Raw genomic sequence first — 70,283 nt, forward strand, 5'->3', positions numbered from 1 at the left:
GAAGGGCCTGAGACCCTCTCAGTGTCGCCCAGGAAGGATGGAACAGCCCACGGTCAGGCTGATTGTCAGGCAGGGTGAAAACTTCTGTGTCCGAAATGTTCTTTTCTCTGGAACTGTTTGGACCATTCGTGAACGAATCAGTTAAATACCAGCAAGTGCCACTCCCACTTATTCTCTGGCTACAGTTTTCCACCCACCAGCAACCACACTCCTAGGAATTATCCCTAACGCAGAATCAGCGCCTTGTGCCTTTAGGAAAACCTCTTTCTCCCCAGCTTTGTCCTCCTTCCACAAAAGGTGCCTCTGACTGCCTCACTCGCCGTACCAGGATTTCACTTGGCTACGGAGGAAAATCTGCGTGGGGCTCAGAGGTGGGTGGTCCTTGCATGGGCAGCAGGTCTGTGACATCCTCCGAGGAGCCTGGCCCAGGCCTGCCTCACACGCCAGGACTCTGTCTTCTGGCCCTCGGGCCCCCGAAGCTGCTTTCCTTCCTGGTGTCATGCCCCAGACAAGAAGGCCGGACAAGGGCCCAGGGCTGCTGTGGGTCGGGAAAGCCTCCTGACACCTCCCACTCCAGGACCCCCCATCAGCATCCCAGCATCTGGACCTGTGTCACCAGCCGCTCTGCCGTGCAAGAGAATTGGATTTTCAGCTGGGTGTGCTGCTTCCCTAAACAAAGTAGGGTGTTGTTACTGAGGAAAAAGGAAAAAATTGGCATCTTCTTGGCAACCCCGCGACATCCAGCCACCGGTTCTCACCACCCCAGAGATGTCCATCCAGGGCAGATAGTGTCTTCAACCAAGCGCCACTGACCCAGAAGTGCAGTAATTAGTACACTTTCACCAGAATCACCCACTCCTTCACCTTTACACCCAAGAAAAACATGTTTGCCAGGCAAATTAGATGTCCAGGAGGTGTAAGGAAACCCCAAGCCTGCTTTAAGCCTCAGACTTTTGAGACCGTTGAGGGCTGTGCGCACAAGAGCAAGGCTGCACCCGAAAGCTCTGCTCCTGCCGGACGTCATGGACAGACCACACGGCTCAGCCACATGGACCCTTCCAGGACTTCACGAGAGGGACCTCCGTGGTACATGCAATGATGTGCACTTCGTTCAGCCTCGAACAGACCACGCCCTCGTTACAGGGTCGGTGGTCCACCTCCTGCCATCAGCCCCCCGCCTCACCGAGGGTCTGTGTCTGCATCTGAAATAACTTTGCTGTTTTACCTGGGTACCAAAATGCGGCATCGCGATGTTTAAAGGTCTTTAAATATCAACACTCCGGGTGCAGTCCTTGTCACTTTAATGCGGTCACTCGATGCAGGCCTCACTCACAACTCTGAGGTAGCTCATACCTTCCCTACCTAACCAAGGAAGAAACGAAGGCGTGGAAGGTGCAGCTCCTAAGGAGCAGATTAGGATTCAAACCAGTGAACTTCGTCACATGCTGACCTACCTCTCAGGCTGAGATAACGTTGAAAATTAACCAGGTAGAACAGCGTTCCATAAATTAGCTGGAAATGGTCCTTGTGGATGGGCCTGTGGTTACTCCCTGAAGAACAAGACCATTCGCCCAAAAATCCACCTGTGTCACACTCAAATGTTTACATATACAATTATTTTAAAAATAACCCAATCAAGCATGTTCACAGCCATTTAGAGCCATATAGATTGTCTGCTTCACTGACAATCAACCCAAGACCTCTGTCGGCAAAGGCCACGGTGCCAGGTCCAGAGAAGGCGGGACAGAGACACAAGCAGACACAAGCAGGAACCTCTCCATTCCTGGGAGCCTCGCTCTGATCGGTCCGTGAGGACACGGTACAGACCGCGGGGCACAGGCAGACGGCAGGCCAGGAGAAGGGGCTGCATTGCCGGGAGGCAGTGCTTTGAGCTCTAATGGATGGAACACTGCTAACCAGTGAAGGTGGAGAGAGGGCACCCGTCTGAGAGCATGTAGAGGCAGCAAAGCACAGCCAGCCTCGGGGAACCAGAAGCCACAGGGACATCAGGTTGGGTGCTGCTGTCTGCCGGCCACCAGCTGGGGGACTGTACTGGGCCTGGAGGGACATCCCTGACACTCCCCACCAGATGCCAGGGGCACCCCCAGCCCCAGGTGAGAACCATGGATCCCATGGCGAATGAGGCCAGCCTGTGGGAAGTGGGGCTGGGACAGCTCTGTACAGCTTAATAGGAAAGTTGGGTTCTATTTTGTGGGGTTTTGGTCACGTTGATGGCTAGTCAGGGCTGTCCGTCAGGAAGTGATTTGAGGACAGACTAGAGAAGGGGCTGCCAAGACCAGCGGAGCATTCGCTGTCTGGGTCCAAGGAAAAGGAAATAAAGGCTGGCGATGTGACAGTGGGGGGGAGCACAGAGCAAAGGAACTGGTGGAGACACAGGGGTGGCCCCACACAGGGCTTTGAGCAGCTACCCGGGGGTCGTCCTATTAATTCTCCTCATGGCCCCAAGAGGCGGCTGTGAAGATCCATCTCCTGAGGACAGAACTGCTCCAGAGCCACACAGCGAGGATCCACAGAACCAAGATCCGGGCCAGCTCCAAAGCGGGTGAACTTGTCCCCTCAGCCATGGTCCTAAGACACGGATCAGAGCCCCCTGGACACACAGACACAGGAACTGCAGGAAGGGGAAACGGATGCCCTGGACCAGTGGCGGGACCCAGGGTTTCAGCCCTCCAGGGCCACTGGGACCAGTCACTGCACAGGTGGACACACGATGCTTTAACCCGCGCTGGGGGAAGGAGCCCACACTCTCAGGGTGGAGACCGCAGCTTGATCGGGCCGGCCTCCCTGCTGGGCACAGCCTGAGCTGCCCCAACCTGTACCGAGGTGCCCCAACGTTGGGGTGCTCAGAGCCACTCAGCTGAGATCGTGGTGCTTTCTGTAACCACCCTCGTTTCTTTATGGTATAGATCTGGACTCCATCATTTGCAATGTGTGGGGTTCTAGGAAAAGGCTGGCCAGCCAGGGAAGTGTCCTGGGCTCTGTCCCAGTGATGACGAACTTGGCTGCCCACAAGGGCAGCCTGTTCACCACAGTGACCCCCGGGGACCACGCCTGCACCCACCTTGCTGAAGATAATTCACTTCTCATCCGTGAAAGAATAAAGCTAGACTAACTCAATTTCACACTCACTTCCAACTTTAACAACTTGTGTTAGGAAATCAAAGACAAGGACTCTGACCATGTCACAAACCCAGGAAGCAAAACCCGAGACTAACGGAATGATGCCACCTTCGCAGTTCCGAGCTCTACTAGTTGTTTTTCTTTTCTGGTCTGTTTTTCTCTTTTGGTTTAAATTGTCTCTGTTTCTCCCTCTCTGTGTCTCTCTCCTGGTTGCTCTGTCTCTCTGTGTCTCTTTTTAAGACTCTGTGTGTCTCTGTTTCTCTCTTCCCCTCATCTTTCTCTATCTTTCTATGTCTCTCTGTGTCTCTGCTTCTCTGACTTTTTCTGTCTCTCTCTCTGTCTCTCTCACTCTCCCTCTCTTTCCCTCTCTCTCTCTGTGTGTTTGTGTGTGTGTGTGTGTCTCACTCTCTTGGTTTCTCACTCTCACTCTCCATCTCGCAGCTCTCTTTGGTTTCACTATGCAAGCTGACTCTCCCCACCTTATAATACAGTGGGATTAGCAGGAACCGAGTGGACGCCACAGCCCCCGTGGGCCCGGGAAATCGCAGCTTCGTCATAGCTAAGCCCGCCGCGCTCAGTTTTTCCCACCACCTGGAGGATCTACTCTCCGTTCGTCCTTCCCGACCTCAGACTACAGAGAATACCTGGGGGCGAAGGTCGAGGAAGCCGCGCCCGGACGCTCCCAGCGCAGCCCCAGAAGGAATCCTGCCGGCAACTAGAAGCTGTGCGCGCAGCGGGGCTCTGCGCCAACAACCGCCGGAGCGGCCGGGCCTGCTGCGAACTTCCGCATCCAGGTGGGGTCTCCACGCCCCAATTCCACCCCGCCCCGCCATCGGCGCTCCCCGCAAGTGCAGGGCTTCCCCCCGCCCAGACGTTCGCGCCCACTCAAGGTCTCCCTCACCCGGCCCGGGAGATGCTCCCCGCGTTCTATCCCGCCCCACCCTGGCGCGCCCCCCAAACGATGTGACCCCCGCCCCCCTGTGGTCTCCCCTCCCCCGGACGCTTCCCCTGCCCCCACCTGTGGCACTCCGGGCATCTCTGAAGTCCCCAACCAGAGCCTTCCAGCCCACCCGCGAGTCTCGAGCACCAGAGACGCGGCCCCACCCGCAGGGACCCCGCCTACCTGTGGCGCTATCCCCACGTCTGCGGCCCACCTCACCGCTAGCACGGCCCCCACCTACGACGACCCCGGCGTAGGTGCTCCTGCCCACTCCCGCACCCCGCCCGCACCTGCCCCTTTCCCTGCACCTAGCCACGCCCCCGCTCCCGCAGCCCCTCCCGTGCGCTCGGGCCCCGCCCGTCACCGCCCATTGGCCCTGGGGCGGGGCGGGGCAGCAGTTCCGACTCCCGCGGGCGCGGGCAGGGTCCACATTGCCTACTGCGCACCGGGACTAGCGGCTCCTCTCGACCTCCTCGCCATGGACACTGACGACTCCCAGGCCCCTAAGGGCTCCTTGCGGAAGTTCCTGGAGCACCTCTCCGGGGCCGGCAAGGCAGTCGGCGTGCTGACCAGAGGCGAGGATGCTCAAGGTGCGCACCTCCCTCCCGGCGGCGAGGGAGGGGCGGACGGAGCCGAGGAGAACAAGGCGAAGGGGATTTGGGGGATGGGGCAGAAGAGGGGGGAAGCGACGGGAGGACGCGGGGAAAGGTGGAGGAGCGATGGGAAGAACCAGGGAGAAGAGCGGGGAAGCGATGGGGAGAACTGGGGAGAAGCCCGTGCCCGGCAGCGGCAGGGGTACCTGCGGGGCGGCATGAGCCAGCAAGGCAGCCCCCGGGTCCTTGCCGGGTGGGGCGGAGGAGGAAGGGACATGGCGGTAGGAACCTCCATCCGGAAGATAGTGAGCTTTCCACCCCCTCCGGTTTATGTTTTAAATTGAGCCTGACAGAGGGGGTCGCCTGGAGGACCCTCGGGAGTCGTTCTGCCTCTGAGCTGTAGGACCCGGCCGGGCTTCCCCTCCGAAGCGTGGGTACAGCGCGATCACTTCCTAAGTGGCCCCCCGCCCTTCAACTCCGCCCCACGCCGCCCCCCAGCATGTCGAGGAAGAAACGGCCGGGTCCCCGCGCGCCTCCTGTCGCCTCGTGCCCCGCGCGGCGTGGGCGGGGTCCTGGCTGCTGCAATGCGGGACGCGGAGGGAGTGCTCTGGGTTCCCGCCTGGCGTCTCCGAGGCGGTCCGGCAGCCCCTTGCGTTTCCGCTGGGAGATTTTAAAAATGGGTTTCCTGCGCTCGCATGTGCTGTTGCCTTTCGGCTCGTGAGAAAACCGAAAACTAAAATGGGTCCCAGGCCCTCCCCGCAGACCTCCGCGGACGAGAAGGACCAGGAAGCGGGGACTCCGGGACGTCAGCGGCGCCGCGGCGCGGGCTCTGGGTTTCCCCTGCCCTGCAATGTGGAAGCGGCTCTCCAGGAGGGACCCGAGTCTGGGTCCACGACGCGGGCGCGCCAGGAGGACATTTAACATTGAAGAGCCGGAGGTGGTGGAGACTGCGCGCCCCAGGCCCCGGGTGCACGTGAGGGCGCCGGTGCCCGGACGGTGGAGCGCCCCAGGCCGCGCAGCCCCTGGCGGGTAGATCGGCGCTTCCCAGGCGAACGCCACCTGGGAGCCTTAGTGATAGCGCGGGCTGGAGACGCGACGCGCCCGGGGCTGGGTTTTGATTTTTATTTTCCCGGTTCCTCCTGCCGCAGATGCGTGGAAAGGCGCGGATGGCGGATTTCCTCCCGTTTCGGGACCGCGCACTGCACAAGGATGGAGCGGGAATGGGCCCCCGCCCTCGGTCCCGGTGACCTTCCCTTCGCCCTTGAGCGCTCGGGGCGGCACGGGTGCTGCATGTTGGGGCGCTGTCAGCGCCGCCCCGCCCGCCGCGAGCGCCTACGTGATGCCCGGCCCGTCGTCTCCATGCGCCCTGGCCCTGACATCCGTACGCCGCGCGCTCCCCGAGCCAGCAGCGCAGCCTCCCTAGGCCCAGCGCCCCCCTCCCCGCGGGACACCCCGGTGGCAGCGCCAGGCCCCGCCCGGCAGCCCGCCCCCCAGCGCCCGGGGAAGTGCTCTGGCGTTAGCGTTCTAGTTAAAGGACCCCAGCATCAGCGTTCCTCCTGCAGGGTTGGGTTCTCAGAGAAAGAAAAGGTGATGCAGCAGAGGATGGGATTGGAGAAATTAGGAGAGTGAAGTGGAAATAGCCTGGCCAGCGTGACTTAAACCGGCCGGGAGATGTGCGAGTACGAATGGAGCCGCCTTGGGGTCCTAATAGGACCCAGAGTGGCTTCTCAGTCAAAGGCCTTCAAAAGCAGAGGGAGCACCTGGAGTGACCTTACCTGGGCCGCGAAAGACAAGAAACCTTTGGTACGGGAAGAGGAACTGACCTCTGGAAGCCACCAGGGCAGGTGGAAGGTCAGGGTTTCAAGGTGATTTTGGAATTTAAGTGCTGTGGGTCCTGCACAGTGGCTCATGCTTGTCATGCGAGTGCTTTCGGAGGCTGAGGCAGGAGGGTCGCTTGAGCCCAGGAGTTCCAGAGCAGCCTGGACCACATAATGAGACTCTGTGTCTACAAAAAATAAAAAAGAAAGAAAAACACATTAAGATGCTGTATGTATTGGGAAGTATTTATGGGTCATTCTTTTGAGCTCCATGTCCAAAAGCTTGCTAAAATGCTTGGGAGTTTGTGTACAGGTACGTGAAATTAGGATACATTGGCAGAATCTCCGTGTTCTCTGTTGCCCTGGTTTTGCCACCTGGGAGGAGTTACACATATTGGAGGTTAGTAAGTCCACGCCTCTTCTCTTCTGGGGAAAAAGGTACTTTGGAAACCAGTATTATGTGGGAACGTGGCTTGGTTGGTACAGCCTCGGGTTAATGGGAGACAGCTGCTCTCAGCTCTGCAGATGGCATCAAATACGGTGGCCTTGAGCCCACGTGGGTCACACCTGGGCTGTCCCTGGGAAAGCCCGCCATGGCGGGTCGCCTGGGCTTTCTTTCCCTGGCAGAGCCGAAGTCAAAATTTTTTTGTAAACTCTGTAAAGAGCTTTACCCTTCCGAGGTATGATCTTGAACCTGTTGGAGCATTTGGACCCATTTCTTTTAAGGAAGTTCACCTCCAGATGTGCTTAGAGGGCCTGGTCTTAGCTGCCACAGATTTACAAATCCTTTAAGTAAGTTATTCCTCGAGAATTTATCTGTTGTGCCCCCATTCTTTTTGCCATTTTATTCTGATTCTATATTAGTACTTGATTTTCCCTGACATAGAAGACTATTGCCTGTAGCTGGAGGTCAGAGAACACATTCACATTCAAGTATCAATTTCAGGGGAATTATCTGTCAGATGTGAAATTATGGTACAATTCAATATATTAAAATGACCATAGCTACCATTTGTTGAAAATATTTTGTATACTAGGAGCTTTACAATTCTTATCTCCAAGCCTAGATACATGGTCCCAAGAGAGGCATGCCCTCATTTTGGAAGTGGGGAGAAAGACTCACAAAGAAAAATAACTTAGGTAAGGGAGTGAGGTGCATACGCGATTGTGGTAGGAGCAAAACAGATCCTAATTCCAAATATTGTACTCTCCCTTAGACCACGAAGAGTACTTATGTCTGGCTCTGTCACCCAGGCTGGAGTGTAGTGGTGCCGTTACAGCTCACTGCAGCCTCAAACTCCTGGGCTCAAGTGATCCTCCTGCCTCAGCCTTCTGAGTAGCAGGGAAGACAGGAATGCAGCATCATGACCGGCTAATTGTTATTATTATTTGTAGAGACAGGATCTCACTATGCTGCTGAGACTGGTCTTGAACTCCTGGCCTCCTCTAGTGAGCCTCCTGCCTTGGCCTCCCAAAGAGCTGGAATTACAGACCTGAGCCGTCATGTCAGGCCTCCACCATGCTTTTCAGGGGCCTTTCTTGGTGAAGCTCCTTATTCTAGTTAATGCTCAAAAGTGAGCAAAACCCAACTTGCTCAAAATTACGCAGATATTCTTTGGGTGGTTTTGTAAGGGGAACAGAAAATAACTTTTTATAGCGATAGGAGTCAAGGTGGCAAAAATGATATTAAGGCTTAATACCAACGCGATGGGCTGCTTTTCTCCTCCCAGTAGAGTTCATATTATTTAATTATAATATAAAATTGAAAATATCTTTCCTGTATTCCTGACTCCCCAGGCCTTGAATGAAGAAAGTATTTCTCAGGCTGGGTTTTTTTTTTTTTTTTTTTTTTTTCCCTTCTTCTTTGGGTATCTTCTGTCTCAGGCTCTGGGTTTTTGTTTTTTATTTTTTTTTTTCCCCTGCTTCTTTGGGTATCTTCTGTTGTCCCAAGACATATCTGGAAACTTAAATTGATTTTCACCCAACTTAAAATAAGCTCCACAGCTCTGGATCGCGGACTGACCATGACTAAGTACCCACCGCCACATCACGCTGTGCCACACACCAAGAGTGACTCATTGTCTTCGTCACAGGTTGTGGCTTCTGCAGGGCCTGGTACCTGGTGGAGCTGAGTGTACTGGGAAGTCCAGGGGCATTCTTAGGGTGGGCTGGATGCGAAAGTGGCGTCCTTTTTGCCTGTGGTGACGTGAACATCAATACAGTATTTATAGAAAGTTCACAGAAATGTAGTAAGCTTCAACCTTTCCAATCCTAGTGAGAATAGCTAGCGTTTAGTGACTCTGTTATGTGGCAGGCCCTCAGTGATCCTGGGCACTGACTTATCCCCACTTTACACATGAGCAAGGGATGCCCGAGGTGTACCGGCTTCCCTGAGTTCACAGAGCTCCCTGGTGTGGCCAGGCCCTGTGGCTGCTGCAGGGATGTTCAGGGCTGCGTGTAGCTGTGTCTTCACTGGTGTCCATCCTGCGCCCAGCACCACGCCTGGCGCTTGACAGGAACGCAAGCGTTTGCTGCCTGCCTCCCGCCTGGAATCTCCACTGAGGAGCAGGAAACCAGGGGTTCTAGCTGTCTTCTTCATTCATGAAGTCCTTTAGAGGAATTCAACCTTCTCTAATCAAAAGTTTCCAATATCCTCAGGTCAATGCGTATAAACTGTTAAGACTTCAAGATTACAACCTAAAAACCGAAGTCAGAAGTGTGAGGTTTCAATTGACTGGACATGCATTAGGTCAATGACACACATATTTATTGGACACCAGGCTTGAGCCCCACATGGGCACCTTTGGTATCTGAAGCAATATTCCTTGGGTGGTTTTGTGAGGGGAACAGAAAATGACTTTTTATAGCGATAGGAGTCAAGATGGCAAAAATGATATTAAGGCTTAATACCAATGTGATGGGCTGCTTTTCTTCCCCCAGTAGAGTTCATATTATTTAATTATAAGATAAAATTGAAAATCTCCGAAGCAATGCTTCAGAGCCCAGTAGGATGGAAGAGGAAACTGAGAACAGTGCCATTTCTCCTCACACAGCTCCGGCGCCCCTCACCATCCTGTGCACACACATTCTTTGATGGGATCTTTTCAGTGTAAAGTGCAGTAATTAATTTTGCAAAACTTACTGGGTCTGGGAGGCAGATGATGAGTGATGGTGTCACCCCGTCACACAGTGGGAGATTTATATGATGGCATCATTTTCTATGAATGCAGACCACCTTGTGTGCCATACTCGGATGACCCTTCGAAGCTAGACATTTTGTCATCTTTCAAAAGAAGCATGTTTTCCCCCTTGGTTACAGAAAACTAAAAGCTTTTGATACAGGACTCCAACCTTTTATCAGGGAGAATCAGGGCTCTTTAAATAAGCTCGACCAGTCGGATGGGCCGTCAGAAGCAATTAAAATTAGAAAGATGAAGATGCGGTAACAACCTGGTCAGGGCAAATGTCAGGATACCAGATTGCATGTTCACAGTTGCGTTTCTGTTAAGAACGTGCGGGTGAATATGGAACAGAGGGCCATGTGTCAGTAGTTGGGCTGCATTTTATGTTTCTTTTCTACAAGCCCTTTCTGGTGTTGTGTTCGTGTTTATTAGAGAGTAGCTGCCCAGAGGCTGCCGTTTCCCTCCCCACTCCTCCGTTCTCTGCATCTTCACCCCCAACTCCCAGTACTTTGGAATTACAGTCATTGTGCTTGTCAGGATGGAAGAGGCAGCCAGACACATGGCAGATCAGAGCACTGAGAGGCAGAGACTTAATAAGTCCCGCCGTGGCCCCACTGTCTCGAGTGCTGAGATAGGGCCTCGGTGTTTTTCTCTGCAGAATGGAGGCATCACTCAGTCTCTATCTTCTCTCCCTGTCTCTTTCTTCACTCCCCCCTTCCCTAACACACATCCACAGTGAAAGTCTTCAGGAGGCAAAAGAGAAAAGGCTGGACTGTGCTGGGCCCCCCCAACCCCGGGGCCCATTTGCTGTCTTCCCAGCTTCCGTGTGCCCAGAGCCGCCTGGGGGAGCCTTTGGAGGTGCAGATCCTGACTGTGTGGGTCTCAGTGAGGCTCCGACTCTCACGGGGAGGCGCCGGTGCTGCGGGTCCCCCTGGGGGCAGTGCCGCGGTTTGCAAATCCTGCAGATCAGCTTCTCCACTTCTCCAGGTTTCTCCAACATCAGATGCTCCCAGGAGTCCGGTGGGATTGTTTTCTGACTTTGACCAGGATTTTGACGGAGAAGATTCATTAATATAGGACCCCTTGTCTTAATGTACATATGTAAATGATCTGATCTGAAGTTTTCTGAATGGAAAATGATTGAAGGAGTGGCATCCAGTAGCCTCGGGGAGTCATTCCGTCATATCTTTTCAGCTGTGTCTTACTACGATTAAGATTTTGTTTGTGTGTGTGGCGGGGCGGGTGGGGGACGTTGAGATGGAGTCTCGCTCTGTTGCCCAGCCTGGAGTGCAGTGGCTTGATCTGGGCTCACTGCAACCTCTGCCTCCCGGGTTCAAGTGATTTTCCTGTCCCAGTCTCCCAAGTAGTTGGGATTATAGACATGTGCCGCCATGCCCACCTGATTTTTTTTTTTTTTTTTTTTTTTTTTTGTATCTTTAGTAGAGATGGGGTTTCACCATGTTGGTCAGGTTGGTCTCGAACTCCTGACCTCAAGCGCTCCACCTGCCTCGGCCTCCCAAAGTGCTGGGATAACAGGCTTGAGCCACCACCCCCAGCCTTATTTCTGTGTTTCTGTAATCATTGCGCACATTAACGACCGCCTTCGGTGAGTCAGGGCAGGCTTTAGGCAAAAGAACTAAGCCATCTCCGCCCCTGCGGCTCTCACTCCTGCGGTGAGGTGCGGGTACAATGTACCTGTAGCCGGACCTGAGAAGAAAAGCTCCTGTCTTATGAAAGGGCCCGGGGAGCCTCTGGTTGGGGCCGTTTGACCTGACCGGAGGGTGAGGGAGGAGTCGGTAGAGGTGGGTGGGCCAGTGGAGGACTTTGGATTCGCCTTGGGGGAACTGGGAAGCAGACTGACTGTCTCCGATAATGGTGGCTTTGTGGAGAGGAGAGGACAGGAGGGGAGGTCGTGAGTTTAGGGTCTCACAAGGAGCGGCCACAGATGGAAGGTTATGGGGTGGGGCATGTGGCAGGGCAGCCCTGTGCCCACAGACACACCCCGCCGAGGAGACCCAGGGACTCAGCTATGACAGCTGGAAGGCGGAGCATGTGAGCTGCAGCAGACACAGGCAGGTGGGGTAAAAGGAGAGTCTTCGCAGCAGTGCTTAGAATAGCAAAAAGTGGGAAAACCAGCAAAAAACTATCAATAGGAGATTAATGAATCCATTATGGCACCTGGAATGGAAGGAATTTTTGTCAGCGTTTAATAAGGAGCTTTGTGCTGGTCGAAAGTCAGGAGGTGCCCAGTACACTCAAGGGCAGTATTGAAGAGCTGAGTCCAGAGCAGCTCTGCACAGCAGATCCCCCTGGGGCCAGAGGGGCCGTTTGCAAATCCAAGCAGATCCGCTTCTTGAAGGTTTCTCCAACGGGAGCATCTCCCAGGATTGAGGCTTGCATGGGTGGCCTGTGTTATATATGCAATTTTAAATGATCTAGTTGCCACATTAAAGAAAGGCAGGTCCGGAGGGGGGGACGCTGGGTGCCATGACTCACGCCTGTAATCCCAGCACTTTGGGAGCCCAAGGCAGGTGGATCACTTGAGCCCAGGAGTTTGAGGCCAGCCTGGGCAGCATGGCGAGACCCAGTCTCTACAAAAAATACAAAACAATTAGTTGGATGTGGCAGTGCACACCTACAGTCCCAGCCCCGTGGGACATTGAGGTGGGAGGATTGCCTGAGCCCAGGAGTTGGAGGCTTCAGTGAGCTGTGACTGCACCGGTTCACTCCAGCCTGGGCAACAGAGTGAGACCCTATCTATAAATAAATAAATAAATAAATAAATAAATAAATAAATAAATAAAGTGAGACCCTATCTATAAATAAACAAACTATATTTTCTATTCAGCCCACTATTTTGATAACAATCAGTTATTGTGTTATTAATATTTTACACTGTTTTCCATACTTAAGTCTTTGAAACCCAGTGTGTAAAGAATCTTCAAGTACATCTCCATGTGGACGGGACACACGTGGCCAGCGGCTCCTCTGAGGGACAGTGTGGTCACGGCGATGGGTGGCGTGTGCTGCCTGTACATAGAAGGTCCCCGTGTGAGTGTTTCTGCGAAGGCCCTGAGGGATGGGCAGGGGAGGGCCAACACCGTCCCAGCCACACAGAGGACCCTGGAATGCAGCAGGCTGCCAGCGCGCCCCCACCCCAGCCCCTCTGCTGCCTGAGCTCTTTCCCAGATGTCCACTTAGCTAACCTCCCTCACCTTCTTCCCTTTCCTTCTTTCCCCAAACGTCACTCTCAGGCAGGTCTGCAGGCTCTCCGATTGTCAATGGCAGCCCATCTCCATCCTCCACCCTCTTAACACCACCCACCCCACTTGCTATTTTTCTCCTCAGTGCTTACGGCCATCCACCCCTGGGCATCATGCATTTGTTCACTGTGTTTCTTGCTTTCGGGTCTCTCCTGATTGGAACAAGCTCCGCCAGGACCAGAGGCTTTCCATTTTGTCACCGATGCATCCACATAGCTCCCGGCAGAGATGGCGCTTGGGGCACCTGAGGTGGACAGTGGCTGGTGGTTGAGCCCTACAGATTTATCTCAAGCCCTCCCCTGACCCTACCGGAAGACGCGGTGGTCTGCACAGTCCAGATAGAGAGGCCCCCCGGCTCGATGACTTTGAACCGGCGGGGCTGGGGAGGGGGGAACAGCACCGTCGACAGAATCCCCCCTTGGTATCCCACCTCCCCATGCCTACATAATCCCTGCATTATCAAAGGAGAGACCCCTAGAAGGAGGTTTGGCAGCAGGAGTGAGATCAGCGCAGTGTAAGCTCATTTTCTGACAAACCAGTGGGAGGAGTTGGCAAACTGACTTTCTCAAAAAGAATGTATGCATCGAAATTAGCAAGTGAATGATCAGCAGTGTGGGAAAATTCAGGAAAAGCAGTTCAGTGCTGTGAGAGAGGGCGAGGCAGGGAGCTTTATTACTCCAGACAACGGAGGAGGTAAAAGGATAGACCTAGATTATTTCACTAGAGTTCATCTATTATTTTTTTTTTTTTTTTTTTTTTTTTTTTGGAGAGGGAATCTCGCTCTGTTACCCAGGCTGGAGTGCAGTGGCGCAATCTCGGCTCACTGCAACCTCCGCCTCCCGGGTTCAAGCGATTCTCTTGCCTCAGCCTCCCAAGTAGCTAGGACTACAGGCGCATGCCACCACGGCCGGCTCAGTTTTCTTTGTATTTTCAGCAGAGAGGAGTTTCACCCTGTTAGCCAGGATGGTCTCAATCTCCTGACCTCGTGATCTGCCTGCCTTGGCCTCCTAAAGCGCTGGGATTACAGGCGTGAGCCATCGTGTCCAGCCTATTCCTTTTTTTAAAAAAAAAATACAATTTAGATTTTATCAGAATAGAATCCTAGGAAGCTGAGATTTGTAAACTGGGAAATCCATCTCCTCCAAGTAGCCAGGAAATAAGCCAGGTGACCTAAGTCATTCTTGCTAGGCCCTGGTGTGGGCCGGGGATGACTGACTCAAGGAAGAAGCTGTCTTGTGACTCTCTTACCTGCACTGTCGTTTAGTAAGAAGCTGTTAAAAAGTATATCATATGAAGAAAGTGATTTACTAATTGATCAGAGTAATGACCACATATTTCCTATGTAACCACTCCCTCATTATCTCCAACTTTATCTTTGGTTCTCATGACAAGATTATCACTTCCCAGAAAACTGGGTTTTTTTGCAAATTACCAGGAGGTGTTTTTCCAAATGGTAAGGTTCTTCTTTGGTGGGAAGATGTTTTCTCCTGGAAATCCTTAGGAAAGTTATTTGATTCTTGGGTTGGGCTCCCAAAACCAAAACAAAACAAGATGGATTATCCCCAGGATACCTGAGCTATAAGGACAATCTGTAGCTTGAGCGTGGAGTGAAAGACACTGAAACTGCCCTTTGTCCCAAATGGCTGTGTGCCGGGGCCCTAGAACAGCCCTAAGGAGGTGGTGAAACAGGTGACATTTACCTGTGAGGCTGAAAGCCCTCATTGCCAGGCTGTGAAAGTCCGCACTGCAGGTGTGCACGTCTTTATCCCTGTCCTGTGGGTGACAGAGCCTGCCAGTGAATGCTGGTGCATTTCCTTCTTGCTTTTCATCCACCCGTGTTCTCCTCCCTCCTAACCCCTCACTGAATGTTCCTGGGGCTTCATCAGGTTTCACCCTGCAGGGCCCAGCAGGAGGCAGCTGATTTGCAGTCCTCACCATTCAGAAGTTCAGAGGGAGGGCTTAGAACCAAACAGGCTCCACCCCCAGGCAATTAAATGAGCATCTGGCCTCAGCAGGCATTATTTTCCTTCAAGTTCCCATTGGTGACTCTAAGGCACAGGTATCATAATAGAGGAAATCAGGAAGTCTTGAAAGTTAAAAGGAAATAAAACTAGGGTTTACCCTGTAGCTTCACCACTTCACTAAGGTCGTTACCTTCCAGTAATCAGTTTATCCCCCTCAGAGCCTCAGCTTTCTCATACCTCCAGGGAGGTGTCAGGAGCTCTGCGGGCTTCCTGTGAGAATAATCCGGGCCTGGGCTCTAGCTGTGGGTGTGCAGTCAGCAAGGGACGCCCTACTAGGTCCCACCAAGTGCTGCCAGCCCCTGAGCTCAAGGAGGACACGTGAAGAAAAGCCCTTTGCAATGTAGGGCTCCATCCCACCAACGTGCAAGTGAATAGAAGTCCTTTCAAGACCTAGTATTGTGTATTTTTAAAAGTGTGGTGCCCCATCACCTGGAAATTGCTAGAAATGCACGTTCCCAGGCTCCCTCTGAACCTGTGAAACCCTGGGGGTGGCCCAGCTACCTGGGGTGCCGCGGCCGCTGATGGTGCTCCTGCTGTGGGGCGGTGTCACTGTTCTTTCCAGGTGGGTACAGGTGGACCCAGGGGTGGGGGGTGGGGAGAATCCCACAGGGACTTCAGGGACTGAGTTTAGTGCTGGGGTGTGTTTCTACTCTGCACAGGAGTCTCCTGGGGTCACCTTGTGTATCATGTCCAGCTTTTTTTTTTTTTTTTTTTTTGAGACAGTGTCTCGCTCTATCGCCCAGGCTGGAGTGCGATGGCGCCATCTCCACTCACTGCAAGCTCCTCCTCCCGGGTTCACAGCATTCTCCTGCCTCAGCCTCCTGAGTCGCTGGGACTACAGGCGCCTGCCACCACACCCAGATAATTTTTGTACTTTTAGTAGAGATAGGGTTTCACCACGTTGGTTAGGCTGGTCTTGAACTCCTGACCTCAGGTGATCTCCCCGCCTCGGCCTCCCAAAGTGCTAGAATTACAGGTTTGAGCTACCATGCCCAGTGGGCTAATTTTTAAGTTTTAGAGATGGGTTCTCACGGTTACTCTTGCTGATCTCAAACTCCTGGCCTCAAGCAATTCTCCCATCTTAGCCTCCCAAAGTGCTTGAATTTGCAGGCATGAGCCAACACACCTAGCCAGAAATTGATCTTTCATTTTAAACTTCATCTAGAGATGTGACAAAAACCAAACGAAGCATTTGTTAAAATACTTTATAACCCTAGGTACAGTAATAGAGTAATCCAACTGACAATTTCACAAAAGTCAATTTTTGGCAACAAGTTCAAGGTTATACATGTTAATAAAGATAACACATTTATTCAACCAGAAGAAAAAGGTTACAATGACAGAATTTATCTTTTTCTTTACTATGTTGTCTGAGCTATGGTTAAGGTTTGGGGAACTAGTATCTTAAAGAACCTTCAGAAATTTCTCATTCTAGAATTTAGAAACAAATTTTACACTCTCGGGGTTGAGAGAATCCAGGAGCAATCACCACCCCTAGTGTCCCGATGCTACTCTCCAAAGGCCCTTCCCCACTAGCCACAGAAATCAGAGCTCCCTGGGAAACAGACAGTTGAGCCTCTGGAGGAGGAAGGCCTGGCTGTGCCTGCGTTAGGGAGGTGGGGATGGGGGCATACAAACCAAAGAAGTGAGACCAAAATGGGCCAACAGCTGTGGCAAATGTCGGCATAAAAATAAATAAATTCCATCTGATCACATGGTCTCAAATATATACATATACAGAAATATTTGTGAGGTCACAGTGGTACTAAAAAACAAAACAAAGACGACTGGGGGGAAAAAAAGAAGAAAAGAAAGAACTCTTTTCTCCATGTTGGGTGCAGTGGCTCACACCTGTAATCCCAGCACTTTGGGAGGTCAAGGTGGGCAGACTGTTTGAACTCAGGAGATCGAGACCAGCCTGGGCACCACGGCGAGACTCTGTCTCTACAAAAAACATTAGCACTAGCTGGGCATGGGGGTGCACATCTGTAGTCCCAGCTACTCAGGTGGCTGAGGTGGCCCAGGAGGCTGAGGCTGCAGTAAGCTAAGACCATGCTATTGTAGTCCAGCCTGGGGGACAGAACCAGACCCTGTCTTTAAAAAAAAAAAGACAGCTTCTTCTGTCAACATTAGAGGTAGTTCCTGCACCACCCCTCCTCCTCAAACTGGACTTCCCAGGGAGAGCAGCCGCCCCTGCCTTTTCCACAGAACCATATTTCAAGATAACCCAAGAGCCCCAGCTGATGTGGAGCTCTTCTTTGAAGAAGTCCAGCAAACGAATGAAGAATTACAGAATTTGAAAACTTCACAAACTCTAATAAATGATTCAGGCAATAATCCTCAATGAATATGAAAACCATTAATAGGTTGATGAGGAATTATCACAGGACACCAGAAACTCAAGTGCACCAGATGGTCTGTGGCTGAAGGGAGAAAGCAGATCTTCACAAGACAGTGGCCGACTCTCAGCATGCACCCTGCTGGTGTGAGACCCCCCGGTGGAGGCAAGCAGGCCTCACACGATGGTAGGATGTGGCCATCAATGCAGAACTCCCCACGAGGGACTCTGCTTAAAAAGGCGCAGCCTGACTCAAACTAAGGCTTTGGATCTAAGTTCCAGTTCTCAGGAAACACAGGAACATGGCACCCAACACCACACAGGAGCAGCCAGGACACCTGGAAAGTGAGAGCGCCTGGAGGAAACCCGGCCTGCACACTCCTCTGCCGTCCCCGAGAGGGTGCCCAGGAGAGACCCGGGCTGACCAGGTGTGATCTGTGGGACCCTGTGCAGCAAACACTTTGGGGCCAACTAGAAAATGTGAATATGGAATAAGAAATAGGCAGTTTTATGAAAGTATGTTTTATTCTATTAAAACTGAAAATGGCATTAGCTCATGTAAGAAAAAATCATGTTTTCAGGTCACAAATTCAAATATTTAGTGGTAAATGATGACATTTATAATTTACTTCCAAAAACTTCACAAGGAAAAGGATATCTATTATGTGATAAGTGTTTAGGGGCTCATTATCCTAGTCTACTTTTCTGTATACTTGAAAGTTTTCATAATTGTTTTTATATAAACTAACCTTGCAAATATGTTTTTACATTCGCATTTATATGTAAATTATTAGTGTTTTATAGGATACGTATAACTATATTATTACTATAATGACCTTATACTAGTGACATAAGAAACAAGCGATAGATCAGAAAGTGAGGATGTGATGAAGGTTCTGTGACTGCATCCACTATCGGAAGAGCACTTCTCCATGCCAAGGAGAGGCTCGAAGCTAAGCATTGCTAAATGTGAGAGACACCATGTCATGAAATTGGAAGAACACACACAAGTTAACTTTCCACAATCCACCATCAAACTTTTCCAACAAAATATTACCTAGCATTGCTTGGGTGATAGTGAGTGGTATGAAATTGCTTAAGCTTCTCCCACATAAGCTCCGGGATGCACAGTGGGTCACCCCTGGAGACCATTGAGTACGTGTGGTCGGGAAGAAGTCTATTTTGAAGGTGCTGGGGGAATATCCTCTCATTGTCTGTCTTGAAATGTGAAATAAATAAGAATATATACATTTAAAATAATACACACATACATTACTTACAATATAGCCAATTGATCACATTCTGGTGCATATGCCTGTAATACTTTGCAAATAAAACTGTTCTAATGGTAACAAAAAAAAAAAAAAAAAAACACCCCTGCAGGCATTGTTTAACACCGTACTCAATCACTCATCACCCATGCACAGGACCCAAGGATTGAGAACAATGGACTTTTTGATGTGTGTTGCAAATTGGAGGGATCACCAGGTCTGCCCACCAGCCAGGAGGGAAGTGGGGAGAAGCTCTCACCCTAACTTGAGTTTTAAGAAGGCTCCTTGGAAGAAAAGACCACCAAATTGAGAATGAAAGGTAAGAAATAGTTCACCAGCTGAGGGGGGCTACGGGAGTCAGAGAGCAGGCCACCCACAAGCCCCAGGGACACCAGCACAGGCAGGTTGTCAAAGTCACAAGGGGACATGAAGACACGGGCCCAGGACAGCAGCTCTTAATCCAAAATGGTCTCAAGGCTCCTTTACACTCTGAAAAATTAACCCATTTATGCCTGAGGTTGCAATTTTTTTGGTAAAAATTCAGACCTTGGCAATGACCTTGAGCTGTAGGATATAAATAACTCCCACAAGCTTAGGATTCCAATAATGGAACACGAGGCATAAATGGGTTTTAATGAGGACCCAAGCAGCTTTTGATTATGTGGGCTTTTTTGCCTGTGTAGGTGCCTGTGTGTGTTTATATAATTTTTCTATATTCTAAATTAAAGCTGAGACATTTAAAAACTACTTATGCATTAAGGTAAGCCATCATTACATGATAATATAAATATGTTTGAAAAATATTTCTCATAACAAAGTAAAAAACTGACTACTTAGAGTGATGCTGTGTTGCCTTTTTTGCAAACCTCTGTAGTGTCTGGGTCAGAGGTGAAGCTGGACTCCCCCATCTGCTCTGTATGCAGCTTGGTGCGTGTCACACACCTCGCCACGCAGCCTCTAGAAAGTACACCATGTACTTGGGCAAGAATGAGTGAAAAAGACAATGTGTTGATAGTGGTATGAAAAGAGCTTTTCTCTCGCTGCAGATCATACACGGGGGTCGTCAGACATGGTCTGAGACAGCATCCTGGCCCTGCTAATCCCCTGGCTTCTGCTCACAGCACTGACCTAGCTAATCCAAGAACATGTCACCTATAATGAGAATATTATATAAAAATCAACCACCTTCCAGATGTGTCTGTATCATGGTTCTGTACATGGGTAAGGTAAGCTGAACACAACATTAAAAAGAAAGAAAACTTACAAACCCTCCCTTCATCTCACTAAAGACGACTCCTTTAAAAACCAAGGGTGTCTGGGGTCGCTAGGATTCTCGTGTTCCAGCCGCCATCCTTCCTGCCTGAGGACAAATAATTATAAGCTGACAGTGACTCAAATACTAAAGTCTGCATCAACTAGTTAATCACTCATGACATACCAGAAATCCAGCTCGTGTAAACATGGGAAAAAGGTGGCGTCCAAATACACCGAGAGGAGATTCTGAAGGTCCTTGGGATTTTGTGTGGAAAATGGATACAGAGTATAATCACTAGCTGGGTACAAATGAAAAGTGAAATTGTAAAATATAACAGATTTCTACTAAAATTATTGAGTCTCAAGCCTCATTTCCCCTTTGTCCTAGGACAGTAAGTTGTAGCTATTCTTGAGATGAGGCAGTGGCTCCATACTCTGGCCCCCGACCTTACTTTAGGTAAGCCTCCTGGTAAGTGTCCATACTTTTCGGTATGAAAGAAACTGTCTTCTCTTTCAGTCATGCCAGCCGGCCCTCTCCCTCAATCACATACCACGTCCCTGTGATCACAACACTTGCCACCCACTCCGTCCGGGTGCCATGAGTCACCTGGCCAAGCACACACAGCAAGTCGCTGGCAGAGGTGAGACCTCGGGTCTCCTCAGCCCAATCTAGGGAACCTGCCATCCAACCACCATGCATAAGTGGCCCACTACGACCTGCATCATCTACCGCTGTTAAATTACTCGTTTCCAAGCTTACCGTACTTTGTAACAGATGATCAATGCATTTAAAATCAGCAGATACAGTGAGATGTCTGCTTTCTAACAATATATAGCTTTAATAATAATAGCGCTCATGGTAGCTATTTCTCAAACAAGAAACATGACTTATCATAAGTTTCTATGGCTGGACACAGTGGCTCACACCTTTAATCCCAGCACTTTGGAAAACCAAGGTGATATGGTTTGGCTGCGTCCCCACCCAAATCTCATCTTGAATTGTAGTTCCCATAATCCCCACATGTTGTGGGAGGGACCTGGTAGGAGGTGATTGAATCATGAGAGCGGTTCCCCCCATATTATTCTCGTGACAGTGAGTACGCTCTCACGAGATCTGACAGTTTTATAAGGGGCTTTCCCCTTCACTTGTCATTCTCTTCCCTGCCACCCTGTGAAGAGGTGCCTTCCACCACGATTGTAAGTTTCCTGAGGCCTCCCCAGCCATGCAGAACTGTGAGTCAATTAAACCTCTTTACTCTTTAGGTCATTCTTTATAAATTACCCAGTCTTGGGTATTTCTTCATAGCAGTGTGAGATTAGACTAATACACAAGACAAGAGGATTACTTGAACCCAGGAGTTTGAGACCAGCCTAGACAACAAAGCAAGTTTCCACCTACACACACACACACACACACACACAATGAGCCAGGCGTGGGGGCACCTTGTCCCAGTTACTTGGGAGACTGAGGTGAGAGGATCGCTTGAGCCCAGAAGTTTGAGGCTGCAGTGAGCCCAGATCATCCCACTGCACTCCAGCCTGGGTGACATGGTGAGTACCAGTCTCAAAAATAAGTACATTTCTATAAAATTTGAAAAATAAAGGAGTGAGTTTATAGTACTGGCTACTATTAATAAGGACCTCACCCAGAGTGAGGTGTCTTTGCCCTCACTTTGCAGGATTTCACAAATGCTCTGAGTCTGTTGTCAGGACTCCCATGCCTGGACCTTGCCTGGGACCCCCTAGTCACTGCGCTGGTTCCCTTGCTGGAGCCCTGCCCAGAGGCAGCTGCTTTCTTACACCACCCTCTCCAGGAGCTCTTCCCTTTCCCCCCAGCAGCAGCAGCAGCAGCAGCAGCAGCTCCCACCCTTGTCCTTGGCCCTCCGCATGGCATCCACCATGTGCTTCCAGTCACAGCTGCATCAGTCTTTCTAGATGGTAAGTTGTTTTTTAAATTTGCTACAACATCAAGCATAGCACAGAGCCAACAGCTGGCCAAATATGTGAAGTGTGGTCATTTTTAGTTACTACGCTAAAAAAAAAAAAAAAAAAAAAAAGGAAAAGACTTAAGCAAATAACAAAACAAAAATGAATCCATTTTAATATAAACCCAAGTAAGTATAAGTCCACAATTTCTTCTTTATAATTTTGAAACCCAAAAGGCTCAGAAAACTGAAAGATTCTGCAGAAGTTTAGAGCAAACTATTTGATGGCAAAACCTGACTGAACAGATCAGGGCACTGAGTCTTCGTGCTCACACTCAGCGAATCATCAGGTTTGGCTGCAGAAACCTGAGTGTGTCTGATGACAGACCCAGCTGGAAGTGTTACTCTCTCAAATCTGACAAGAATCAGGCTTCGCGGGATTCCAGGAAGGGACCGGGGGTCATTTCTCTCACAAGCTTTGTTCAGCCGAGTAGCCATCATGCAACAGGAGCTGGGCCAGGGCCTTGGGACACGAGGACAAGGCTAGTCTCCACCCTAAAGGGCCCGTACCTATGCCAGAAACCACACCTGCAATGTATGTGGATTTATGAGGAGGTGCCGAGAAGGACCCATACCTGGTTTATGGTGAATCCGTGGATCTTGTCTCCTAGTTGATAGTGTAGAGCCCTCTCACAAGCCCGGTTACTGTTCCATCGCCACGCTCTGTGGTGTGCATGTCTAGACTAAAGGTCATCTAAGTTAGATGAGCTGCAGGAAAATTATCTGGCTAACATTATTCAGCCACATAGTGAAAATACTCTTACATGATAAAGATCATTAATTAGATAAAAATTAAATACTGCATCTTCCAAAATCTTGCACATTCCAGAAAACTAATTTCTGGTAAGACCCTTCCCATTTTAATGACCTTTTATCTTACCTAAAGCTTCAGTGTTGGAAACCTTTTCTTTATACATGTTCAAAAATAACTATAATACAATTATGGTTTAAATTCCCCTTAAGAAACTCTTAAACAAAAGGGCTTCTTTTCCTCACAGAATCCTCACAAGCCTTCAAAATATTGGAAGAAATTCACACTACAGTTAAATCCCATTACATGCCTACCGAATTGGTGAAAACTTTTTAAAAAGCCTAATATTACCAGGAGCTCTCACACACTGCTAGTCATACTGCTCTCATACTGCTACGTACACTGCTACCTGTCCCACAGGGAGTACAGAGTGGAACAACTTTGGAAAAACACTTGGCATTCTTTAGAAAGCTAAGCAGGCAGGGCATGGTGGTTCACACCTGTAATCCCAGCACTTTGGGAAGCCGAAGAGTTCCAGACCAGCCTGGCCAATATGGTGAAACCCAGTCTCTACTAAAAATACAAAAATTAGCCAGGCGTGGTGGCAGGTGCCTGTAGTCCCAGATACTTGGGAGGCTGAGGCAGGAGAATCGTTGAAACCGGGAAGCAGAGGTTGCAGTGGGCCGAGATCACGCCACTACACTCCAGCCTGGGCGTCAAAAAAAAAAAAAAAAAAAAATCTGAATACTGGAAATCCGTTCACCTCTTGGTCTACATCCTCCACACCTTACACTGCTGCACCAGCACTCACAGACAAGATTGTCAGCACAAACTCTGATAGTCCCAAACTCAACTCACCTGGAGGTGTAACGACAGCGAATGGATAAACTGCAGACTAATCATTCAATTAAAAAAAAAACTAACCAACAAAAGTGCCTACAACTGCATATAACAAAGATGAAGGTCACATAATGTTAAACAAAAGATACACACAATACAGTATTATCCTAAACAGGTATTATTCAAACAGGTAACAAGATACTGTCAGAATGCATAGAGATGGTAAAATATTTTTAAAAAGCAAGGACATTTCTGTATGATAGTGCTAATCTAAGCGGGAGGGAGAGGGTTATGAGCAGTTAGGGGAAATCTTCAGCTTGGTCATGCGGACACTTTTTTTTTTTTTTTTTGAGACAAGAGTCTTGCTCTGTTGCCCAGGCTAGAGTGCAGTGGTGCAATCTCGGCTCACTGCAACCTCCACCTCCTGGGTTCAAGCAATTCTCCTGCCTCAGCCTCCTGAGTGGCTGGGACGACAAGTGCTCACCACCACGCCCAGCTAATTTTTGTATTTTTAGTAGGGACGCGGTTTCACCATGTTGGCCAGGCTGGTCTTAAACTCCTGACTTCAAGTGGTCCGCCCGCCTTGGCCTCTCAACATGCTGCGGTTACCGGCGTGAGCCACCGCGCCCAACCTACTTCTTTTCTAATTATTCTCACCTGGATGAGATGGCTTACGCCTGTAAGCCCAGCAATGTGAGAGGCTGAGGAGGGGGATCACTTGAGCCCAGGAGTTCTAAACCAGCCTGGGCAACAGAGCAAGATCCCGTCTCTTCAAAAAAAAAAAAAAACACTTTATTTTCTCAAATTGTACTATATGTCTTACGGGCTTTTCTACATTAATATATCCCACCAAAATATTTTAAAGATATATACAGGGGAAAAGAAAACACCTATTCAGTCACTGTCAACATTATGAAGATATGCTGTAGTCAACATTTGCTTACTGATTTAGCAAATTTCAGAATTATGGGACAGAGACGCATTTTAAGAAGTTACTTATGAGCAAGGACATGATAGGAAACCCATGAGCGGTAAGGCCAGGGTCTCCCCCGAACTTTCCAGTAACCTGCTGCCAAACTCACGCCACGGACGCCCCGTGTCTCCCCCCGGCCTGGGCCGGCAGCGCTGAACTGTTACATTAAATACTGGCTCGTGGATTACCATGAGCACTAAACCGCTTCGTCAATTTTTTCCCCCATAAACTGAGTCGTTAAAAAACCAAAAAAAGTTAAATTCCGGGAGGCTTCAGTTCTCTGAACACAGCCGGACTTTAAGAGTGGGCTGTGGGCGCCTCGGGTCTCTTAAGGACTCGGCCTCCAACAAAAATGAACTAGGAGCAAAGACACCAGCGAGAACCGCAACTGCCGGCCCCATTTACTACCCCCATTAAAGCCCACTCCAAAGGAGGGCCCTGCCGGGAGCGCCACGGGCAGACCCGGCCCCCAGCCCGGGGCATCGGCCCCGGGGTCCTCCGGCCTCAGAACCCCGGATGTGGGAGCCCAAGGAAGGCCCCGGCAGGGCCTCGGGGTGCGGGGCGCCCACAGTGCGGGGAGCTGCAAGGCTTGGGCGCAGGGACCCCTACGTCTCCGGCCCGCCCTGGACCTTCCTCTCCCGGGAGCCAGCACGCCGAGCACTTCTAGCCGCCGACCGCAGCGCCTCACCCGCCGCTCAGCCGCCTCAGAGAACTCAACCCCCTCCGCGCGCCACAGCGCCACATGGCGTAAGACCAGCTCGGGGCTGGCGAGGGACCCCACTTAACGCGACGTAGGGCGTGGGGCGGGGCTTGCCGTGACGGCCACCACTCCTATTGGTCAGCGCGAACGGCAACGTCCTCTGCGATAGGCTGTAGATGAAAAGGGCGGGCCTCCACTGCTCTGGGACGGGCGGGAGGGCGGTGCAGAGGGCGATGGGCGGGAGGAGCGGGGCCGACATGCCGAAGGAGGCGGCAAGGGGAGAAGCGTGCTCACGGGTAAAAGGGGCGCGGCCGGCTTGACGAAAGGGGCGGGGTGGGGCCAGCAGCAGGATGTGGACAGTAGAAGGAGGGGGAAGTGGGCAAGGGAGAAGTGGGACGTGGCGAGAGGCGTGTCTATGCAGATGAGTGGGGCCTGGTGAAGGTCGGGGCTGCGCGGGTGAAAAGAGGGGCTCCTGGAGGGCGTAGTGCTATGTTGCGCGGGGCTGTGCAAGTGATGGGAGGAGCTTAGTAAGGGGTGGCTCTTTGCAGGTGAGGAGTGAAGCCTCGTAGGCGGGGATGAGCTGGGCCTTGGGGATGGGGCTTGCAGGCGATGGGGTGGAGCCAGTGGGGCGGGGCTGCAGGCAAGCTGAGCCTTGGGGGCGGGACTTGCAGCGAGAGGAGGGGCCTTGTGGGGGCAGGGCTGGCAGAAGAGGGTGGGGCTTGGTGATGGACCGGGCTGTTGGAGTGAGGGTAGTGGCCTGGTCGGGGGCTGCCGGAAGCTGGGCCAGGTGTACAATGGTAATCCTCTCTGGACTTCGTCATGTGGCTCAGGCTGTGCCTAGCAGGGAGGCCAGCCCGATCGAGCTGCCGTCTGCACCCTGAGAGTGAGGGCTCCTTCCCCCAGCGCGGGTTAAAGTAGGGAGGCCGGTCCCCATCGAGGGTGGGGTCTCCACCCTTCCATCCTGACAGCGAGGGCTCCTTTCCCCAGCGCGGGTTAAAGCACCGTGTGTCCACCTGTGCAGTGGCTGGTCCAAATGTGCCCTGGAGGGCAGAAACCCTGGGTCCTGCCGCTGGTCCGGGGCGTCTGCTTCCCCTTCCTGCAGTTCCTGGGAGGGTCTGTGTGTCCAGGGGGCTCTGATCCCTGCCTCAGGACCACGGGTGAGGGGTCAAGATCGCCCACTTTGGAGCTGGCCGGGATCTTGGTTCTTTGGATCCTCGCTGTGTGGCTCTGGAGCAGTTCTGTCCTCAGGAGAGGGATCCTCACAGCCGCCTCTTGGACCCTAAGGAGAATTAATAGGACGACCCCCGGGTAGCTGCTCGTGGCCCTGTGCGGAGCCAGTCCTGTGTCTCCACCAGTTCCTTCCCTCTGTGCTCCCCCACACTGTCACATCGCCAGCCTCTATTTCCTTTTCCTTGGACCCAGGCAGCGAATGCCCAGCTGGCCTTGGCAGCCCCTTCTCTAATCTATCCTCAAATCACTTCCTGATGGACAGCACTGACCAGCCATTGGCGTGACCAAAACCCCACAAAATAGAACCCAACTTTCCTATTAAGCCGTGCAGAGCTGTCCCAGCCCTACTTCCCACAGGCTGTCCTCATTCACCATGGGATCCGTGGTTCTCACCTGCGGCTGGGGGTGCCCCTGGCATCCAGTGGGGAGTGTCAGGGATGTCCCTCCAGGTCCAGTACAGTCTCCCAGCCGGTGGCCAGCAGACAGCAGCACCCAGCCTGATGTCCCTGTGGCTTCCGGTTCCCCGAGGCCAACTGTGCTTTGCTGCCTCTTCGTCCTGTCAGACGGCTGCCCTCTCTCCACTTCGCTGGTTAGCAGTGTTCCATCCATTAGAGCTCAAAGCACTGCCTCCCGGCAATGCATCCCCTTCTCCTGGCCTGCCCTCTGCCTGTGCCCCGCCGTCTGCGCCATGTCTTCGCGGGCCCATCAGAGCGAGGCTCCCAAAGAAACGGAGCGGTTCCTGTTTGTGTCTCTGTCCCACCTTCTCTGGACCTGGCACCGTGCCCTTTGCCGACAGAGGTCTTGGGTTGATTGTCAGCAAAGCAGACAATTTGTATGGCTCTAAATGGCTGTGAACATGCTTGATTGGGGTATTTTAAAAATAATTGTATATGTAAACATTTGAGTGTGACACAGGTGGATTTTTGGGCGAATGGTCTTGTTCTTCAGGGAATAACCAGAGGCCCATCCACAAGGACCATTTCTGGCTGATTTATGGAACGCTGTTCTACCTGGTTAATTTTGAATGTTATCTCAGCCTGGGAGGTAGCTCAGCATGTGACGAAGATCACTGGTTTGAATCCTAATCTGCTCCTTAGGAGCTGCACCTTCCATGCCTTCGTTTCTTCCTTGGTTAGGTAGGAAAGGTATGAGCTACCTCAGAGTTGTGAGTGAGGCCTGCATCGAGTGACCGCATTAAAGTGCCAAGAACTGCACCCGGAGGGTTGATATTTAAAGACCTTTAAACATTCCGATGCTGCATTTTAGTACCCGGGTAAAACAGCAAAGTTATGACAGATGCAGACACAGACCCTCGGTGAGGTGGGCAGCTGATGGCAGGGGGTGGATCACTGACCCTGTAACGAGGGCGTGGTCTGTTCGAGGCTGAACGAAGTGCACATCATTGCATGTACCACGGAGGTCCCTCTCGTGAAGTCCTGGAAGGGTCCATGTGGCTGAGCCGTGTGGTCTGTCCATGACGTCCGGCAGGAGCAGAGCTTTCGGGTGCAGCCTTGCTCTTGTGCGCACAGCCCTCAACGGTCTCAAAAGTCTGAGGCTTAAAGCAGGCTTGGGGTTTCCTTACACCTCCTGGACATCTAATTTGCCTGGCAAACATGTTTTTCTTGGGTGTAAAGGTGAAGGAGTGGGTGATTCTGGTGAAAGTGTACTAATTACTGCACTTCTGGGTCAGTGGCGCTTGGTTGAAGACACTATCTGCCCTGGATGGACATCTCTGGGGTGGTGAGAACCAGTGGCTGGATGTCGTGGGGTTGCCAGGAAGATGCTAGCTTTTTCCTTTTTCCTCAGTAACAACACCCTACTTTGTTTAGGGAAGCAGCACACCCAGCTGAAAATCCAATTCTCTTGCACGGCAGAGCGGCTGGTGACACAGGTCCAGATGCTGGGATGCTGATGGGGGGTCCTGGAGTGGGAGGTGTCAGGAGGCTTTCCCGACCCACAGCAGCCCTGGGCTCTTGTCCGGCCTTCTTGCCCGAGGCATGACCCCTGGAGGGAAAGCAGCTTCGGGGGCCCGAGGGCCAGAAGGCTGAGTCCTGGTGTGTGGGGCAGGCCTGGGCCAGGCTCCTCGGAGGATGTCACAGAGCTGCTGCCCATGAGGGGACCACCCACCTCTGAGCCCCATGCAGATTTTCCTCTGTAGCCGAGCGAAATCCTGGTACGGTGAGTGAGGCAGTCAGAGGCACCTTTTGTGGAAGGAGGACAAAGCTGGAGAGAAAGAGGTTTTCCTAAAGGCACAAGGCGCTGATACTGCATTAGGGATAATTCCTAGAAGTGTGGTTGCTGGTGGGTGGAAAACTGTAGCCAGAGAATAAGTGGGAATGGCCCTTGCTGGTATTTAACTGATTCGTTCACGGATGGTCTGAACAGTTCTAGTGAAAATAATATTTTGGACACAGATGTTTTCATCCTGCCTCACAAGCAGCATGACCGTGGGCTCTTCCATCCTTCCTGGGTGACAGTGAGGGTCTCAGGCCCTTCCGACCCTGTGTTAGCATTTCCCCAGGGTGTGTGTCCTGTCCTGAATAGGCTGGAATGCCTCTGGGTATAGCTGAGCCTCTTGAAAAGGGAAGAGTCATGTGACGTGCTCTGGGTGAACAGGAAAATGAGGGAGGACAGGGAGAGGGGCCCGGAGGTGAGGAGGATGGTGAGCAACACTGGGGACAGGGGACAGAGGGTAGCACCGGGGATGGGGGAACGGAGGGTAACTCTGGGAACAGGGCGGAGGGTAACACCGGGGACAGGGGATGGAGGGATGGAGGGTAACACCACTTCTCCAGGCTCCTTTGGGGGATGCTGCCGCCTCTCACACACCAGAGTGAAGTCAACAGGCTTCTGTCCCCAGGAGCCCCAGAGCCTGGCAGCTGGGATTGGCCCAGTATGAACCACCGTTCACTGGCTCTGCACCTTGGGACAGGCTCCCTGGTGTTTCCACCCTGTTTTCCCATCTGGACAGTGGAACCCTGAGTGTCCCCGTCACAGCTGTACCCAGAGCCCTGGACTCCAGCATGTCATAGGCACTCATTAGCGTTTCTTTTGTCGTGGTCCGCAGACGAAGTGGCTCTTTCTTTGTGTGTTCACAGCCCTCCTGCTCACTTTAGCTTCTGGGAACACTTTTTAACATAGCTTCGTATGTGGGGAGGACTCAAGTGATTAATTGAATGTTTTATCAGGTGCGGTTCTTCTGTTTCCTAGTTTTGACACTGGGAAACAATGTCCCCATTGGTGAATTTTCCAGGGACTCCTGTGGTCAGCCTCACGGTTTCACTCTGTCACTTTCTAATGCAGTACTCTTTGGGAGTCTTTTCAATTAAGCACCGTCATTTAAAAATAAGTTTTATAATATGCAGTTTCAGATTAATTCTTTACCTTTGTGTCTCAGGCAGTGGCTCCTCACCTGTGAGTCGTCAGAAAGTTTCACGCAGTTTTCCAGGGCGGCCTTTGCATTTACTGGAACTATTAAGAGCTCCTTCCTGCTTCCCGTGATTGACACGCAGTGCACGTGAGGCCGTGCGTGGCTTAGCGTCTTCTGAGGGTTTACAGGGCACTTTCTGTTCTTCCCCACGCCGGCTCTGCTGTGCCGAGTATTCGCTGCGGGCAACGGTCACACTGTCTGGCACAGGCCACCGGGCAGACTTCACGTAGTGAAGCCTGCAGAATGGCAGAGCCCGGCCTCCTCGCCGCCCTTCACAGGGAGCAGAAAGCGCAAGCCTGTGATCAGAGCTGTGCTAGCCCAGAAAGCCTCCGAACAGGTTGAATTGAGGAATCGGCTCCTACCAACTGCCCATGTTTAGGATGTGTTTGAGTGTTTGTGATTTTTCCTGCACTGAAGCTACTGGGCTGGCTCTGAGTCACCGTCACGGGACTTCACTTGCCCCCAACGGGAAGCGGCGGGGGTGGAGGGCCGCACAGAGGCTTGCCGCCGTGATAATGAAGGGCTTGTCGCCTCTTGGGACAGCGAGTTCAAGCTCTTCGTAATTGTCAGCGTAAAGAGTGACCCGCTGAGGACACGGCTATAATTCAGGGTGGCATGGTTGATTGTCATCGTTGATATCAGGTGCCTGCCTCTAAAATGACGGTACCCGTAGTGCGGCTCCAGGAGGGCAGCTCCTGCCAAACACACGTGCTCCTGGGCCCCTGCAACCAAGCTCGTGCTGCCAGCCACGCCTGCAGCTGTGGGTGCAGCGGGATCTTCATGGCACTGAGCGCCTCCGTCCTTTGCTTGTGAGGCCCAGCCCTCCGTCCCACCTGGTCCCCAGTGCGGCTCCTCCCTGGGTTCTCCCAGCCCCGTGCAGACCTCCGTCTTCACAGCTTCCCTAGTTTTCTCGTGGGCGCCCCAGGTGGGTGCCTGGGCAAGGTTCTTGTGTTAGTCGAGTTCTCTCCAGCCTTCCCTGGCTTGTGGCAACAGCAGGTCCCTTCAGATGAGTCAGCCAGCTGTGTGCCTGCATGTTCAGGATACCTATTAGGGGCCTTTCTCAGGTCAGAGCAAGACGGACTCTCACCTCCTCCGTGGAACTTTGGAGCCCGCCCTGGAGAGACTCCAGCCACGTCCAGAGGGGCCGCCCAGGTCCCCGCTGTCTGGTGGGAGTGACTTCTGAGCCACTCGAGGCCCCACTTTGTGTTCCTGCACCCCACAAAGCCACTTAAAGCGTCATGTTCTGATGCCGTGTGCCTCTGGAGTGTGGCACACAAGCCTGGACGGGGATCTGAGCGGTCGCTGCCTTCCTCAGGCTGCGCTTGTGTTTTGGGTCCCCTGGAGCACTCGTGGCTGTGATTCTCACCGCTGTCTGGGCTCCCCTAGACAGTCTCACCCGCAGCCTGAGGGCCACATCGGCAGCCACTGAGGAGCCGGCAGGTCCGGCGTTGGTCTCACTCAGTCCTTCTCGACTTTGGTGACAGAGGAGACAGCAAAGCTTCAGCTGGGAGCCCCAGGCCTTCTCTGCTTGGGGCCTTGGAACTGAGATAGCACAGATCCTGCCATCCACATGCTGGGGGCCCCGCTGTGCCGCTCCCTCCTCTGGTCAGGGGCCGCGCCCTTGGGTTGGGCAGCTCCGGGTCCTCGCACTCAGGGGCTCAGGGTGGGTGTTGGATGCAGAGAGGAGAAGGGCGGCGGTTTGAGCCCAACTGTGTTGGTTTCATCTTCTGCCTTTTGTCCCTAAGTACCTTTGCAAAGTTTTCCAAATGAAAACTCAGAAGGTAATTTTAATGACTGGAATCTGTGAATTCCATGGAAGCCAAGTCTGTCCACCTCTTTCAGCCACCTCACTTCTCCCCATTGGGGCTGATTTTGGCAGCATTCATAGGGGCAGGGACGCAAGGGGTGGTGGCCAGCCCTCAACCCTGCATTCCTCCCCTCCTCCCCTCAGCACCACAGCATTTCGGTGTCATCCCCTTCCCTGCACGCGTCCTCATGAAAACCAAGTGTGGCTGGAGGGAGACGCCTGAGCCCGCTCCCGTGACCTTCCCGGCCAGCTCGGCTGCAGCGGCCCCTCGGCAGGCATCTGTCTGGTGCTGCCTCCGTGCTCCTCCCGTCACCTGACGCTCGTGCTCCTGAATCTTCACGCGTGTGCTCCGTGCAGCCACGTCACAGGCTCCCTGGAAATGGAGACAGTGTCTCACGCCGGTCAGAATGCTCTTCTCTGTCCACTGAATAGTCCAACACGGAATCATTCCTCTATTATTATTTATGCTTTGTTATGTAGAACTGGAATGAAGAAAAAGTGAATTTAGACATTACAGCCCTCAGGTTGAAGCTGGGTAATTGCATTAGGGAATTAAATGAGAGCATTTGAGCTTCTTGAGTCCTAATTCTACATCTTCGTATCCCCATTACCCCCTACCCAGTGTCTAACACAGCTCTTGGTCTAGGATTTTCTTGATAAATGCTTATTGAATTGAACTGGACTGAGTTTAACATTCCCACCCAGAGTTAGAAGCCAGTCCCTGAGCAAATTGCATTGAGAACGTGAGTTTGACGTTACTGTGGTAAGGGGTATCCTACACAACATAATTCCTAGTCAATATCAGGTATTTAGTCAAATAGACTTAAGTATAGAGAGGCATTGGCCCATCTGGCAAAAGGGCAAGGCACGGTGCTTTAGATCCAGGTCCACAATATCAACTATGAAAATAAAATGTTGTCAACTCCAATTACAGCCCTGTCCTCAGCTGGTCACTGTTTACACTAACAATTATAAACAGCTTGAACTTGCTGTCCTGAGAGGCAACACACCCTCCATTCTCTCTGCAGTGCAGCTGCCTTGGTGGATGGAACATGCCCCTCCTCCCTCCCTCCCTCCCTCCCTCCCCCCCTTTCTCCCTCCCTTCCCTTCCTATCTCCCTCCCTACCCCTCCTCTCTCCCTCCCTACCCCCTCCTCTCTCTCTCCCTCCCCCTCCTCTCTCCCTCCCTCCCCCCTCCTCTCTCCCTCCCTCCCCCCTCCTTCTTCCTGTCTTCTCTCACCTTTCTCCCTCCACCTTCTCTCCTGGGTGAGGCACAGAAGAGAAGAGACCTCAGGAATCTTCTGCTTCATCCAAGCAGCTTGGGGGCAACATCAACAGCTGCAATTTGGCTGTCCCAGCAGGTGCCTCAGGGCAGCCTTTCTAATGGGAATCCTGGAATCATGTCTTTCCTTAATGTGTCCTAAAGGCTGGAGGACATGAAGTGAAACAATGCTCCATGCTCAGTCCTGTGATTTTGTGTATTTATTGGACTTACTTTGAAATTAAACTAAATGATACCCAAGGTAGAGCATTAAAAAAAGAAAAAACAGGCTACAGTGTTTGAAAAACAAACAAAATCATTTGGTTTGTTGGTTCTTAGACCTTCACAGGCTCCTAGGTCACACGTTTCAGTTTCTCAGTGAGTGACATTCTCTCCGGAAGCTGTGTCAGCCTCTTGTTTAATGATATCAGCCACAGCAGAAAGAAGCACTCCATAGGCCCCGTGCTCAGCACCTTGGCATGAGCTCCTGCCATCTTCTGTTCATGCTCATCACAGCTCTGTGCAGTGGGCGTCCTCCTGATCCATATGGGAGGATGGAGGATGGAGGCAGAAGGGTGAGTGACAGCAGGATCACATGAGGGGTGTCTCCCGAGGTAGGGAGGGGAGCCGGCCCAGGACCTCAGTGCCCATTGCGTCTTTCCTCCTCCTCTTCTGCCTCTCCGTGACTGTTTAATTCAGACTGCAGGGACAGATGTGAGTATGTGCAGAGCGTGTGTGCACCCCTGGGGGTGCGTGCTTATATTGGCAGGAAGGGGTGTGAGCATGTACAGAGCGTGTGTGCACACCTTGGGGATGTGTGCTGGCATTGGCAGGGACAGATGTGTACAGAGCATGTGTGCACACCTCGGGGGTGTGTACTGTTGTCATGGACAGACGTGAGCGTGTACAGAGTGTGTTTGCACCCCCGGGGGTGTGTGCTGGTGTTGGCGGGGACAGATGTGTACAGAGCGTGTGTGCACACCTGGGGGTGTGTACTGGTATTGGCATGGACAGACATGAGCGTGTACAGAGCATGGGTGCACACCTGGGGGTATGTGCTTATGTTGTTTTGTAAGCGGAAAATATGTGGCCCATTGCGTCAGGCGGGATTGCGCCCATGCTGAGTCTGTCAGTAGCCCTTAGGTTGGGGTCTCCATCTCCCCAGATAGCACTGGAGTGTCTTGAGGTTTCAGATTCTTCCTCTCTGGGTACTTGGGCCTCCTCAGGACCAAACATCAGAACCAGCCAACTGCAAACTACAAGAACGTTCAAATACATCTTCAGTAGGAAAAACAAAAGCAACTGGAATAATTTTCCAACATGACCCTGTGGTTAAGCCGTTAGATACTCCAGCCAACAGATTGAGTCACTTTAAAATTCACACCATTTAAAATGGTTGTGAGAGTTGCAGAACTTTACTTCTAAACTTTGAAATAATTGAAGCGTTCTACTCCACTTGCTTACAACCTAGGGTTGGGGATAACTTTCAGTCCAAAGTAGCAACCTTCTAAATCCAGCTTAGATGTGAGGCTCCCACTGACACCGGAAGAGACAGTGGCCCTTGTTTATTCTCCTGTGTTCAGATACTTTGTCATTTCTTTTGTATCCTGATCATCACTTCTGCTTTTCCAATTCAAACTAAAGGGAGTTTAGTTCTGTTTTGGAGAAGCTGTAGTTAGTGGTTTCTTTTCATGGTTTGCTTAATCTCTTCAGTCTGGTGCTTGCATTTACCCAAATGGACTTTTCTTTAGTACAACAGTGCCGTAGCCCAGGGCTTCTCCCTCCATATCTGCTCCCCAGGAGGCCCCCTAGAAATGAGTGCTGGAGATCCAGCCCCTCTCCGTGTGCTGTTTTCTTTGAGTCCAACGTAGGTTTGGCTCAGAGAAGAAAACGGGCCTCCAGGTTAGGTGCCTCTGATTGCTTGCTTGTGAAATGTTTAATGATAAGGCGCCTTCCAAACTAATTTTACACATTGATAGCTGTAGCTTGAAGTATCACTGCAGTCATAAGAACAAGAACACTCCCATAAAGTAGATAGGCAGAAAAAGCCATAACAGTTTAATAAAGTGCAAATAAAATGGTGTTGTAAGAATGTACAGTGGGAAATGCTCTCAGTCCAGATAGATCGGCTGTGGCGTCCTCCTGTAAATACATTCAGCCACATGTGGCCCTGATCGCAATCACTACTGTGAATTGTGATCCGGAATGTTCTTGGGGTCCGATGCCTGGGCTGTGCCAGCAGCTGAGTCTGATTGGGCATCACGGCGGCGATGTGCTTAGCGCGGCCAGCTGGGCTGAGGGGTGGACACCCGTGCAGTCGCCACGTGCAGACGTTATTCTGGTGATGGGGTTGCACGCGGAGCGGCTTGTCCACCTGGGCTACTTAAAGTACCGGGAACTGAACCACGGGCGGGTGCGTCCCAACATAGGAGCTGCCTTTTTTTTTTTTTTTTTTTTTTTTTTTTTTTTTTTTTTTTTTTTTTTAAATCCAGGGCCCTCTGGCTCTGCAGACCCTGGCCGCCGGTCCCTGAGCCCATGGGGAGGCACCGGAGGGCTCTGCTGGGCCATGGAGGTCCCCGAACAGGTGGTCGCTCATTGCTTGTGCAGTGGTCCATGGCCTGTGAGTTTATTCCCGGCGTCTGTGTGGGTGAGGTTAACCAGTTCACAGCTGGGCACTTACCCCTTACACAGGTGACACTAGTTAAAGTGGAATCTATACTAGCTCGCACGGGAGTGCGTGAGATGCTGGGAGGTTGTGGAGGCTTGGCCATAGCACTGGAGCCTGGGTTCCTGACGTTCTGCGTCTTCCTGTTGGGCCATCAGGGCTGTTGTGGGTTCTGAAGACTGGTGGGTGCCATATGGACCAGGGGATGTGTGAAGCCTCTAGAGGCCACAGGAGGGAAGGAGATGTTCGCTTCCCCCAGAGCCAGCCCTGCTGACACCTGGGCGTTAGCTGGTGGGACCTGTTTTGGACTCCAGCTTCCAGAAATGTGAGAAAATAAGTCAGTGTTTAGGGCGCTAAATTTGGGGTGATTTAGTGGAGAAATAGAAAACTAGCCTACAAAGGTGCACGCATTGAAATGTGCTCTGTCCAGGTGTTCAGAGTGGCTTGAGGGGGATGGCATCAGGGTTCTGGGAACTGTGCAGTTTTACTGAAGGAAGGGGGCTTGCCACGCCTTTCCTCATGTAACTGAAGGTATGTATGCCTGCCACACCGCCCAGGAGACGGGGACTAGAATTCTGACTTTATTTTATTTTTTTATTTTTTTGAGATAGAGTCTCGCTCTGTTGCCCAGGCTGGAGTGCAGTGCCCGGATCTTGGGTTTATACCATTCCCCTGCCTCAGCCTCCCAAGTAGCTGGGACTACAGACGCCCACCACCACGCTTGGCTAATATTTTGTATTTTTTAGTAGAGATGGGGTTTCACCGTGTTAGCCAGGATGGTCTCGATCTCCTGACCTCGTGATCCACCCGTCTTGGCCTCCCAAAGTGCTGGGATTACAGGCTTGAGCCACTGCGCCCGGCTTCTGACTTTATTTCTTATGGGAACCAAGCCACAGTCAGAAAACGGTGAGGGCTGAAAGGAGCTTCCTACAGCCTGAACTGGGAAAAGAAATCGCAAGTAGTTTGTGTTTTTCTACACAGACCTGTCCTTTCAGATTTTGTTAAGTTCTGGAAAAAGGGAGAAGCCAGGCACACCTCGGGGAGGGACAGTGTTTCTGCAGGTGGTGCGGCTTCAGCCTGAACATGGCCGTGTGGTTGGGAGGCTCAGAAACTGCCCTCCAAGGGCACTCATCTGTTCCTTATTGCACTAATACCGCGTTTACAGAAATCCACAGAAATTACAGAGCAGTGCGGGAGGTCTCTGGATGGGTTTGTGTGGGCTGAGGTCACGGGGTGTTGTCCCAAGTGCTTATCCTGATCTGGCAGAGGCTCTGTTCCGAAATAATTATTCCACAGTTTCAGAGCCTGTATCTGAGGGATAAACTTTTAACTTTGTTGCATAAAAGCAAACAAAGTATGTTTTTGAGGGTCTAAAAATCCATTTAGTAGTCATAGCTGTAAACTCAAATATGGGGCTTTGGGATGGAGTGAAAACCACCATCACCTGGCGTGGACGCTGCGTGGTAGTTTTAGCGTGGTGGCCTGCTCGTGCCTTGAGCTCCATCTGCAGTGTGAGCAACAGCTGTGCATTTGAGAAATGTGGGCAGGTCAGCTTGCTCCTCCAGGGGCCTACGGGCGTCCGGGTGAGGGGCCTGGGATGAGGCCATGTCAGTGGGAAGGAGCTTGGTTGTGTCAGCCGATGTCTGCCTCTACAGGCCCACAAGCCAGCCAGAACCCAGTTTTCCTTTGGTCATCTAATGTCAGAAAAAAAACCTGTTAGAGATTCTCATAATTTATATTAATCATTTGACCATGCATAAAATGTTATAAATGCATGAGGCTTTACAACTTCGCAGATGTGTAACTCACATGTTATGATTGAATCAAACTGTTGAAGATACTTGTTTCACTTGAAGGTGTTTAGCATTTTATGTGCAAACCAAATGCCACTAGCATTTTGAAAGAGTATTTTGGAATTTTAAACAGTGGGACAGTGCTGTGTCTCTGGGATGCTGGTGAGGTGGACATGATCTCAAGCTCTTGGAGCTTGCAAGCAAGCAGGATTCCTAAATTGTCACACCTGCAGTGCTGGAAGTCAAAGTGGGTTTCTGTAAACGAGGTATTAGTGCAATAAGGAACAGATGAGTGCCCTTGGAGGGCAGTTTCTGAGCCTCCCAGACACCTAGGAAGAAGCCGGGGTGGGGGAAGTTACATACCAGAACCTGGATGGTGGAGCCGGGTTTGCTGGTGGCCCTGCATGGCAGGTCATTACGTGCAATAAGGAACAGGTGACTGCCCTTGAGGGCGGTTTCTTGGCCCCCTTCAGAACCGCAAGTGGAAGACGCCCCAAGGTGGGGGTTCGGTTATCCACAGGAGCCTGGATGGTGGAGCCGGGTTTGCTGGTGGACCTGCGTGACACGTCATTACGTGCAATAAGGAACAGGTGAGTGCCCTTGAGGGCGGTTTCTCGGCCCCCTTTGGAACCGCAAGTAGAAGACGCCCCAAGGTGAGGGTTCGGTTATCCACAGGAGCCTGGATAGTGGGGCTGGGTTTGCTGGTGGCTGCTGCGCGGCAGGTCACTGTGTGGAGTGATGGGAGGTGAGTGGCGTGGGAATAGAGGACGCACCCTCCACAGCTACTGGTGGGAGTTGGCTCTGGTAGCAGAGGGGGCATAGAGGGATTCCCATCAGGGTCAACGCGGCTGGGGTCCCACGTGTGCTGGACGCCGAGGTGTGGCTATATGTGATCTCAGTCTCCACAGCCGCCCTGGGAAGTGGGTTCAGTTCCTTCCCATCTCACATTTGAGAAATCTCGGGCTCATATCACAGCTGGGTAGGGTGGAACTAATGTCTCAGGCAGGATGTTGGCCCCAGAGCCCAGCTCTTACACCCCCGTGCTATTTTCAGTTCACCAAGCTTGTAGAGAGGTGTAAGGTGGTGGGGGGCAGCTGAGAAACCAACACAATAGAGGGGAGCAGGAGACAGGCAGTGCTTGGGAGGTCTGGGTGTGGGGGGCACCTCTGGGCCTGTGAACCCCGTTCTGTGCTCCTGGCTTGCCCAACTTTGACCCTCAGCCACATGCTGCACGCTTTAGGTGAAAGCTCAGTCCCTCGAGTGGTGCAGGCATCTTTTCTCCCTGGTTTTGCCTCTCCTTAAATCACGGAGTCTCTGGGGATGGCGGGGTGGTTGGTGGCCTATGGGATTTGCCCTCCACCTCCCCATCCTTGTCCTGTCTGACCTGTTACCTGGATGTGTCTCTTCAGAGCCTGCAAATCAGTGGAGACCATGGCAGCCTCTCGCTGACCGGCCTCTCAAACTTTTTTATTCATCAGAATCATATTAAATGCTGATTCCTAGGCACCCCATTAGACTCTATGCCTGCCTGGCATGGGTACTTTGAGGAAGGTAGAGGGTTGCTGGGCTGTTCGAGGAGGGAATTTGCATTTGTAGAATGTCCACTGTGGTCCTTCCAGCACTCGACTTTCCATGCACACGTGGCATTAAACCTGGAGTCCTCTGGGTGCTGTGCTGGTGAGGAAGCCCCAGCTGGATGAGGGGCTGCTGAGGCTCGGACTTGATTGCTGGGCTGGGGGCTGCGGGCTTGTTCTCTTCAGTGGGCCTGCTGATGGGATGCCCTGAGAAGTCCTGTGCACTCGGGAAGGTGCAGAGACAGGCTCAGGAAATACAGACCATGGATTTAAAAATGCCTATTGGAAAATCTTTTATGAGCAAAGTAATTTGCATCTAACTGTAGACAATCATTGCTTGAATAATTGGTTTGTTTACAAAATTGGTCCTATGAACAGATTAAAGTTTTCATTCATGCCTTTTCTATAACGTAAATAGGAGCTATTACCGCAACCTAAATTAGCTTTAAATTTTGTATCAGATTGCAGTCCAGATATAAAATGGAGGAATTTAGTACTTGGAACCCAGAGTGAAGAGAACAGAATGACTTTGGTTTCTCAAAAGCGTGTGATTTGAGGGAGTGACCTGGGATGAAGAGAAGTGGCTGGAGTCATTACACTCAATGAGGTGATCTGCCCCAGCCTTTCTCCATTGTCTTCTGGATAAAAGGGCGATAAATATGTAAAAATTCAGCATTGAGTTAGTCTCTGCCCTGAGCTTCTCATACGGTCATTAATGTGATGGGGCTGTATCTGTGAAGCCTCCATACAGGTACAAAGGAATTAGGCTAGAGTACGGTGGCCTGCGACCTGTGGCATCTGGGCCGTGTGTCATTTCTTAAAGCCCTTTTGGGTGAAATGACAGTCGCAATGTCTGTTGTTCGGAGAAGTGTAATCTCACGTATGAGATGCAGGTTTTAAACACCAAAACCAGGAAGATTGGTGGGAGTGGCTGTCTTCCAAGTGGTTTTCTGTGCTGCCATGGATGAGGCGTGGATGTGTCATCCGTTGGTGAGGTCCACTGGTGGAGGGGCTAAGCAAACCCGGGGGTGTGTGTGTGTGAAGCTACATCTCTTCTGGCATCCCAAGTAAATAGACATTTTGTAAAACTTGTGAATTTGTCCCTGAGTGTTGAAGTCTGGTGCAGTGTCTTGAGCCCTCTTCTGCACTGAGGGAGAGTGACTGTAAATGACCGATTCCTCAGTGGTGAAAGTTCAAATTTAGCTTCCCTGAGGAAGCCAGACCTCAGTCACCCATGTCTCCATTGTAAACACTGCAGCCCCTACACGGGTGGCTGCAAGTTTCCAGGCTCTCCTTGGAGAAGCAGCCGTGCGGTGCTTGGTGATCTGATAACATCAGCCACCTTCTGTCTCCTGTCTAATCACGGTACAAATGGTTCTCCTACAAGGAAATGGATCTGGTTTCTTCCCCGATCGTTGGAAGAAGCAGCCCACCTAGGGACTGCACCATCCTCTGCACTTTCACAGCGAAGCCTGTGTCTGTCTCCGAGGCGTGTCATGTGTGTCCTGGGAATCGCGGGAATTGCCTCCTTAATTCTTCCTGCTTTTGAGGGCTCAGGCAGCTCTGCCTATTTCACCCGGATGAGCAGCGGGTAGTCTCTGGCTGCTGTGGGACCAGGGCTTGTGTTTCACCCGGGACGAGCAGCGGGTGGTCTCTGGCTGCTGTGGGCCTAGGGCTTGGGTTGCGTCATCACATCCGGTGGCCTGTCCAGGTGGGCATCATTGTCTTTTGCCTCTTGGCTGAGGCAGCTGTGATGCCATGGGGGTCATGCTTGTGTCAGGGCCAATCCATTTCTTCCTGTGCACACCTCTCCTGCTGGAGTGCCTTTCCTTATGATGACGTGTTGAATTAGCATGGAGAATGCAGAGAGGCTCTGGGCCTCTCTCTCCCATTATTCCCTGGAGCTGTGATGCCTGACAAGGGAGCCCATATCCAGAGGCTCCTTTAAATTTAATTAGAATAAAGATTTGATTACATAGCTAAACACATTTGAAAAGAACTTCACAGATTAAATTCCAGATTCAGCCCTTCAGACCCAGTGGCCACGTTTCGGGGCTCAGCAGCTGTAGGTGGCTGTTGTCTTTCTGTGTTGGCTGAGCAGATTGGGACGTTTCCAGTTCAGCAGGCAGTTCTCTTGCATGGCTTTGCCTGTGGTGAGGGCACCTTGGCTGGAGAGCCTTGTGGGAATCCCTTAGGCCTCTGGCTGCAGCTAGGCTGCACGGTTCTGCCCCGGGTCCTCTGCAGGTTGAGATGGATCCCACCACAGAGCCAGCACTGCTAGACTTGTGGTACTCTGTGCAGACAGCAGAGGGGATATCCGGGCCTTGTAGGGACTGGGGTTGATGGGTCTCCTTGGCCAGGCTCCCGTCTCTGAGTCTTCAGGGGAAATGCATCCACCATCCAAACTGCAGGCTTCTCGGTGGATGGTGAATTGAGTCACGCAGAGTGACTAGGCTTGGGTTCCTGACCAGCGTGGAACCTGATGATACCTTTAGGTGGAACCTGACATGCTTCCGTGTGTACATAGCAAAGAGAATGCAGCGTTTTAGAGGTGGAAGGTTCTGGGAGTATTGGCCGTTGGTGATTGTCCTGCCGTGGAGGACTTTGAATGCAGGCCCTGGTTTCCTGGTCCCTTCTGTGGGCATCCCTGAAGACCCCGGGCTGGAAGAAGGCAGGGGAGATGGGAGGGTGACAAGAGGTCAGGTGTTTCCAGCTGTGGGGAGTGATGCCATCAGATGGCTGAGATCAGGAGGGTGGTGGCTGGGGGACCAAAGCAGGGGTGCATGGAAATGCCATGTTTCCCGGGGCATGGGGAGGACATCTTGAACTCTATTCCTGGGCAACAGTTCTTCCATTCTCAGGAATCTGTGCCATTGTAATTGACTAGCAAATTCTGTAATTGCTCTAATTACTGTTAAGTCCCCATCCCAATTACCATGAATTAGCAACAGTGATAAGTTTCCCTGGTCAAGCCTTGCCAAGAAAAAACAGTGGAACTAGTTTTAGTTACCTTGAGTTCCCTCCAAATCGGATTCCTAAGCGGAGTGTGTCCCCACAGCTGCTGCAGTTCCTCCTGGGCCTGTCAGGCACATTCTAGACATTCACATCTCTGCTGAGATGCAGGCGTGCACATTATAGAAAATCGCACTGCGCTGTGATCGGCTTGAGCTGACGTTTTCTAGGTGGGATGTGGAGGCGGAGGACCTGTGAGAGACTGTCCGAGCATCCTCATTGACTTGGAGCAGGTGCACATCTGTTATTCAAAAGTTCTAATGCGATGAAATTAGAAATAAGAAATTTTAACATTCACGTGTTATGAACTCTGTTCAATGATTTCCTCTGAAATGAGAGACTATTTGCGGATGAGGCAGTCAGCCTGCAGCTCTCCTTAGAACTGTCCTAGACCTCGATGCCATCCTATGGCCTCTTCCTGGGTGTGGGGTGCTCTGCTTGAAGCAAAACCAAAGGAAAGAACATGGTCCTGTGTGCATCACTACTACAGCCAGCTCAACACACACACCCACTGGGGGGGGCCGGATCACTTAGCATTTTAAATGCATTTAACATTAAACAAGCAAGTCAGCCAGTGCTTTCTGTAACCAAGCTGCCTGGCTCATGGAAGCCTGACACTTGACTTTTCGGAAGAGAATACTTCTGTGGAGTATCAATATTTGTCTCATTTCTTGAGACTTTGTTCAAAGTGATGAACGTGTGTAAATTAGGACCTTTTTGTGTAAATTGGGCCACAGAGCTCTCTAGACACAGGGGAGTAAACGGCTGTGAAAGATGCCACCTGATGTGAGCCGTGGCCAGGCACTTTGGAACCTGGGATCCCATCTTCGTCCTTTCAAACGATGTAGAGGGATCCACCTGATGTGAGCCGTGGCCGGGCACTTTGGAACCTGGGATCCCATCTCCAGCCTTTCAAAGGACATAGAGGAGTATAAAATGCAGATGGGAGACTTCATATTTTTGGTATCTCTGTTCTTTTGAAATCAAAGTACAAAGAAAAAGTTTTGCCTTGAGGTCTTACCCCATACTTGTTTTTCTCCTGAGGTTTTGAAATTTTCTTAACTTTTTTCTCCCCTGATCCTTGGGGAGCTTCTATCTCCATATCTCAAAAGATATGGTTAAATTCAACACTGAAATTTAAAAACATGTTTCACATTTTTGTTTTAACTGATATATCTGACATTGGTGAAGAAGTAAGTGGGCATATTGGTTTATTTTTATTTTTTTGAGACAGTCTTACTCTGTTGCCCAGGCTGGAATGCAATGGCATGATCTTGGCTCACTGCAGCCTCACCTCCTGGTTCACGCCATTCTCCTGCCTCAGTCTCCTGAGTAGCTGGGATAAGTGCCTGCTACCATGGCTGGTTCATTTTTGTATTAGTAGAGACGGGGTTTCAACATGTTGTCCAGGCTGGTCTTGAACTCCTGACCTCAGGTGATCCACTCACCTTGGCCTCCCAAAGTGCTGGGATTACAGGCATAAGCCACCATACTCGGCCTGGGATATTCTTGATTGTAACTGTAATAGATCCCTTTAACAAAAACAAAACAGAACAACCAAAAAAAGCTGTCTGAAAAGTCCTAAAATTAAAGAGCTCACTTGGACAGGGATTTGGACACTAGTTGAATGGCCCTGCACAAACCATAGTTACATGGGCCACTAGGCCTGTTAGATCCTTAGGGTATTTGAAGTCGTGGGGATATTTGCATTTCTGCCTCTGGATATCATGTTAGTAGGAATTCAGCTAGTGTTTGAGGGCCAGGCTCAGATCTGGGAAAACAAGAGCCCCTGCCCTCATGGCACTTCTCGTGTGTGTGTGTGTGTGTGTGTGTGTGTGTGTGTGTGTGTGTATAAAAAGCATAAGATTTTTTTTTTTTTTCCAATGAGCTGGGAAGATGGAAAAACAAGCTTAAAATGTTCACTTGTTCAGAAGAAGGGAAGTGCAAGGAATACTCAGCTTTGCTGCTGCTGAAGGAGGCCCCTGGCAGAGGTCATTTCAGAGGTGGGGTCTCTCTCAAAGGTGGTAAAAGGGAAATAGGATGCCCCATCTGGTTTGCCAGAGATGGGGAGTTAGTATCCCCAAAACAGCCTCAGTGTTCTGGCAAAGGCTTCAGAAAACCAGCTAGGGTGTGGGACCTTGTTGGCCACTGGGTAGAAGGAAAACATTGCTGGTCCTCAGAACTGTACTGTTCTTCCACTACAATAAAAGAACTACCTGAGGCTGGGTAATAAGGAAAAAAAGGTTTAATCGGCATACAGTTCTGTGGACTGTACAGGCTTCTACATCTGGGGAAACATGCACTTCCAAACAACCAGATCTCAGGAGAACTGTCACGAGGACAGCACTTGGGGGGGATTTTGCTAAACCATTAGAAACCACCGCCATGAGTCAATCACCTCCCACCAGGGCTCACTTCCAACACAGGGTTAGAGTTCAGCATGAGATTTGGGTGGGGACACACAGCCACCATGTCAGGCTTCCCATTCTTCTCCTGCACGTGCTTCGCAAATGGTTCTGTCATTAGTTTTTCTTTTTGTTGATACATAATATATATACATATTTTCGGAATGCATGTGATATTTTGATTCATCCCTATATTGATTAAATCTGGGTACTTGGGATGTCTTTCACTTCAAACATTTTCTTTTCCTTGTGCTGGTAATGTTCAAATTATTCTCTCCTAGCTGTTTTGAAATACACAGTAGATGACCCACTGCCATCCCCCTGCTGATTTGTCAATAGTAGGTCTTGTGCTCCCATTAGGCTGTTAGTGCCCGTTACCAGCCTCTGCCCATCCTGCTTATGAGTGGGCTCTGCTGGGCCCTGTTCACCACCTACTCTTGGCCTCCATGAGATCTCTCAGCTCCTGCTTGAGTGAGAACATGCGCTGTTTCTTTGCTTGGCTCATTTGCTTAACGTAATGTACTCCAGCTCCATCCATGCTGCCGCAGATGACAGGGCTCTCTGCTGTGTGGTGGAGTATTGCTTCTGTGTATGTTCGGGCCACGTTCCGTTCATACCCTGTTGATGGGGTCTCGGGTGATTCCAGACCTTGGCTGATGTGGATGATGCTGCATTGAAGCTGGGAGCAGTCACTGACTTTTATACTTGGGGGACGTGAGCCACTTCTTTGTTCTCAAGCAGCCTATCCCCAAAGCCCTCCGTGGAATGCTGTATTCCTTTGTGCCCATGGATTCCACTAGGATGAACCACTGGGAAGGGGCTTTGAGTGAACTCTTGGGTTTCTGTCTTCAATTGGTACCTGGCTGCACTAACCAAGCGGGGGTCCCAGTGACCCTGGACACGACCTCACATAAGGTCCAAAGATGTAGTTAGGTTCCTTTTTTAAACTTTAAAAAAAAAAACAAACTATAGCTGAACCAGGTCAAAAGTGTTATCAGTTAGTGTTTTTCATATTGGAAAGGTGTATATTTTATTTTCTATGAAGGAAAAAAACCCTGTTAAATACTCTAACTGCAGATTAAATCATGTCAAGGAAAGAGGTACTATTTTGGGGGAAAATTACCCCTTCATGTCAAAGATCAAGGAGATGACTTACATTGTTTAACTGAGTTAATTTTGAAATCTTAAGTGGTTTTGAGAAAATGAGCTGTGGATGCTGCAAGACATGAGACTAGGCTGATTTAATGTCAGCCCTGACAGAATGTGGCTAATATATATATTTTTTGTCTTTATAGCAGCATGATTTATTTATTTATTAAATTTATTTATTATTATACTTTAAGTTGTAGGGTACATGTGCATAACGTGCAGGTTTGTTACATATGTATACTTGTGCCATGTTGGTGTGCTGCACCCATCAACTCGTCATTTATATCAGGTATAACTCCCAATGCAATCCCTCCCCCCCGCCCCCATGATAGGCCCCGGTGTGTGATGTTCCCCTTCCCAAGTCCAAGTGATCTCATTGTTCAGTTCCCACCTATGAGTGAGAACATGTGGTGTTTGGTTTTCTGTTCTTGTGATAGTTTGCTAAGAATGATGGTTTCCAGCTGCATCCATGTCCCTACAAAGGACACAAACTCATCCTTTTTTATGGCTGCATAGTATTCCATGGTGTATATGTGCCACATTTTCTTAATCCAATCTGTCACTGATGGACATTTGGGTTGATTCCAAGTCTTTGCTATTGTGAATAGTGCCGCAATAAACATACGTGTGCATGTGTCTTTATGGCAGCATAATTTATAATCCTTTGGGTATATACCCAGTAATAGGATGGCTGGGTCATATGGTACATCTAGTTCTAGATCCTTGAGGAATCGCCATACTGTTTTCCATAATGGTTGAACTAGTTTACAATCCCACCAACAGTGTAAAAGTGTTCCTATTTCTCCACATCCTCTCCAGCACCTGTTGTTTCTTGACTTTTTAATGTTTGCCATTCTGACTGGTGTGAGATGGTGTATCATTGTGGTTTTGATTTGCATTTCTCTGATGGCCAGTGATGATGAGCATTTTTTCGTGTGTCTGTTGGCTGTATGAATGTCTTCTTTTGAGAACTGTCTGTTCATATCCTTTGCCCACTTTTTGATGGGGTTGTTTTTTTTCTTGTAAATTTGTTTGAGTTCTTTGTAGGTTCTGGATAGTAGCCCTTTGTCAGATGAGTAGATTGCAAAAATTTTCTCCCATTCTGTAGGTTGCCTGTTCACTCTGGTAGTTTCTTTTGCTGTGCAGAAGCTCTTTAGTTTAATGAGATCCCATTTGTCAATTTTGGCTTTTGCTGCTGTTGCTTTTGGTGTTTTAGACATGAAGTCTTTGCCCATGCCTATGTCCTGAATGGTACTACCTAGGTTTTCCTCTAGGACTTTTATGGTATTAGGTCTAACATTTAAGTCTCTAATCCATCTTGAATTAATTTTCGTATAAGGAGTAAGGAAAGGATCCAGTTTCAGCTTTCTACTTATGGCTAGCCAATTTTCCCAGCACCATTTATTAAATAGGGAATCCTTTCCCCATTTCTTGTTTCTCTCAGGTTTGTCAAAGATCAGATGGCTGTAGATGTGTGGTATTATTTCTGAGGACTCTGTTCCGTTCCATTGGTCTATATCTCTGTTTTGGTACCAGTACCATGCTGTTTTGGTTACTGTAGCCTTGTATAGTTTGAAGTCAGGTAGCGTGATGCCTCTGGCTTTGTTCTTTTGACTTAGGATTGTCTTGGAGATGCGGGCTCTTTTTTGGTTCCATATGAACTTTAAAGCAGTTTTTTCCAATTCTGTGAAGAAAGTCATTGGTAGCTTGATGGGGATGGCATTGAATCTATAAATTACCTTGGGCAGTATGGCCATTTTCATGATATTGATTTTTCCTATCCATGAGCATGGTATGTTCTTCCATTTGTTTGTGTCCTCTTTGATTTCACTGAGCAGTGGTTTGTAGTTCTCCTTGAAGAGGTCCTTTACATCCCTTGTAAGTTGGATTCCTAGGTATTTTATTCTCTTTGAAGCAATTGTGAATGGAAGTTCATTCCTGATTTGGCTCTCTGTTTGTCTGTTACTGGTGTATAAGAATGCTTGTGATTTTTGCACATTAATTTTGTATGCTGAGACTTTGCTGAAGTTGCTTATCAGCTTAAGGAGATTTTGGGCTGAGACAATGGGGGTTTCTAAATATACAATCATGTCATCTGCAAATAGGGACAATTTGACTTCTTCTTTTCCTAACTGAATACCCTTGATTTCTTTCTCTTGCCTAATTGCCCTAGCCAGAACTTCCAACACTATGTTGAATAGGAGTGGTGAGAGAGGGCATCCCTGTCTTGTGAGAATGTGGCTAATATTTAAAGCTTGCTCCAGTATTGCTTGATAGATTGTAAGTTAATGTAAAGATCTGTTTGACGCTTTTATTTTACAAAATATTATTGAGAAAAATTTGACAGCCAAGGAACAGTCTTCAACCAATTTCTTCCTAATTTCTATCACCAGAAAAATTTGTCCTGTTAATTCCAGAATTGACTTTTGGAAAGTTCCTGTAAGGAGAGCAGAGGTATTGGTGGTTGAATGGTGACTTGAATTTAGGTGAAGATCGTTAAATACTTCATAGTCATGTTTGTCTTGGTGGTTTTTGCAATTTTATATTAAATTTAGAACTGTGAGTCAAACCAAATGTGTTCTTTTGCTTTTGTGATACTCCTTTGTATGACTATACTGGTAAAGAATGATAAAATGTGTGTAGGGTATTTTTTCTATGTAGATATTAGGATTTTTAGGGGAACAAATTAATCATTCTTCTAATAGACATTGTGCTGTGTGTTGGGTCCTTTGTATATTGAATCACTATGACGACAACTCGAAAGTATGTTTCTATACAAGATCTTTTACATGCTGACTTGTGTTATGCAAAATCCTTCATCCTCTAAGAAGACTAATCAATGGGTTGGAGGAAAGGTTTAATCCCCCATTAGGTCTATTCCAAATGCCCAGAATTGAATGCAAGGACGAATTTTTTTTCAAGTGGGGTGTGTGTGTGGTGGACTCCTTTTTAGGTCATGGGAGGGGGAGGTAAAGCAAAGATCAGATTTGCTGATGAATATTTGTGCATATTCTAGTGGAGAAGTCATATGACTTGACTGCACCTGCATACTGATTTTGGTTTCATTAGTGTCCGTAGCCACAAGCCTCAGCCACCTGTGGGACCCACCATGAGGGGCTGTGGTGAGGGTTACTACAGAGTCATGTGTCTTAGTGAATGGCACAAACGGCCTTGTGGGCCTACTTCGGCATTGTTTGAACCTGTAGATTGTTAAACTAATTTTAGTTAAACATTTTGAGGATTATAAATCGTGATTCTTGTCTAAGAAGAGGTTTCTGTTGTCTCTGAAGACAGGAGCCACAATACAGATGGTCCCTGGCTCACAATGGTTACATTTGTGATTGTTTTTCAACCTTGTGATGGTGTGAACTAGTCACACTCGGTGCATTGTTCGAATCGAGATGGGCTGCCTCTGGATGAACCCGTTGTAAGTTGAAACTATTATGTCAAATGCACTTTCTATTTAGGATATTTTCAGCTTACGCTGGGTTTATTGGAACAGTTTCATCCCATGGTAACTCAGGGAGCATATGTGCTCGTAAAAGTAGAGGCGATCTCATAGATACCACGAGATATAATGTCTCTGATGTTATAGAGATATGATGAAAACAATCAAGTGGGACTTGGAAGCCTTGGAGGGGGGGACTCACATGGGCGGCTCCTGGAATGCAAACGTGAGCACCACTTGCTTCTGGGTGTGTGATGTCTGTGCCTTCTGTTTAGCCCAGTGGGTTATCGGCTGCTCTCCAGGGCAGAGAGGTCCAGCGTTCTGTGTGTAGGTGTTTGAGCTGTCTTAAGAGGCTAGCTCAATTCTCACTGGTGTCTTCAGGGCTTTAGGCCTTCTGAACCAGCAGGAGGAAGGATGACTTTTGTAGAGCTTTGGAAATCTCAACTTAATTCAGGGCCATCCCCCTTGGCAGGAGAGAGCCCCACTGGAGGTGAGCAGGGTACCGTGCAGGCCTGTGCTGGGCCCAGGCATGTACGGAGGTTATGAGGGCCACAGGATACAGATCGATCTTGGTTCACATCTGGTGGTGATGGCCACGCAGCATTTGACAGGTACATGAGTGTGGGGACTTGGGTTTTGGGGTGTACGTCCTAGTTGCTTAGTTGCTTTTAAGACCCCTATTCAGACCCCAGCCTGAGTCACCGTGACAGGACTCCAGCTTCACACGCCACACGGAAGCCGTGGCGTTGGACACTGATGCCCACCAGATGTCAGGTGTGTGTATCTTCCATGGTCTTGGGATGAGTCGTCTTTTGAGGTTATAGTAAACATTCTTAAAGAGGGGTTTTGGATTTTTTGTTTGCAGGGAGTGTTTGAGCAGTGAGATCCCCTTCCCAACCAATGAGACTTGGCCCCGGGGTGGAGTGGGGCTGCAGCCGGTCTTGCAGGAGCTGGAAGTGGGTGTCAGTGTCTCGCCAGCGGGACTTTTCAAATGGGTCCAGCAGGATGCATCTGTGGAAAGTGTGTCACCTAATGCAGGGTTGCGGCCAACAGGGCCTAAAGGCTACAGCGGGCTCTGTTTCTGCTCTCTTGAGAGAGTCTCTGCACAGGTTTCCTCGGTTTTTGTCTGTTTGGAGGACGCTCCCCCTTTCTTGGCCTTCCCTAGCCTTCTGAGCTTCCTTGTTGAGTATGACAAAGCCCTGAGAAGGCATTTTTCTCGCATAATTACGTTATCTTGGTGGCTGGATAAATGACCTGCAAATGTGGGTGACTCAGTAGCTCTGAGGGTGTTCAATATCCAAGACAGGGGAGGGAAGAAAATGTTCAGGCGGGAGTCAGATCATCTGTTCTCTGCTTCACACTGGGGCCCTGGATTGCTGACAGTCTTCACACTCCATCCAAAATGGGGAAAATAAAGTTTCACGTATTTGCTTTCAGCTGAGAGCTAGCTCCATCACAGTCTTCTGTGAAAAACAGTTTGTATGTTTGGTGCGAAGGGCGGGCGTCAGGTGACCTTATTCATGTGATCAGAGGGGAGAAGTAAAAAAGCTTCCCTTGTAATTCCAGGACCGTCTATCCCAGGAATGCCAAGCCCCACTGGCTTTCACCCGACGCTGTCGTAGGTGACGCCGCATGGAAATGAGGACCCGTGTGCCGCATACCTGAGCCAGTACCCGTCTCCCTCCAGGGCCGTGGCCGAGCCCTCCTGATTTCGCTGGGTTGCCAGCCTGGGGATCTGTAAGCCCAGCGACGCCTGTGGTCTCGGCCGCCCCTCCCCGTGGGGACAGGAGAGGTGGCTTCCGGGGGCTGGTGATGAATGCCTGAATGAAGCCGACTTGTGACTGCAGTTCTGTCTAAGGGCCTCCCCGGGTGTTAGATGTCAGTAAATGACACGTGTGTGTGTGGATCTCATGTGATGAGAGAAACAGTGGGGGAAACCAAAGCTTGTGGAGTCTGCAGGTGCTGGACTTGGGGATGTGTGCACCTGTGTACTTGGTGAGGGGCGTGAGGTCTGGAATGAGTGTGCACGTGTGTCACGTTTGTGCGTGTGTGGTGAGTGTATTTAGCAGGTGTGTGTGGAGTGAGCGTGTTCATGCGTGTGTCGTGTATGTTGGAGGGTGTGTGGAGTGTGTACACGCATCACATTTGGTGAGTGTATTTGAGGGTGTGTATGGAGTGCATAGAGGCGTTTGCGTGTATAGTATCGGGTGAAGGGGTGGCATGTGTGGAGTAAGCATGCACACGTGTGTGCTGTGTGTGGGGTTTCTACCTGCTCCTCCCCTGAGCCTGCTCCTGGGCCCTGCTGTCCTGGCAGCTTTACAGTTGGGTGTGTCTTTGATTCCGGAAGATTCTGGAACCCGATTCTGAAGCTGTGATCGCAAACTTGCAGCCCTGGGGGACGCTGGCCCGTGGAGCCGGCACGAGGATCTCTGTGCTGGCCTCTCCCTGGGCTGGGCTCCTCTGTCCACAGCAGAGCGTGTCCGATGATTGAGCTGTGCGGGTCTGTGGCTCCCCAGCCTCGAGTCAGCCCTCGGTTCTGGTCCCGCCTCTGTTTTTCTTGCTGAGGGGCTCCGGGAAGTGGTGCCTGGGATGACGTTTTCACCCTGGGGTTGCTTCGCCTGCTGCCCAGGTGCTGGCTGCCTGAGCCCTGCTGCCGTCCTGGGTGGACGGGGCTGGCGCGGGGACATCCCTGAGCACCTGCGGGAAGGCAGGTTTAGGAAGTGCCAGAGGTGAGGGGCTTCCTCCCAGGCTTGATTTTCTGGAAAGTTCTGGGCCTCCTATTTTTCCCTAAGGGAAGTTAGAAACTGAGTTTCTCTTTAGGGGAACGTCTTTGCAGCGTCTGTTGTTAGAATGTTCTCCAGGTGTGGAATACCCGGGGCCGTGTGTGTTTGGGAACCTCCGTGTCCTGAGCGAATTCAGTAGGGGATGGAGAGAGGCCTCCCTCCTGTCAGCTTGGCCTCTGTTTCCAGCTTGTGAGTTGTGAGGGTTGGCGGCTGCTGGCATCCCAGGGAGAGTCAAACACTGGGTGGCGTGGGATGGGAACGTTCGCTCTGACAAGGTCAGTGGGAAAGCGTCTAAGCAAACGTCGCTGTTCTCCGGGCTCCTCGGGGTCGAGCTTGTTTGGTGGTGGTGATGGAACGCTACCCTTGCTCCTGTTCCTCGCCATCTGAATGGTGTCCAGGGCTTGTTCCGCCGGAGAGGTGATGCGCGTAGAATGGGGGTCAGGTCGCAGGCTCCGAGGTTGTTTGGAATCTGTCAACGGACTTCCTAAACACACAGGTGCTTGGTAAAGAGATGTTCCTGATTGGCTAAAACATCTCAACAGGACGTGATAGCTGGTGGTGGTTTCAAGACTACCACAATTTTCCTGTTCCTTTTTCAATGCCTGTTGGATAGGGGAGGATTGGCATACTTTTCTTTTCCTGTCTGCGTACTTGACACTTTGTTTATTTGTGTGCTTATGTGGGTGTGCAGTTGACAGGATTTCGAAGCGGTCTCAGCCCTGGGGAGGCTTCAGGGCAGCCTCAGTGAGCGCTGAAGGGAGGCAGGGATTTGGGGGCTACCTCCTCCACAGGACGGACACCAAGGGCCAGAGGTCAGCAATCTCAGTGAGGTCACACAGACGGGCACACCCAGCACCCTGGCCCCTGTGCCTCTCCTTCACGTTTGTCTCTGCTCCAAGCTGCTCTCCTGGGTCATCACGGGCGATCTCTAGGCGCGTGCTTGGTTCTTGCAGAAGTGGTGTCTGGCTGTGGTCAGTGTGGGCTCTCAGGACTTCCATGTTTTTGGCTCCCATCAATATTGGGCAGTGTGGTGTATGTTTGTTTTGGAGTGGTAGATCCGGGTGGATTTTGGCTTTGCCAACTCATTTAATACCTGTTTCTCCTGTTTCTGTATCGGGTGTTCTCTGGTTAGAAGGGGGATGACGGTGTGGTGGAACGGCTTCTGGCTGTTGAGCCCCTGCTGAGAGCTGTTTGGCGTGCACACATCCGTTTCGGCACAATCTCATGAGCAGCCCTGGGCAGTGCAGAAAGCGAGGCCCAGGTGAGGCTGTCGGACCCAGGAGGGCCCTGACCTGTGTGCTTTCAGCCTCTGAGCCGCCCCTCTCCTGACTGCTTACCAAGCTGTATCGATACTGCAATCTGAGCATTGAAAAGTCACCAGGGGAATGCCGTTTCCGGGGATCTTACTGTGAACCTTCTGTTAAAGGTTGGATGTCGAATAATGACTTGCCTTTGAATGCAGGTACCAAACGGGCTCCCTGGGATAACTCATTCCATAGAAACGTTTTAAAATAATGCTCCCAACTAGCTATCCTTTACATGCTTTCTACTCAGAGGTGCTCTGCTCTCCTGTGCGCTTTAGTGATATGCCGTGTTTGCTTTGCATGCACTTGGGTTTTCAGAAGAAAACCGTGTTTGCAGGTACACTTGGAGCATGACATTCTTCTTCCTGTTAGTGTAGATGCTCCATGAGAGGAGATAATGCTCATGCATTTCTGTGTGTTTTGTGGGGAATAAAAGTAGCCGCCGGCTCTAGCAAACCTAGAAGATGCCCAAAAGGTGATACACGTGAAAATATGCGGCCACTGCCATAAACCGCCTTGTATTATGTGTGGCAAAGTGCTGTGTGTGCGCTGTCTATGGAGAAAATGAGTCTTCCCTATTTTCCCAAGAGGTAACACTTGAATAGACTTCAGAAGTTGTCTTATCTGCAAACGGTACCCTCCTTCCATTGTTTTGAGACGTTGTCATAGGAACTCACACATGTCATTGTTTTCTCAGTTAGAACCTCCAGGGTTTGTCATAGTCCCTGTGTGTCATCACAGCGTCTGGCTCCACTTGATTTAAAGCAGGAAGAGGCCAGCCACGTGGCCTCGCTGGTGCTTCCCAAGCACAGGGTCTCATGAGGGCGGGAGCACTTGGTTGGGAGACGTGCTGTTCTTCCTGATAGAAACCCTGTGGTGCCGTTCTCTAGTCTCCTGCGGCGTTTCTTCCACCCTACATGCACCCAGTTTCTGTTGGTTTTTAGTTTATTTATATTTTCCGAGACAGGGTCTTGCTCTGTCACCCAGGCTGGCATGCGGTGGCGTGATCCCTGGCTCAGGCGATCCTCCCCCCTCAGTCACCCGAGCAGCTGGGACCTGGGGCACGCACCAGCATGCCTGGCTAATTTTCTTTTCTTTGTTGCAGGGATGGGGGGTCTCGTTGTGTTGCCCAGGTGTGGCTCTGTTTTCTGGTGAGTGTACAGTGGGTTTTTATGGGGAACCTCTGTATTTGGGTCGGGGGTGTGGCATCCTGGTCAGGAAATGGCCCTCAGGCTTCCTTCCTGCCCAGCCAGGGTCACGAGTAGTGTCTCCACCTGGGCTGGTGTGTGTGTGCTGGCCAGTAGGGCTTAGTCCTGGACTGCAGACTGGTGCTGGTCCATGGTCTGTTAGGGACCGCGGGGTCATAGCCGGAGGTGAGTGGCGGGCGAAGTGAGCATGACCGCCTGAGCTCTGCCTCCTCTTGGATCAGCGGCAGCATTTAGATTCTCCTAGGCGCTGGGACCCTATTGTAAACGGCATGTGAAGGGATCTCGGAGGTGCTCCTTATGAGGATCCAATGCCTGACCTGAGGTGGAACAGTTGCATTTCAAAACCACCCCTCAGAAAAATTGTCTTCCGCGATACCCATCCCTGGTGTCGAGAAGGCTGGGGTCCTTAACCATCTGGAGGGATGTACCGTGTCAGACTCACTGTGGTCGACGGGCTGTAGGCCAGGTTTCGTGAGGTCACGTGTCGGCTTGTAGGACTTTCTCTGGCAGAGGTGCGAGTGACTTCTGTTCACTGTGAGAGGCTCATCTCAGGGGCTTCATGGCCTGGGGGATGGCAGCCTGTTTGAACTGATCGAGCAATCTCACGCTACCCTTATTTTCTGAAACACCCGTGAGTGACTTTTTCACACGTTCTTTGAAGCGGCGTCATGCCCGTGCTCCTTGGTAATGAGCGAATGCTTTTGTTGACCCCTCATCCCCTTTCTTTGGGGTGTGTTCCGGTCTCGGTTCTCACGCGTTCTGCTTCTACGGGAATCTCTGAAGCTGCTGAGTGTAGAAAGCACTGAGGAGGCTGTGCTCCCACCCCCGTGAGCCTTCCAGGCATCGTCCTCTCCCCTCAGCGAGGCGACGTCTATGGCACACCGAGGAGGCTGTGCTCCTGTCCCCCGTAAGCCTTCCAGGCGTCCTCCTCTCCCCTCCAGGGGGACAGGAGGAACCTTTCAAACCCTTCTTAAACTTGTTTCCATGTCTTTGTTTTAACAGATTTCTTTGCATCTTCTCCCTTATCCAGAAGTGAGGGTGTGAACGCTGAGTTATTCCCAGGAGTCAAGAAACCACACACAGCCCAAAGTGACATTTGTTTCCCCGAAATGATTTGTGTGTGTTCACCTTAAAATGCAGCTCAGTAAAACAGGTGTGTGTTTTGAGGAATGACTTGAAATTACCCTGGTAAAGATGTGACAGTTCCATTTCATCCAGTCTGTGCAGGTGTCCACAACCCCCTTCAGTGGTTGCGTGTGAGTTTATGTGACTTGGGGTTATTTATTTATTGATTTATTTACCTTTTATTTATTTTTTTTTTGAAGAACAAAAATCTTGTTGCTGGGGACTTCAGAGGGTGTGCTGGGATTGTGTGGGGCGGACATCGGGGGCTTCAGTGTGTGGCCTCCTTGAAAAGACGTTCAAATTCAGGCTGAGCGTCCCTACTCCAAAATGCTCTGAAACCTGAACCATTCCGAGCTCTCCCTCATATGACACTCGCAGGAAATGCTCTTCGGAGCACTTTGGATTTCAGGCTGGGGATGCTCAACCAGAAAGCGAAATACTGCAAGAGCCTTCTTGCCCCAGGAGCTTGGATGAGGACATGTGGCCTGTGCCGGGCATCCGTGGCGTGCGAGGCAGCCTGGGCTCGCTGCACTGGTTTTTGTAGGAGCCACAGAAGGGAAGAGAGGGTCAAAGTGGCCACGCCTCGCTCCTGAGAAAGGCGGAGCAGAGGGAGGTGGGCGCGGAGGGCAGCAGTGGAGTCCCCAGCGTCCGGGGCTCCTGTCCCTGGTGGAGTTGAGAGCCTCCTCTAGTTGTGGCCTCTGCCCTGTCAGCAGCCACTGAGGTCTGGAGGGAGCTGGGGGCTGAGGGGGAGGAGGAAGGGACAGGCCTGCTTCTGGAGAGGGCTGGCGTCAACCTGTGCTAGCCTCGTGTGCTACTCCTGCGTCCGGTGTGCACGGCCGTGCCTCGTGCCTCGTGCCTCGTGCCTCGTGCCTCGTGCCTCGTGCCTCGTGCCTCGTGCCTCGTGCCTCGTGCCTCGTGCCTCGTGGCGCAGCGGTTCCCGGGGTGCGCAGCACTCTTGTCTTGCAGTAACGGCTTTGTCTCCAACCCTTGGAGGCAAGTTACCTTTTCCCCCTCCCCCCTCCCCCACCCCTCACCCAGTGAAAAGAGGTAGAGAATCTTACAGAAATGCATTTGCTGGAATGTCTATTTTCCGATAAATCTGAAAGTATCTCCTAGTGAGTCTCGTGTGTAGAGTAAGGACAGTTCATGCATATCTTAAAGCAGGTACATCTAGCAACGGAGAGCATCCCGGTGCTAGGATGGAGTTTCCCACTAACTCTGGGAGTGGAATCTGTAGAGCCTCGGGTGCTTGCACCATGAGGTTAGCGAGGGTGCAGGTGCACCCACAGCCCTGCCTGTGCCGCGTCCCTTCTGCTATAGAGCATCTGCCGGGGCCTGCGGGGGTCGCCTGAGCGTTGCTGTTCCCTTTTTCACGTGAGCCTTTTTATCGAATACTAGGATAAACTTGACCTCACATACTTGGTGGGGAGAGAGAAAAGTATATATGGGACCTCTTTAATTCTATGTTGGAAAATAGATTTGGGCAAAATATTTCTGCATATGCGTGCTTGGTGGGCGTGGGGTTCCCTGCCGCACCCTGGGGCACGTTCGCCCGCACATTGTGATTTAATCTTGGGTCTATGGCAACAAAACTGTAGAAGTTGGCTATGACTGACTTTCTCAGATCTAGAAACAAACATACAATTGGAATCATCATCTATTGGACTTCTTTGTAAAACCTGATTTGAGCTATCATTTTTGCTTGGTATGTTAACAGTTTCAAACTCAAATGTCACAATGAGGAATTGTTACCATTTTGTTTTCGTATCAACATATTGCTTCGCCAAGTTTCTTCTCACTAATAGTTATCCTTCCTCTGAATGCGGCGTAATTGTTATAGAATTAAGAAAAAGGTTGGTTGGGCACGCTGGCTTATGCCCGTAATGTAATCGCAGCCCTTTGTGAGGCCAAGGAGTTCAAGAGCAGCCTGGACAACAGAGCAAGACACCCCATCTCTCTCACAACAGAAAAATTAGCTGAGTATGGTGGTGCGTGCCTGTGGTCCCTGCTACTCTGGAGTCCGAGGTGGGAAGAACACTTAAGGCTACGGTGAGCTGTGATTGCTCCACTGTACTCCAGTCTTGGTGACAGAGCCAAGACCCTGTCTCAGAAAGAAAAATGTAAAAAAAAAAAAAAAAAAAATCCAGAAATGTCATTTTCTTCTTTAATCATCCCAAAAGAGAAACCGGTTTTTTCTAAGCGTGTTAAAGGGTAACTGATAAGATTCTTTCCTTGCATTGTTTCTCCTTTTCAAATATTTCCAGTATTCTGTCCACATCGTCTCTCATCATCTCGTTACAAAGGTGTCTTCGAGGTTAGTGGTGTTTCTGTGTTGCACCTTGGAGAACAGCCGGCATGAAACCTCTTACCACCACCGTGCGCATTGTAGTCCCAATTAAAATCCTCTCCAGAGACGCCTGTGCTGCTTATGAAAGCAGAACTTTGGCTGTGCTAACATGTGCATTCAGCTCATGGTTTTAAGTTCATATCTGAGATGATGCTGTAGAATTCATTAATCATATGGGATCAGTAATGATGGCAGGTAATTCTGGCTGATGTCATTTAGAGGATATTTTTCACTTCAAGTTACAGCTTCCTTTGTGATAGTCATTTTGGGATTCATTGAAATGTGTGCTTTATTTCACAGCTCAGATTTTCATTAGACATTTCATAGCATAGGATTTTGAAAGCCGATTTGGCAAAATCTTTCTAGCGAAATGTCTGACGTCAGAAGGAACAGCACTCAGAATTACTGGTAACTGTGGTCCATTTTCAGGCTGATGATAGAAGTCACTTGAACGGTCAGGGCTGCTTTGTGAGGCGGATGATGGGGTTTTTGAACCCTGACCCTCCTGACACGCCAGCTCTGGCCCTGGCCCTGGCCTTCTCTCCTCTCCACTGGGAGAAGAGAAGGTGCCAGCATCCACCTCACAGGCCATCGTGAGAACCCGGGACTAAGGGTTTGTGTTCCTCTTGCAGGTGGCGCCGCAGATGTGGGGGCCTGACGATATATACACACTGCAGGCTGCCAGTGTCGGGGTAATCCAGTTTTCGTCAAAAGGTGGGATTTGCTTTGCTCCCCTGCGGACCAGGTGCGGTGCTGCTGTTGCAGCAGGTGTGTGGATCCTCTTGGGTGGTCCTCAGGTGGACAAGGAGTCACCGATTCCGATTCCCAGGGTTAGATGTGAGCGGGGACCATGGACCTCATGTGTTCAGAGGGGAGAAGTAAAAAAGCTTCCCTTGTAATTCCAGGACCGTCTATCCCAGGAATGCCAAGCCCCACTGGCTTTCACCCGACGCTGTCGTAGGTGACGCCGCATGGAAATGAGGACCCGTGTGCCGCATACCTGAGCCAGTACCCGTCTCCCTCCAGGGCCGTGGCCGAGCCCTCCTGATTTCGCTGGGTTGCCAGCCTGGGGATCTGTAAGCCCAGCGACGCCTGCGGTCTCGGCCCCCCCTCCCCGTGGGGACAGGAGAGGTGGCTTCCAGGGGCTGGTGATGAATGCCTGAATGAAGCCGACTTGTGACTGCAGTTCTGTCTAAGGGCCTCCCCGGGTGTTAGATGTCAGTAAATGACACGTGTGTGTGTGGATCTCATGTGATGAGAGAAACAGTGGGGGAAACCAAAGCTTGTGGAGTCTGCAGGTGCTGGACTTGGGGATGTGTGCACCTGTGTACTTGGTGAGGGGCGTGAGGTCTGGAATGAGTGTGCACGTGTGTCACGTTTGTGCGTGTGTGGTGAGTGTATTTAGCAGGTGTGTGTGGAGTGAGCGTGTTCATGCGTGTGCCGTGTATGTTGGAGGGTGTGTGGAGTGTGTACACGCATCACATTTGGTGAGTGTATTTGAGGGTGTGTATGGAGTGCATAGAGGCGTTTGCGTGTATAGTATCGGGTGAAGGGGTGGCATGTGTGGAGTAAGCATGCACACGTGTGTGCTGTGTGTGGGGTTTCTACCTGCTCCTCCCCTGAGCCTGCTCCTGGGCCCTGCTGTCCTGGCAGCTTTACAGTTGGGTGTGTCTTTGATTCCGGAAGATTCTGGAACCCGATTCTGAAGCTGTGATCGCAAACTTGCAGCCCTGGGGGACGCTGGCCCGTGGAGCCGGCACGAGGATCTCTGTGCTGGCCTCTCCCTGGGCTGGGCTCCTCTGTCCACAGCAGAGCGTGTCCGATGATTGAACTGTGCGGGTCTGTGGCTCCCCAGCCTCGAGTCAGCCCTCGGTTCTGGTCCCGCCTCTGTTTTTCTTGCTGAGGGGCTCCGGGAAGTGGTGCCTGGGATGACGTTTTCACCCTGGGGTTGCTTCGCCTGCTGCCCAGGTGCTGGCTGCCTGAGCCCTGCTGCCGTCCTGGGTGGACGGGGCTGGCGCGGGGACATCCCTGAGCACCTGCGGGAAGGCAGGTTTAGGAAGTGCCAGAGGTGAGGGGCTTCCTCCCAGGCTTGATTTTCTGGAAAGTTCTGGGCCTCCTATTTTTCCCTAAGGGAAGTTAGAAACTGAGTTTCTCTTTAGGGGAACGTCTTTGCAGCGTCTGTTGTTAGAATGTTCTCCAGGTGTGGAATACCCGGGGCCGTGTGTGTTTGGGAACCTCCGTGTCCTGAGCGAATTCAGTAGGGGATGGAGAGAGGCCTCCCTCCTGTCAGCTTGGCCTCTGTTTCCAGCTTGTGAGTTGTGAGGGTTGGCGGCTGCTGGCATCCCAGGGAGAGTCAAACACTGGGTGGCGTGGGATGGGAACGTTCGCTCTGACAAGGTCAGTGGGAAAGCGTCTAAGCAAACGTCGCTGTTCTCCGGGCTCCTCGGGGTCGAGCTTGTTTGGTGGTGGTGAGGGAACGCTACCCTTGCTCCTGTTCCTCGCCATCTGAATGGTGTCCAGGGCTTGTTCCGCCGGAGAGGTGATGCGCGTAGAATGGGGGTCAGGTCGCAGGCTCCGAGGTTGTTTGGAATCTGTCAACGGACTTCCTAAACACACAGGTGCTTGGTAAAGAGATGTTCCTGATTGGCTAAAACATCTCAACAGGACGTGATAGCTGGTGGTGGTTTCAAGACTACCACAATTTTCCTGTTCCTTTTTCAATGCCTGTTGGATAGGGGAGGATTGGCATACTTTTCCTTTCCTGTCTGCGTACTTGACACTTTGTTTATTTGTGTGCTTATGTGGGTGTGCAGTTGACAGGATTTCGAAGCGGTCTCAGCCCTGGGGAGGCTTCAGGGCAGCCTCAGTGAGCGCTGAAGGGAGGCAGGGATTTGGGGGCTACCTCCTCCACAGGACGGACACCAAGGGCCAGAGGTCAGCAATCTCAGTGAGGTCACACAGACGGGCACACCCAGCACCCTGGCCCCTGTGCCTCTCCTTCACGTTTGTCTCTGCTCCAAGCTGCTCTCCTGGGTCATCACGGGCGATCTCTAGGCGCGTGCTTGGTTCTTGCAGAAGTGGTGTCTGGCTGTGGTCAGTGTGGGCTCTCAGGACTTCCATGTTTTTGGCTCCCATCAATATTGGGCAGTGTGGTGTATGTTTGTTTTGGAGTGGTAGATCCGGGTGGATTTTGGCTTTGCCAACTCATTTAATACCTGTTTCTCCTGTTTCTGTATCGGGTGTTCTCTGGTTAGAAGGGGGATGACGGTGTGGTGGAACGGCTTCTGGCTGTTGAGCCCCTGCTGAGAGCTGTTTGGCGTGCACACATCCGTTTCGGCACAATCTCATGAGCAGCCCTGGGCAGTGCAGAAAGCGAGGCCCAGGTGAGGCTGTCGGACCCAGGAGGGCCCTGACCTGTGTGCTTTCAGCCTCTGAGCCGCCCCTCTCCTGACTGCTTACCAAGCTGTATCGATACTGCAATCTGAGCATTGAAAAGTCACCAGGGGAATGCCGTTTCCGGGGATCTTACTGTGAACCTTCTGTTAAAGGTTGGATGTCGAATAATGACTTGCCTTTGAATGCAGGTACCAAACGGGCTCCCTGGGATAACTCATTCCATAGAAACGTTTTAAAATAATGCTCCCAACTAGCTATCCTTTACATGCTTTCTACTCAGAGGTGCTCTGCTCTCCTGTGCGCTTTAGTGATATGCCGTGTTTGCTTTGCATGCACTTGGGTTTTCAGAAGAAAACCGTGTTTGCAGGTACACTTGGAGCATGACATTCTTCTTCCTGTTAGTGTAGATGCTCCATGAGAGGAGATAATGCTCATGCATTTCTGTGTGTTTTGTGGGGAATAAAAGTAGCCGCCGGCTCTAGCAAACCTAGAAGATGCCCAAAAGGTGATACACGTGAAAATATGCGGCCACTGCCATAAACCGCCTTGTATTATGTGTGGCAAAGTGCTGTGTGTGCGCTGTCTATGGAGAAAATGAGTCTTCCCTATTTTCCCAAGAGGTAACACTTGAATAGACTTCAGAAGTTGTCTTATCTGCAAACGGTACCCTCCTTCCATTGTTTTGAGACGTTGTCATAGGAACTCACACATGTCATTGTTTTCTCAGTTAGAACCTCCAGGGTTTGTCATAGTCCCTGTGTGTCATCACAGCGTCTGGCTCCACTTGATTTAAAGCAGGAAGAGGCCAGCCACGTGGCCTCGCTGGTGCTTCCCAAGCACAGGGTCTCATGAGGGCGGGAGCACTTGGTTGGGAGACGTGCTGTTCTTCCTGATAGAAACCCTGTGGTGCCGTTCGCTAGTCTCCTGCGGCGTTTCTTCCACCCTACATGCACCCAGTTTCTGTTGGTTTTTAGTTTATTTATATTTTCCGAGACAGGGTCTTGCTCTGTCACCCAGGCTGGCATGCGGTGGCGTGATCCCTGGCTCAGGCGATCCTCCCCCCTCAGTCACCCGAGCAGCTGGGACCTGGGGCACGCACCAGCATGCCTGGCTAATTTTCTTTTCTTTGTTGCAGGGATGGGGGGTCTCGTTGTGTTGCCCAGGTGTGGCTCTGTTTTCTGGTGAGTGTACAGTGGGTTTTTATGGGGAACCTCTGTATTTGGGTCGGGGGTGTGGCATCCTGGTCAGGAAATGGCCCTCAGGCTTCCTTCCTGCCCAGCCAGGGTCACGAGTAGTGTCTCCACCTGGGCTGGTGTGTGTGTGCTGGCCAGTAGGGCTTAGTCCTGGACTGCAGACTGGTGCTGGTCCATGGTCTGTTAGGGACCGCGGGGTCATAGCCGGAGGTGAGTGGCGGGCGAAGTGAGCATGACCGCCTGAGCTCTGCCTCCTCTTGGATCAGCGGCAGCATTTAGATTCTCCTAGGCGCTGGGACCCTATTGTAAACGGCATGTGAAGGGATCTCGGAGGTGCTCCTTATGAGGATCCAATGCCTGACCTGAGGTGGAACAGTTGCATTTCAAAACCACCCCTCAGAAAAATTGTCTTCCGCGATACCCATCCCTGGTGTCGAGAAGGCTGGGGTCCTTAACCATCTGGAGGGATGTACCGTGTCAGACTCACTGTGGTCGACGGGCTGTAGGCCAGGTTTCGTGAGGTCACGTGTCGGCTTGTAGGACTTTCTCTGGCAGAGGTGCGAGTGACTTCTGTTCACTGTGAGAGGCTCATCTCAGGGGCTTCATGGCCTGGGGGATGGCAGCCTGTTTGAACTGATCGAGCAATCTCACGCTACCCTTATTTTCTGAAACACCCGTGAGTGACTTTTTCACACGTTCTTTGAAGCGGCGTCATGCCCGTGCTCCTTGGTAATGAGCGAATGCTTTTGTTGACCCCTCATCCCCTTTCTTTGGGGTGTGTTCCGGTCTCGGTTCTCACGCGTTCTGCTTCTACGGGAATCTCTGAAGCTGCTGAGTGTAGAAAGCACTGAGGAGGCTGTGCTCCCACCCCCGTGAGCCTTCCAGGCATCGTCCTCTCCCCTCAGCGAGGCGACGTCCATGGCACACCGAGGAGGCTGTGCTCCTGTCCCCCGTAAGCCTTCCAGGCGTCCTCCTCTCCCCTCCAGGGGGACAGGAGGAACCTTTCAAACCCTTCTTAAACTTGTTTCCATGTCTTTGTTTTAACAGATTTCTTTGCATCTTCTCCCTTATCCAGAAGTGAGGGTGTGAACGCTGAGTTATTCCCAGGAGTCAAGAAACCACACACAGCCCAAAGTGACATTTGTTTCCCCGAAATGATTTGTGTGTGTTCACCTTAAAATGCAGCTCAGTAAAACAGGTGTGTGTTTTGAGGAATGACTTGAAATTACCCTGGTAAAGATGTGACAGTTCCATTTCATCCAGTCTGTGCAGGTGTCCACAACCCCCTTCAGTGGTTGCGTGTGAGTTTATGTGACTTGGGGTTATTTATTTATTGATTTATTTACCTTTTATTATTTTTTTTTTTGAAGAACAAAAATCTTGTTGCTGGGGACTTCAGAGGGTGTGCTGGGATTGTGTGGGGCGGACATCGGGGGCTTCAGTGTGTGGCCTCCTTGAAAAGACGTTCAAATTCAGGCTGAGCGTCCCTACTCCAAAATGCTCTGAAACCTGAACCATTCCGAGCTCTCCCTCATATGACACTCGCAGGAAATGCTCTTCGGAGCACTTTGGATTTCAGGCTGGGGATGCTCAACCAGAAAGCGAAATACTGCAAGAGCCTTCTTGCCCCAGGAGCTTGGATGAGGACATGTGGCCTGTGCCGGGCATCCGTGGCGTGCGAGGCAGCCTGGGCTCGCTGCACTGGTTTTTGTAGGAGCCACAGAAGGGAAGAGAGGGTCAAAGTGGCCACGCCTCGCTCCTGAGAAAGGCGGAGCAGAGGGAGGTGGGCGCGGAGGGCAGCAGTGGAGTCCCCAGCGTCCGGGGCTCCTGTCCCTGGTGGAGTTGAGAGCCTCCTCTAGTTGTGGCCTCTGCCCTGTCAGCAGCCACTGAGGTCTGGAGGGAGCTGGGGGCTGAGGGGGAGGAGGAAGGGACAGGCCTGCTTCTGGAGAGGGCTGGCGTCAACCTGTGCTAGCCTCGTGTGCTACTCCTGCGTCCGGTGTGCACGGCCGTGCCTCGTGCCTCGTGCCTCGTGCCTCGTGCCTCGTGCCTCGTGCCTCGTGCCTCGTGCCTCGTGCCTCGTGCCTCGTGCCTCGTGCCTCGTGCCTCGTGCCTCGTGCCTCGTGCCTCGTGCCTCGTGCCTCGTGCCTCGTGGCGCAGCGGTTCCCGGGGTGCGCAGCACTCTTGTCTTGCAGTAACGGCTTTGTCTCCAACCCTTGGAGGCAAGTTACCTTTTCCCCCTCCCCCCTCCCCCACCCCCCACCCAGTGAAAAGAGGTAGAGAATCTTACAGAAATGCATTTGCTGGAATGTCTATTTTCCGATAAATCTGAAAGTATCTCCTAGTGAGTCTCGTGTGTAGAGTAAGGACAGTTCATGCATATCTTAAAGCAGGTACATCTAGCAACGGAGAGCATCCCGGTGCTAGGATGGAGTTTCCCACTAACTCTGGGAGTGGAATCTGTAGAGCCTCGGGTGCTTGCACCATGAGGTTAGCGAGGGTGCAGGTGCACCCACAGCCCTGCCTGTGCCGCGTCCCTTCTGCTATAGAGCATCTGCCGGGGCCTGCGGGGGTCGCCTGAGCGTTGCTGTTCCCTTTTTCACGTGAGCCTTTTTATGGATAAACTTGACCTCACATACTTGGTGGGGAGAGAGAAAAGTATATATGGGACCTCTTTAATTCTATGTTGGAAAATAGATTTGGGCAAAATATTTCTGCATATGCGTGCTTGGTGGGCGTGGGGTTCCCTGCCGCACCCTGGGGCACGTTCGCCCGCACATTGTGATTTAATCTTGGGTCTATGGCAACAAAACTGTAGAAGTTGGCTATGACTGACTTTCTCAGATCTAGAAACAAACATACAATTGGAATCATCATCTATTGGACTTCTTTGTAAAACCTGATTTGAGCTATCATTTTTGCTTGGTATGTTAACAGTTTCAAACTCAAATGTCACAATGAGGAATTGTTACCATTTTGTTTTCGTATCAACATATTGCTTCGCCAAGTTTCTTCTCACTAATAGTTATCCTTCCTCTGAATGCGGCGTAATTGTTATAGAATTAAGAAAAAGGTTGGTTGGGCACGCTGGCTTATGCCCGTAATGTAATCGCAGCCCTTTGTGAGGCCAAGGAGTTCAAGAGCAGCCTGGACAACAGAGCAAGACACCCCATCTCTCTCACAACAGAAAAATTAGCTGAGTATGGTGGTGCGTGCCTGTGGTCCCTGCTACTCTGGAGTCCGAGGTGGGAAGAACACTTAAGGCTACGGTGAGCTGTGATTGCTCCACTGTACTCCAGTCTTGGTGACAGAGCCAAGACCCTGTCTCAGAAAGAAAAATGTAAAAAAAAAAAAAAAAAAAAAATCCAGAAATGTCATTTTCTTCTTTAATCATCCCAAAAGAGAAATCGGTTTTTTCTAAGCGTGTTAAAGGGTAACTGATAAGATTCTTTCCTTGCATTGTTTCTCCTTTTCAAATATTTCCAGTATTCTGTCCACATCGTCTCTCATCATCTCGTTACAAAGGTGTCTTCGAGGTTAGTGGTGTTTCTGTGTTGCACCTTGGAGAACAGCCGGCATGAAACCTCTTACCACCACCGTGCGCATTGTAGTCCCAATTAAAATCCTCTCCAGAGACGCCTGTGCTGCTTATGAAAGCAGAACTTTGGTTGTGCTAACATGTGCATTCAGCTCATGGTTTTAAGTTCATATCTGAGATGATGCTGTAGAATTCATTAATCATATGGGATCAGTAATGATGGCAGGTAATTCTGGCTGATGTCATTTAGAGGATATTTTTCACTTCAAGTTACAGCTTCCTTTGTGATAGTCATTTTGGGATTCATTGAAATGTGTGCTTTATTTCACAGCTCAGATTTTCATTAGACATTTCATAGCATAGGATTTTGAAAGCCGATTTGGCAAAATCTTTCTAGCGAAATGTCTGACGTCAGAAGGAACAGCACTCAGAATTACTGGTAACTGTGGTCCATTTTCAGGCTGATGATAGAAGTCACTTGAACGGTCAGGGCTGCTTTGTGAGGCGGATGATGGGGTTTTTGAACCCTGACCCTCCTGACACGCCAGCTCTGGCCCTGGCCCTGGCCTTCTCTCCTCTCCACTGGGAGAAGAGAAGGTGCCAGCATCCACCTCACAGGCCATCGTGAGAACCCGGGACTAAGGGTTTGTGTTCCTCTTGCAGGTGGCGCCGCAGATGTGGGGGCCTGACGATATATACACACTGCAGGCTGCCAGTGTCGGGGTAATCCAGTTTTCGTCAAAAGGTGGGATTTGCTTTGCTCCCCTGCGGACCAGGTGCGGTGCTGCTGTTGCAGCAGGTGTGTGGATCCTCTTGGGTGGTCCTCAGGTGGACAAGGAGTCACCGATTCCGATTCCCAGGGTTAGATGTGAGCGGGGACCATGGACCTCATGTGTTCAGAGGGGAGAAGTAAAAAAGCTTCCCTTGTAATTCCAGGACCGTCTATCCCAGGAATGCCAAGCCCCACTGGCTTTCACCCGACGCTGTCGTAGGTGACGCCGCATGGAAATGAGGACCCGTGTGCCGCATACCTGAGCCAGTACCCGTCTCCCTCCAGGGCCGTGGCCGAGCCCTCCTGATTTCGCTGGGTTGCCAGCCTGGGGATCTGTAAGCCCAGCGACGCCTGCGGTCTCGGCCCCCCCTCCCCGTGGGGACAGGAGAGGTGGCTTCCAGGGGCTGGTGATGAATGCCTGAATGAAGCCGACTTGTGACTGCAGTTCTGTCTAAGGGCCTCCCCGGGTGTTAGATGTCAGTAAATGACACGTGTGTGTGTGGATCTCATGTGATGAGAGAAACAGTGGGGGAAACCAAAGCTTGTGGAGTCTGCAGGTGCTGGACTTGGGGATGTGTGCACCTGTGTACTTGGTGAGGGGCGTGAGGTCTGGAATGAGTGTGCACGTGTGTCACGTTTGTGCGTGTGTGGTGAGTGTATTTAGCAGGTGTGTGTGGAGTGAGCGTGTTCATGCGTGTGCCGTGTATGTTGGAGGGTGTGTGGAGTGTGTACACGCATCACATTTGGTGAGTGTATTTGAGGGTGTGTATGGAGTGCATAGAGGCGTTTGCGTGTATAGTATCGGGTGAAGGGGTGGCATGTGTGGAGTAAGCATGCACACGTGTGTGCTGTGTGTGGGGTTTCTACCTGCTCCTCCCCTGAGCCTGCTCCTGGGCCCTGCTGTCCTGGCAGCTTTACAGTTGGGTGTGTCTTTGATTCCGGAAGATTCTGGAACCCGATTCTGAAGCTGTGATCGCAAACTTGCAGCCCTGGGGGACGCTGGCCCGTGGAGCCGGCACGAGGATCTCTGTGCTGGCCTCTCCCTGGGCTGGGCTCCTCTGTCCACAGCAGAGCGTGTCCGATGATTGAACTGTGCGGGTCTGTGGCTCCCCAGCCTCGAGTCAGCCCTCGGTTCTGGTCCCGCCTCTGTTTTTCTTGCTGAGGGGCTCCGGGAAGTGGTGCCTGGGATGACGTTTTCACCCTGGGGTTGCTTCGCCTGCTGCCCAGGTGCTGGCTGCCTGAGCCCTGCTGCCGTCCTGGGTGGACGGGGCTGGCGCGGGGACATCCCTGAGCACCTGCGGGAAGGCAGGTTTAGGAAGTGCCAGAGGTGAGGGGCTTCCTCCCAGGCTTGATTTTCTGGAAAGTTCTGGGCCTCCTATTTTTCCCTAAGGGAAGTTAGAAACTGAGTTTCTCTTTAGGGGAACGTCTTTGCAGCGTCTGTTGTTAGAATGTTCTCCAGGTGTGGAATACCCGGGGCCGTGTGTGTTTGGGAACCTCCGTGTCCTGAGCGAATTCAGTAGGGGATGGAGAGAGGCCTCCCTCCTGTCAGCTTGGCCTCTGTTTCCAGCTTGTGAGTTGTGAGGGTTGGCGGCTGCTGGCATCCCAGGGAGAGTCAAACACTGGGTGGCGTGGGATGGGAACGTTCGCTCTGACAAGGTCAGTGGGAAAGCGTCTAAGCAAACGTCGCTGTTCTCCGGGCTCCTCGGGGTCGAGCTTGTTTGGTGGTGGTGAGGGAACGCTACCCTTGCTCCTGTTCCTCGCCATCTGAATGGTGTCCAGGGCTTGTTCCGCCGGAGAGGTGATGCGCGTAGAATGGGGGTCAGGTCGCAGGCTCCGAGGTTGTTTGGAATCTGTCAACGGACTTCCTAAACACACAGGTGCTTGGTAAAGAGATGTTCCTGATTGGCTAAAACATCTCAACAGGACGTGATAGCTGGTGGTGGTTTCAAGACTACCACAATTTTCCTGTTCCTTTTTCAATGCCTGTTGGATAGGGGAGGATTGGCATACTTTTCCTTTCCTGTCTGCGTACTTGACACTTTGTTTATTTGTGTGCTTATGTGGGTGTGCAGTTGACAGGATTTCGAAGCGGTCTCAGCCCTGGGGAGGCTTCAGGGCAGCCTCAGTGAGCGCTGAAGGGAGGCAGGGATTTGGGGGCTACCTCCTCCACAGGACGGACACCAAGGGCCAGAGGTCAGCAATCTCAGTGAGGTCACACAGACGGGCACACCCAGCACCCTGGCCCCTGTGCCTCTCCTTCACGTTTGTCTCTGCTCCAAGCTGCTCTCCTGGGTCATCACGGGCGATCTCTAGGCGCGTGCTTGGTTCTTGCAGAAGTGGTGTCTGGCTGTGGTCAGTGTGGGCTCTCAGGACTTCCATGTTTTTGGCTCCCATCAATATTGGGCAGTGTGGTGTATGTTTGTTTTGGAGTGGTAGATCCGGGTGGATTTTGGCTTTGCCAACTCATTTAATACCTGTTTCTCCTGTTTCTGTATCGGGTGTTCTCTGGTTAGAAGGGGGATGACGGTGTGGTGGAACGGCTTCTGGCTGTTGAGCCCCTGCTGAGAGCTGTTTGGCGTGCACACATCCGTTTCGGCACAATCTCATGAGCAGCCCTGGGCAGTGCAGAAAGCGAGGCCCAGGTGAGGCTGTCGGACCCAGGAGGGCCCTGACCTGTGTGCTTTCAGCCTCTGAGCCGCCCCTCTCCTGACTGCTTACCAAGCTGTATCGATACTGCAATCTGAGCATTGAAAAGTCACCAGGGGAATGCCGTTTCCGGGGATCTTACTGTGAACCTTCTGTTAAAGGTTGGATGTCGAATAATGACTTGCCTTTGAATGCAGGTACCAAACGGGCTCCCTGGGATAACTCATTCCATAGAAACGTTTTAAAATAATGCTCCCAACTAGCTATCCTTTACATGCTTTCTACTCAGAGGTGCTCTGCTCTCCTGTGCGCTTTAGTGATATGCCGTGTTTGCTTTGCATGCACTTGGGTTTTCAGAAGAAAACCGTGTTTGCAGGTACACTTGGAGCATGACATTCTTCTTCCTGTTAGTGTAGATGCTCCATGAGAGGAGATAATGCTCATGCATTTCTGTGTGTTTTGTGGGGAATAAAAGTAGCCGCCGGCTCTAGCAAACCTAGAAGATGCCCAAAAGGTGATACACGTGAAAATATGCGGCCACTGCCATAAACCGCCTTGTATTATGTGTGGCAAAGTGCTGTGTGTGCGCTGTCTATGGAGAAAATGAGTCTTCCCTATTTTCCCAAGAGGTAACACTTGAATAGACTTCAGAAGTTGTCTTATCTGCAAACGGTACCCTCCTTCCATTGTTTTGAGACGTTGTCATAGGAACTCACACATGTCATTGTTTTCTCAGTTAGAACCTCCAGGGTTTGTCATAGTCCCTGTGTGTCATCACAGCGTCTGGCTCCACTTGATTTAAAGCAGGAAGAGGCCAGCCACGTGGCCTCGCTGGTGCTTCCCAAGCACAGGGTCTCATGAGGGCGGGAGCACTTGGTTGGGAGACGTGCTGTTCTTCCTGATAGAAACCCTGTGGTGCCGTTCTCTAGTCTCCTGCGGCGTTTCTTCCACCCTACATGCACCCAGTTTCTGTTGGTTTTTAGTTTATTTATATTTTCCGAGACAGGGTCTTGCTCTGTCACCCAGGCTGGCATGCGGTGGCGTGATCCCTGGCTCAGGCGATCCTCCCCCCTCAGTCACCCGAGCAGCTGGGACCTGGGGCACGCACCAGCATGCCTGGCTAATTTTC

At 51.0% G+C, this 70,283-nt stretch overlaps 1 protein-coding gene, 1 long non-coding RNA gene and 1 pseudogene across 2 annotated transcripts; all 3 read left to right on the forward strand.

Moving 5' to 3' along the window:
- Positions 1 to 3,687: 3,687 nt before the first annotated feature.
- Positions 3,688 to 18,850, forward strand: LOC140711139 (uncharacterized). Its single transcript, XR_012092262.1, has 2 exons — positions 3,688 to 3,935; positions 18,726 to 18,850. It is a non-coding gene; the product is annotated as an uncharacterized lncRNA (long non-coding RNA).
- LOC140711135 (uncharacterized) lies at positions 3,874 to 6,714 on the forward strand. The gene is made up of 3 exons (XM_073014041.1): positions 3,874 to 4,671; positions 5,424 to 5,703; positions 5,823 to 6,714. The coding sequence occupies exons 1-3, from the start codon at positions 4,560 to 4,562 to the stop codon at positions 6,301 to 6,303; spliced, it is 873 nt and encodes a 290-aa protein (XP_072870142.1). The 5' UTR covers positions 3,874 to 4,559; the 3' UTR covers positions 6,304 to 6,714.
- A 6,669-nt stretch (positions 18,851 to 25,519) lies between the features above and the next one.
- LOC140711136 (uncharacterized) lies at positions 25,520 to 32,464 on the forward strand (annotated as a pseudogene).
- Positions 32,465 to 70,283: the final 37,819 nt, after the last annotated feature.

The sequence above is a fragment of the Chlorocebus sabaeus genome, unplaced genomic scaffold (genome assembly GCF_047675955.1).
Source record: "Chlorocebus sabaeus isolate Y175 unplaced genomic scaffold, mChlSab1.0.hap1 unalloc_scaffold_217, whole genome shotgun sequence".
NCBI lineage: Eukaryota > Metazoa > Chordata > Mammalia > Primates > Cercopithecidae > Chlorocebus > Chlorocebus sabaeus.

Coding starts and splice junctions, on each gene's coding strand:
- LOC140711135 (XM_073014041.1), top strand. CDS start 4,560: ATGGACACTGACGACTCCCAGGCCCCTAAGGGCTCCTTGCGGAAGTTC. Junction 4,672..5,423: donor CAGAGGCGAGGATGCTCAAG/GTGCGCACCTCC, acceptor AATGGGTCCCAG/GCCCTCCCCGCAGACCTCCG. Junction 5,704..5,822: donor GGCCGCGCAGCCCCTGGCGG/GTAGATCGGCGC, acceptor CTCCTGCCGCAG/ATGCGTGGAAAGGCGCGGAT.